Source organism: Clupea harengus, chromosome 12 (assembly GCF_900700415.2).
Source record: "Clupea harengus chromosome 12, Ch_v2.0.2, whole genome shotgun sequence".
Lineage (NCBI taxonomy): Eukaryota > Metazoa > Chordata > Actinopteri > Clupeiformes > Clupeidae > Clupea > Clupea harengus.
The window spans coordinates 21,160,919-21,214,240 of record NC_045163.1 but is presented as its reverse complement, the minus strand read 5'-3'; the positions used below and the strand labels follow the sequence as shown (position 1 = coordinate 21,214,240).

Below are 53,322 nucleotides of genomic sequence, written 5' to 3'. Positions count from 1 at the left end.
ACCACTTGATTCATTTGGTTGCTTTCTTGTCAAAAGTTACAAAGGAAGAAGGCTTGCTGGGAAATGCTAATTTGTTTGTCTAATGACCTTGCTCCCTGTCATTAATGATAACTTGCTGTACATCGCAACGTCAATTTTTTCTCAAAAGTTCAACCTTTTAGAAAGAGGCAATGTTCTTCAGCAAATGGAGTAAAAAAAAAAAAAGCATAAATAATGTTTAGCAAGCCCAAACTAAAAAGCGGGGCTTAAGAGCAAGGACATTAGAGAACGGGGTGTAGTCTACCGCTAAACTGAAGTTGATAGAGTTTTATTTAAAAAGCAGCATGGGACAAGAAAGACTCATTGGATTGGCTTCTCTCAATAGAGACCAGCAGAGCCAGGAATCTGGGCTTCAGCAGTGTCGTTAATGATTTTGCTAAGCGCAAGGCTCATTAGATTAACTTTTAATGGGTGAGTACAGGTTTCTCTTTGTTATGGAGTGGGATCTGGGATTTAAATCTATAGCAATGTAATTGTCATCCCCTCATATGTAACATTTGGCCGCTGTGCCATTGATGATGAATGGTAAATTCTCTAAATGCAAGTGATGGTGTGATCAGGTGCCGTCATCCAGTCCTTCATATTCTCCAGGCCTTTAGTGAGCTGCTGTGCTTTTCTTGATGATTATTTGTTCATAACATCCAGTCCTTCATATTCTCCAGGCCTATAGTGAGTTGCTGTGTCTTTCTTGATGATTATTTGTTCATAACATCCAGTCCTTCATATTCTCCAGGCCTATAGTGAGCTGCTGTGCCTTTCTTGATGATTATTTGTTCATAACATCCAGTCCTTCATATTCTCCAGGCCTATAGTGAGCTGCTGTGCCTTTCTTGATGATTATTTGTTCATAACATCCAGTCCTTCATATTCTCCAGGCCTTTAGTGAGCTGCTGTGCCTTTCTTGATGATTATTTGTTCATAACATCCAGTCCTTCATATTCTCCAGGCCTTTAGTGAGCTGCTGTGCCTTTCTTGATGATTATTTGTTCATAACATCCAGTCCTTCATATTCTCCAGGCCTTTAGTGAGTTGCTGTGCTTTTCTTGATGATTATTTGTTCATAACATCCAGTCCTTCATATTCTCCAGGCCTATAGTGAGTTGCTGTGCTTTTCTTGATGATTATTTGTTCATAACATCCAGTCCTTCATATTCTCCAGGCCTATAGTGAGTTGCTGTGCTTTTCTGGATGATTATTTGTTCTGTGCTTATCGACATACTGTTTAAGCTACCTTTGTGTTGCTTTGTTAGTGTAGGGTGGCTAAAGCCATTGCGGATGTTTGATAGTTGGAGAAATTAGGCTGTGGTGGTTTGAGTCCAGGGCAGGCTGTTAGATTGGCGTTGACAAAATTGGTGCTTCGGCCTGTCTTTGAACAGCACCACCAACAGCAGCCGCTGCTGCTTTGCAGGATTGGAGTCGCATGGTGAGTCTCTCCATGGTGACATAGCAAGTATGTGGAGTGGTTGTGTGTCTTTGTGTGTGTGTGGGTAAAAAAATTATATTTGCACCGGGGCCAATGCCAGTTATGTTACGCCACAGTCTCCATCTCAAGGCTGCTGCAGAAAAGGCAGAGATGCAGGCACAGGCTTGGGAGAAACAGGTGACACACAGAGTCTGTACATTAATAATATATAATTACATTATATAATATGAAACTTTTATTATATAATTATATGACTGTTAATGGTTGTAGGTCATCTGTTTTCCCACCTCAATATTGTTTTAGATAAACCACTGTTCACATCTTATAGGCCTGCTCATTACAATGGATCATCATTGCATGAAATAGCTTGCACTGACCAAATTAAATGAAGTATCTTCTGTAAAAGCCTCAATCCGCAGTCTTACAGTATCAAGTGGGAAGTCAACCGCACCTTGTCTCCCATCAGAGCTGGAGTCTGGAGATGAACTGCAACTTCATCAACTTTGCGAGTTAGCGCGGGCCTGGGAGGAGAGCTGGACAGGCGGACTGTCGCAAGCACTTCTCCAGCCACTACATCATGGAGCAGCCGCAGGTTATTTCCCGTGGATGGAGCTGACAGCACGGTTCATGTGTTAGAGCCCTCAGGAGCCCCATTCATTAAACATCACTTATGCGCCAGCGGCCAGGAGAGGAGGAGCAGACGAGAAGAGGGGAGTGAGAGAGGGGGGGGGGGGGGGGAGAGAAAGAGAGAGAGAATATACAAGGCACCTGCCATTCTTCTTAACCCCCACTGAAATCTCTTCAGCCCAAATTGCCTTGAGAATTGCCTTGGTGTTCTCTGTGGTCATTTTGATCTGATCTCATCTGGCCAATAAAATAAATCTATTACTCTGCCACTAGTCATTGTAGCCTGGAAATCTGTTTGTGCCACTTTTAGGTACAAAGGCAAATAATAGTTTCAAAAAATAAAACACGGATGGCAGTAGTGATTAAAACGTGTTTGTGATTAATTAATATTTGAAATGTAAAAAAAATAAAATAAATATTGATTGTATGTAGTTCCGGGATTCCATCTAAGTGGTGGAAAGGCAGTCCTTCTCTCTCAAACTTTGATATTAATGACTAATTCTACGGAGACAGAACCCGCAAATACATCCGTTGACGTAATACTCTTGTGGATACCATCTCAAAGCTAGCCACCCAGAGGCGTGGACCTATTTTTGGAATATATCTGCTTCTTAGAGCATATTCAGATTTGTCTGATCAAAGTAGATATTCTCCACAAACAAAAAAACAACATAAGAAAACAACCACAAATAAACACTAAAGGCGGCCAATTTCAAGTTCATTCTTTAATTAGAAAATCTACTTATATACAGTATATATGTACTGTAGCAAATAAAGTTGATTCCGTAGGGTGCATGACAAGCACCAGTCCATCATAGCCTTCCACACTATAAATAAAGTTTCATTTGAAATGTCTTTTGTTTTAATATCATTCACTGTCGAGTCCCCTGACATGGGAGTACTTCTTCCAGCAGAATCCATCTGTCAATACTGTGGCGTGGCTGCACTGAGTGCAACGTCTTCTTTCCGCTCACACAGAGGGAAGGAAAAAAAGAAAAAAGAAAAAAAAGGAAACAAAAATCTAAAAAAAAAAAAAAACTCTAAAGTCAGTAAACATAACATGGCAGTAGGAGACCTGAGTCGGAACACGGTTTGGATCTGAACACACACCCTGAATCCATTTAGACAGCAGCTTTTGGAGTTGGTTACATTGTTTGTTGGTCCCTGTTGTGTGGAAACAGAGACGAAAGTGAAAGCAGAAAAAAAAAAAAAAAACATCCCGAGGCAGAGAACCAGCAGAGCATAAACGCACGTTATCGCTTTGAAACATTGAGACACACAATGCAGTAAAAATGTCATACATTCCCTAATTGCAGCCCAATAGGACAGTCGGAACAAACATTTTATCATCTGTTTAACAGACATCTGTTGGTTCGATATATTACAGTCCATAGATACAATGCACAGAGGAAAAAAAAAAACATTAATAGATCACAGTAAAAAGTACACTTAATAATTTCATTTTTGTTTGATCATTTTTTTTAAAAAAGAAAGAAAAACAAAACGAATAATTGGTTCTCTCTTCTTTGCCTTTCTTGTCCCACCTCCACGTATGTTTAAAAAGTGAGGTTTCGCGGTTGATCTCTACCTCTGTTGTGAAATTCACCACTAAAACCCTCACGCTCCACAGAACCCAAGTGTCGCTCTATCGAACGGTATCAGGCACTGAAGTTACTATGGCCAGAGCAGGTTTTAGTCTTATCGTGTTACCCTGAATGCAGTTGCTATTTACATGTCGTTGTTTTCTTAATGCAAGGATGTTCCCTTTACATGGACACCACCAATTTGATACAGTTTAACATTTGTGATACATATACGGGTTGAAGCAGGGGGAGTCAGTACAATTTTCTCACTCATCGCAGCTTGATTTTGTATGTTTGTTTTTTTTTTCTTTTTCTTGTTTTACTATGTTACCTTCTCGCACATTTGATACACATTTTTCATACAGTTCATTAGCAGGCAGTGGATGTAATTAGGATTTGCAGATGGACTTGGTATTGACGACCCCCTCCACCTCTCAACACCAAACAGCCAAACATTAGTGCGACTAATGAAATATTTTAGTTTGTTTGTTTTTGCTTGTTCCTCACTGGCTGAGGATTCTGTTGTTTCGTTCGCTTCACGTCAGTCAGTTCGTCCGCCAAAGACAGGCGTCAACAGGGAGAGTTCGGTTTTTCTGATATGGCTGACGGGCGGCCCTATGCCAGAGACCACAAGAGGCCCACACATTTTCTCCATCATCATCATCATCATCACCATCACAACCTCCAACTCAAGTTCCTCTCTTCCTCCTCCTTCCTCTTTTCTCAACCCTTTCTCCTTTTTCCCCCGTTTGTTTTTCTCAACTTTCCTACCTCTCGCTGGCTCTTCTTCCTTCCTTCAAACCTCTCTCTAGTTTCCCCAGTGCATCCTTTTCCCCTTCCCTCTTTATTCCCCGCTTTCCTCCCATCCCAATCCCCCTCTTCCTTGCTCTGATCTTTCAGCCTCGTGTTGGTTTTGGTTACCAGCCTCCTCTCCTCTGGTCTCCTGTTTAATCTTCTGCTCCTCGTGGGTCGGTGCCTTGCAGCTGTGCGGAGCTAACTCAGACGCTGATGCGGAGGACGCTGGGGTTTTCCTGTCGGCTACTGGCCCGACTTCTTGTCCTTCTGGAAACTGAAGCTTGTGCGGCGGCTCAGCTTGCGCTGCTTCTGGGCGAAGTAGTCGGCACGTGACGAGCTGGATCGCGACTCCAGGATGTAGTTGACCTAAGGATGGAGGGGGGGGGGGGGGGGGGGGGGGGGGGTTAGAGGCAAAAAACTCTTCCCCTTTTTGATCATCTCAAAAAAGTGAGGTCAAATGCGAAATGTGAACCCTTTGTTCCCTCGAGTGAGAACCCTCACCGTATCGCACGAAAACAGAATTAATGTAGCCAATCCACTTCACAAAGAGAGTGAGCTAGCACACAAGCAAAAATAAAAAAATAAAACAAGTTTCTGAAGGTGATCTGATGCTAAATTCTATCCTGTGTGTGGGGAATAGATGCATACTTGAGGAGCGCGGTGGGTTGGGGCGAGGGTGAAGGTGGAGGCGGTGAACCTGCTCTTACCTTGAGCACGATCTCGTTGACTGTAGCAGCATCGGACTCGAAGTAGAGCGCCTTGTAGTCATGATTGCTGAGATATGTGAGTTTGAATATTGCATGACCTACAAGGACAGCAGAGAGAGAGAGAGAGAGAGAGAGAGAGAGAGAGAGAGAGAGGTGACTCCCAGAAACAAGAATAACTATCGAGGTACTGTGGCACAAGTAAAAGAAAAAAGCATTACCATGACAGCAAGCACATAGAGCAGTGATACTTTACATTTTAGCACATCGTGCTGAATTAATTACCACGCGAGAACTACCCACATTTAAGTGTGCCCCAATAAAATGTAAGGCCTATAAATATTATTTTACTAGTGAACAAACATCTGTTGGTCCGCCTTCATATTTCATTAGAAGCCTTGCATCCGGACCTGCCCATTCATTAGCGCTAATGCAGAGCACAGGGGTTTAAATCAGCCAGCATGCTCAATAAGCAAGCGAAGGTTAGCCTATGCTAATCTCGTCCCCCATCCATTAGGCCAACTCCCAGGTCCGCCCAGGGACCAGGCAGCGGGGGTGTCGATCAATTTAAGCCATTTGAAATGGCCAAGGAGTCATTTGTCTCGGAGGTCACAAGAGTGCAAAAGGAGCGAGCAGGCCCAGGAGAATCCGGCTTCCGTGCCAAATGACAAATTCCCATGGCTTGTGAGACTGGAAGAGAAGATTGGTCATGGCCAAGGCTTCCTTCATCACAACGCAGCCCTTCACCGATAAGGTTTGCTTTCATCGATCTCATCATGAATAACACAGATATGAGCAACAATTATACTAATGAACAATAACTATTTAGCATCTTTTCTGCAAAGAGCAAAAAAAAAAAAACGATTGATGGCATCAGTACTAATGAAAGAGCTGCAAGACAGTCACACCTTAATTGTGGTACACTCTGGGGGGGGGGTGTCTAAATCGAAAGACTACACTTAACACAGCAGGGAAACCTGAAACCTGATGAGGGTCACCTGCTAGTACGGTGGCAGCTGTATGTGTCTGACATGACAGAACAAATGTAGTACATTAAAGTGTCACTTTATCAATCACCACACACCAAGCCAATCAAACACGGCAAGAGCTGATGGACAAGCCTGCACTAGAACAATGGAAGGGTCAGACTCTAGTCTCCAGGCAACACCCACAGGCACAACATCTGATGGCAATTCTGAGAAAAATGTAATAAAATAATTCATTCTTTTAGGGATAATGCAATGCTCAACACATTTAACACTGTGATTTACATCATTTATTTTATTTTGGATAAGGAACTTAAACGCTCTGTTTGTGTACCGAGGGATACAGTGGGAGGATAAGGTAATGCATGAGTGTGTGTGTCTGTGTGTGTGTGTGTGTGTGTGTGTGTGTGTGTGTGTGTGTGTGTGTGTGTGTGTGTGTGTGTGTGTGTGTGTGTGTGTGTGTGTGTGTGTGTGTGTGTGTGTGTGTGTGTGTGTGTGTGTGTGTGTGTGTGTGTGTGTGTATGTATGTATGTATGTATGTATGTATGAGCTGGGTGTGTATGTTGAGGGTGTATGTGTATGAAAGAAGGCAGGAAAGGTTTTTCCTTGACCTTGCGGCTTGGGGTAATTAATGATGAATGCCTTAGTTACTACCTCACGGCAGACATTAGGGCAAAGGCTTCCTGTTCATGGCTTTGCTCATGCTGTGAACTCTGCCTGGTTGTGAAGATCCAGGCTTTTAAAAAAAGATTCAGGAAGTGAGGAACAACACGGTCTAATCAATAATGTTAAGAAACAATGCCTTACTGCTGATTTCAGAAAAGGGTGCGGTGTAACCAAGGAAACAAACAAACAAAAAGACGCAGCTCAGAAATCCTCACAGTGATTTGTGGAGGTGTACCTTAGTGGCAATGGGGAAATGGAGCCGGGCTAAATTCATTGTGCTGCATGTATATTTCAGCTCTGGTGTGTCTTTACATCGTGATACTGGGTCTAACGGAGGCCTGGCCTGAATGTGTGGGTGGAGTATATATGACCAACTTGAGAGCAGCAAAAAAACGTAATGAAGAATCACATTAATGGGATTACACCCACATGCCAATCACTCTCTGCCGCAAAACTCGCACTCAACTACGTTTAGTTTATCTGATTGTTTCTCGGGTGTTTTATAGTAATGACCTGCCTGACTCACACACACACCTCCATACCCCCACACATGTACACACACATATACTGCCTGTGATCCATCTCTACCCCTCGTCTTCTTAAAGTTATACCAGGCAACCGTTCCATGGGATGAGAGATTAACAATTTAACAGCTGGAGAGCAGATGAGGGCTAGAGACTTCATTTCAGGCCTGCACTCCTAAGAGGACACACACACACACACACACACACACACACACACACACACACACACACACACACACACACACACACACACACACATACCTATACAGCCTGTGATCTGTTTCTTCTTAAACCCATGCCAGGCAGGTCAACCACACACACATCCTTTTCTGTCTGTCAACCACACACACACACATACACACTCTCCTAGCAGTGGTCTACTCACTGGGGCTTTTCTCCTCCACCAGGTCGCAGGCACACAGCAGGTCGGAGTCGATGGAGATGGGCTTCTGTCGGATCCAGAACTTGGTGCTGGTCTTCTGATTGGTGACCGGGTCGATCTCCACCTTCTCTCCCGAGACGCCTAGCGAAAGACAACAGAATGGAGGGATGGTGAGAGAGATAAAGCCAACCGGCACACAGGCATGAAAGAAAGACCAAACAAAAAGAGAGAAAAAAAAGAAAAGAAAACAGAGAGAGAATGAGTGGGAGAGAATGCAGCTGTGTTGTGTTTTTTCGCGCACCGTCTTATCGGGGGTATTCAAATTGATTTCCAGACTCTATTCTCCTGGCCTGCAATTGTGTGCTAGGATGCAGACGCCTGGCCAAGGCTTGCCTCTCTCTCCTCCGTGAGCGACAACACAATAGGCGCTGAATCCACAATGAGCCGGAACAAAGACGTGCGGATATTGCCAGCTCATACAAGGCGAGCCCACTGATGACAGACACGGTGTACCAAAGGCACACAACGCCTCCCCACCCCTTTGTGAACAGCCTCCACTCAATTATTAAACCAGGCGGGCCACTGGATCAGCGCAGAATAGGACAACGCACACAAACGCAGAACGCGGGCACAGATGACTGAGAAACCTTTGATAGCCTATTCCAACAATGCCACACACCACACCCCCTTCATTACATACACACACCCACACAAACAGACAGACGCACACACAGACACACAGACACACACACACACACACACACACACACACACACACACACAGACTCTTCTGCTCCAAATTCACATAAGAAAAAACACTCTACCCAAAAACACTGGACCACAGGGGGGCCCCCAACGGTGATGGGACTGACAGCTGTCAATCAGGCAGCCCGATGTGAAATATTGCAGGCAAAGATCAGTGTGCCCCCAAATACTCCCAAGCTGTCAATCACTGTCGGCACGGCAACGGAATAATCAACTGATGCACGCAGTAAACGACCATTTTGAGTTTGTGTCTGAAACCATCAGTCAAAAGTGAGCGAGCATTGAGCCATTTTTTTAAATGGGGGGGGGGTGGGGTATTGTGTAACACAGAACAATGTGCATTAGGAAAACAGAAAACACTATGAGGGAAAGTCCTCCATCTGCTAAGGATATTGAATGCATGGAGAGATGGAATAAAACCATTTTTTTTTTAAAAAGGAACTCATTCTGCAGCCTCTCCTTTTCCGTCTTTGACCATATGGAATTGGTTGCCATAGCAAACAGCACAGGAAACAACAGTGCGCTTCGTTCAAACGTGATGAGAAGCAGCAGGGTGATCATAGGAAACTGTTCTAAAAACAGGCTCCTTGGAAAGGGGGCTCGCTCACACACACACACACACAAGCAGACACACACACAAAGACACACAGTCACAGACACTCACTCTCACTCACAAAGACACACACACTCCTAACACACACTCTGGGTTTACTGGTGATGAATGCAACTTATGTATGACGATTCTACAAACATACACATCCAGCTCCGTCAATAAAAAGTGCCCATAAAGTCTCAGTGCCTTTCACACCTGAAGCTTGAAGCTGAGCCACTGCTGCTCTCCTGCTGGGTGCTGAAGCCAGACAACAGCTCAGTTCATGTATGCCTTCCTCTTCCTCAGATCTTCACCTCATCTTCACCTCTCCTCTTGTTCTCCTCTTTGTTCCCCTCCATTCCCTCTCTCTTTCCCCTGCTCTCCTCCTGTCCTCTCTCTCACTCTCTTTCCCCTCCACTCCTCCTGTCCTCTCTCCTCTCTCCTCTCTCTCTCTCTCTCTCTCTCTGCCGTCTCCTCACGTCTCTCTCCAGCAGCGTCCCCTCTGTGCTGAGCTGCCCGCTGGCGAGTGAGCTGTTCCCGCCGCTAACGAGAGGCGACACCTTCCCGATAACCCCTCCGGCCGCCGCCCCCCCCCCCCCCCCTTTGCCTTTCGTTTCCCTTTTTTCTCTCTCCCATTTCTCTGTCATGCCGTTAATGAGCTTTATTGACCCAGGCCGGCACGGAGCTGACGGCTCCACCATCTTTTTTCATTTACATCAATTACGGGTTAGACAAGGGCATAGGCCCTGGCAGACTACTGGCTCGAGCTCCGGGGGTGGGGTGGGGGGGTGCACCGGTGGGGTAGCCACTCCCTGATATGATTATGCCCTCAGGAATGGCATCTCCCCAGCAGAGGCCTCCACACAGTTGGGTTGGGAGGGCCTCTATAGAAAGTGACCATAGATATTAGGTGTACATCAAGAACTAACCGCGACTCACTAAGGAGGTACAATGGATTCAACTGCACAATAGACAGCCAATTGCTTGACTTACAGAGAAGGAGTGTTAGAACCTTTTTTGAGATAATTCCTTTGAATTGCCCATCTAGAGCACGACTCTGTGTGTGTTTGTGAGTGTGAGAGTGTGTGTGTGTGCGTGTGTGTGTGTGTGTATGTGTGTATGTGTGTGTGCGAGTGTGTGTTTACCCAGCTGTACGTCTGTTGTGAAGCGCAGCTTATGGATCATGCTGATCTTGAAGGACTTGTAGTGGTGGCTGCTCAGCATGTCCTGCACTGTGGTGATGTCTATGGGAGGATCCTCCTCGGAACTCTCCTCGCCTCTTGAGCCTGACGATGGGCAGAGGAGAAGGAGAGAGAGAGAGAGGGAGAAAGACAAAGCAAAAACATAAGACAGTGGAAGAGTAAAAAACAGGAAAGTATGTCAAACAAGAAATACCAGACACAAGAAAAACGTCCCCTTCCCTGTCTATAAGAAGTCAACACACATTTGTAGCATCACTAGTAGGCTTACTCTGTCTTCCTCTAAAACCACTAAATTAGTACACAAGTTGGGAGTTTATGACTGCAAAAGCATGTTAACACACTTCACTCTGAGACTATGGCATTAAATGAGCTGACTGAATGACTGAGTGGAAGTGTGACTGAGTGGAAGTGTGCTCACTGTTTTCTCGGACGAGGCAGAACTCCAGCGTGTTCTGGTTCTCCAGCGTGCTCTCGAGGTCCACGGCCACGTTGGGCTCCGTCTGCTTCTCCAGCCGGTACTGGGGACCTAGAGGAAACACAGCATGGTGAGGAAACACGCTCCACATCACGGCATGAGCCGCATGTCCATCGACAAAAACAACGGGTACAAAACAGTACAAAAGTGGTTGAATTGAGACAAGGGTGGTTAACCATTGTCATGTCTGTTGATGTGGGTATACAGTATATCCAATCCAAATTTGTATCATACTCTGGATTCAGAAATTGCTAAGTAGTGACTGTCTCACACTGAAGGTTCTTTCCTGGTTGGTTAATTTGTGCAGTGGTCTCTCACGCTTGACGGCTACACAATGGTCAAACAGAACTTTCCTTCTTTTAGCCTTTGGAATAAGGCAACGGTCTTTATAATTACGACTTGACAAGCTCAGGTCATGTTGTCCATAAGATCTGGTTTAGCTCTATACTGAACACATGTGAAAACAGCAGGGGATAGCAGAGATGGAGCGAGAGAGAGGGAGAGAGAGAGAGAGAAAGAGAGAGAGAGAGAGAGGGAGAGGGAGAGAGAGATGGAGCGAGAGAGAGACGGATCGAGAGAGAGGGGGAGAGAGGGAGAGAGATGGAGCGGGAGAGAGGGAGGGAGGGAGAGAGAGAGAGAGAGAGAGAGAGAGAGAGAGAGAGAGAGAGAGAGAGGGAGAGAGGGAGAGAGAAATGGAGCAAGAGAAAGGGAGAGAGCCAGCCTACACAGTCTCAACCACATGTGACTCCTCTGACTTACAAGAGCACACTCATCATCAAGGACAAGGGCACAGAGGTTGTGGCATCTCTCCCCTCTTCCATTCTTCTATCTATCCCTCTATCTATCTATCCATACCTCCCTCCCTCCCTCCCTCCCTCCCTCCTCCTCCTCCTCCTCTTGCTCTCTCCATCCCTCTCTCTCTCCCTCCCTCCCTCCCTCCAACAGCGTTCGAGTGCCTGGCCCCTCGAACAAAAGCCGGCATTCAGCCTCTTGGCCCCCGACGCTCTATTCATCTCTGGCCCCAGGCATGTCAGGGGCGCCACGCTCCACCCAATTTAGCCCACCCAAACCTGGAGCCCCAATTAGATTCCCAACCCTCCTCTCCTTTCTTCCCCTCGCCAGCGCCGCCAGGCTGCGCCGGTGCCAGGGCCGGGACCTGTTTTTAGGTGACCTCTTTGGCTCGCAAATAGCCAGATGCAATTATCCGTCTCCACTGAAGAAGACGGCAATGAAATCAAGAAAGAAAAAAAGGGTAGAAAGAAAGAAAGAGAGAGAATGTGGAGGAAAACAAAGAGTGATTCTAGAGAGAAAAAGATAAAAAAAAAAATTTGCTGTCTCTCGCGCTCTGTTCTACTCAGTGTTTTGTCAGACGGCATGACCTCACTGTCTGATGTGGACAGGGCAAGTAGGACCACCCAATTGTGAACCAGCTAAATATTTGTGCGTGCGTGCGTGCGTGCGTGCGTGCGTGCGTACGAGAGAGAGAGAGAGAGAGAGAGAGAGAGACCAAGCCTGGAGAAAACAAAGGCACTTTAAAACACACATCCTCCGCGGCGATGCTGCTGCATCTTAATTAACAAACCCGATTAAGAAGCTCGTGGCGGCTCCTTCCGTCTTAATGAAATATCTCGCGGGGGTTGGCCGTGACGCGGGGGCCGCGCGGCTGATTGAGTTAGCCCAGTGCTAGTGACGCTGACGCCGAGGCGCTAAGCTAAGGCTAGGGGCGCCCGGCTCTGCTCTCTCTCTCTCTCTCTCTCTCTCTGCGCCCGCACTACGTTCCGTCCACAGGGCTCTAATCCAATCAGACCTGTCCGTGGGAATCAATACCTGGGGCGTCTGAGGGATGCCACAGGACGCGGCCCTCCCAGAGGGCTCACCCCCCGGGCAGGCTCATGCGTCTCCATCACCGGGACTTACACCCTGACCACTAACGAGTCCCCTTCCACAGAGTCCACCCGCACTGATAATGGGGCTCTCCACGGGCCGCTCCTCCCCGTCTATGGCTCTTATTTCCCTTATTAAAGAGGAGGAGGAGGAGAGCGGACACTCAGAAGCTGCTATTATCAACCTCCACTGTCAGCTAAAGTGGTCTTAATGTCAGGGATGTTAGGTGGGGACAGAGTCCCCGAGGCGCAAGGGGATGAAGAGATGGAGTTTGGAGTGTGTGTTGGTGGTTTCGATACGCCGTCAGGTTTGTGCAGGTTTGTCGGTAGCATTCCAGTCCACCTGTGAGGAAGAGGAGTGTGGTAGAGATTTGAAGGTCACTGGAATTGTTTTTTTGTAGTTACCATATGAAAGCGCCATGGAAGGGAGGAGGAGGAGGAGGAGGAGGAGGAGGAGGAGACAAAGAAAAAAAATCTCTGGCATTCTTAAGTAGGGCAAAGACTGTGGGCAATATTTACCCTTTTCCCAAATACCGTGGTTTCCAAAATGTCAACGGAGCCTCCGCACACCGGCAACCTCCACTGAGAAAGAAAACAATCTGCCCGCATTGGCCCCGTGGCGTCGCCGTGCTCAACAGTTCATCTTTGGCCAACTCCCGGACAGAGCGGCGGAGGCCGTGCCTCCCCCCAACGAAGGCAATGAGGAGGGGCAAATCCAATTTCACCAAGATGGTACATGTCCGGGGTGGTGGCTTAGGTGTGTAGGTGTGTGTGTGTGTGTGTGTGTGTGTTTTCTGTGTGATTTTCCTACAAGACCCTGACTCCCTGATCCACAGGCATGACACTGCAGAGCAGAAGTGTGTGACTAATTCAAAAACACATGAAATGACCTTTCAGATTCCCGACTGGTACAGTTCTTGCTAGTGAGAAAGAGTGAGAGAGAGAGAGAGAGAGAGAAAGGGGAAAAAAGAAAGAGAGAGGGAGAGAGAGAGCAGGGGGGGAGAAAGAGAGAGAGAGAGAGAGAGCAGGGGGGAGAAAGAGAGAGAGAGAGAGAGAGAGAGAGAGAGAGAGAGAGAGAGAGAGAGCGAAAGGGGGGGGGGGGGGGGAAAGAGAGAGGGAGCAAACAACACAACCTCTAGCCTCCAGATTTCTGCCTGATTCTGCAAAGCTGGAGGATTTACCCAAACATATGCAGTTTAAGGCTGAAGCCAAAACAAACACGGGTCCAGGAGAGCTCTGGGCTTCAAGGACAAGCACAGGGCTGATAAATAACCCAGTCTCCATCTCGTACACCTCTGGAGGATGACAGAGAGAGGAGGCAGCGGAGGATGAGGAGGAGCACACAAACACGATGGAGAATGCTCCATGCATCTTTGCACTGTGCTTTGACATGTCAAATCATTCATGAATATATGCTGACTGTCAATCACTCACACACACACACACACAGGCACCCATTTTTGTGTGTGCTCCACTGTGAATTCAAAACAATACAAGTCACTTATATATATATATATATATATATATATATATATATATATACACAGTACCAGTCAAAAGTTTGGACACACCTTTAATTTTTAAGTTTTTTCTTTACTTTTATCATTTTCTACATGGTAAATTAATACTGAAGACATTTAAACTACGAAAGAACACATATGGAATGACGTACTAAACAAAAAAAAGTGTTATATCTACCATGTAGAAAATAATAAAAGTAAATAAAAAACTTGAAAAAAAATGAGAAGGCGTGTCCAAACTTTTGACTGGTACTGTATGTGTGTGTGTGTGTGTGTGTGTGTGTGTGTGTGTGTGTGTGTGTGTGTGTGTGTGTGTGTGTGTGTGTGATATATATATATATATATATATATACACACATACATACACAAGTCACTTATACAAATATATGTGTGTGTGTGTGTGTAAATATGTATATATATATGTGTGTGTGTATGTGTGTGTGTGTATGTGTGTGTATATATGTATATATATATATAGAGAGAGAGAGAGAGACACAAAGACACATGCCCCGCTGTGCCAAAAGAAAAAAATAAATTGAATAAGGTGCTCTGAAAGCGCTCCTATCCAGTGTGTACACATCCACAGTCCTGGGCCGCTCTCCATAAACCATAAACACACACGCCCTTGCCTCTCCCTCCCGGACGACGGAGCTCATTTGCAGTTCAAACACACACTGTGTGCCCCAAGCTCAGCCATCACCTCCTCCCAAATGTCAGCGCCGTTTACCCTGATAACACACACACACACACACACACACACACACACACACACACACACACACACACACACACACACACACACACACACACACACACACACACACACACACACACACACACACACACACACACACACACACACACACTCGTTCTTGCACAGTCCGCTCAATCTCCTCTTATCTGGCCCCGCAGACACCGGCAGCTTTAGAAGCCAGTGCCTATTCGTCGCCTGCCTCCAATGTCAGAGTCAGAATCAGAATAAAGGTCTGGCCAATCTCCAGCCAGGTGCCTTTTGCTGGGGCTTCGCCATTTAAAAGCAGCCACGTTTTCCCCTTCACTCAGGTAGGAATCGATTCATTGTGCTGCCACAGCTGAATTTAATGGTTTAGAGGAGAGGAGAGCAGAGGAGAGGAAAGGAAAGGAAAGGAAAGGAAAGGAGCTAAGATGAGAGGAGAAAAGTGGAGAGCAGAGTAAAGGAGCGGAGAGGAGAGAAGTGGAGAGAAGTGGAGAGAAGTGGAGCGGAGAGGAGAGGAGAGGAAAGGAGCGGAGAGGAGAGGGTGCACAAAGTGGGGGCACACAAAGGGAGTTCACACACAGATCCGAGGGCATGTAGTTTACTGGAAAACACTCCTTGCTTTAATTAAGCATTACATCGTGAAAACCAAGAAAAAAAAATCAGAAAACAGAGGTTGGCGAGGATGTCCTTCTGCTCCATGTCCTCCTGTGCATCTCCATCAGTTAAAGCAGGACCACCCAAGACTTCACCCCAGAGCCATGGCACCGTTCACCCCTTAGCCATGGCACCATTCACCCCTTAACCATGGCACCATTTCTCCCTTAGCCATGGCACCATTCACCCCTTAGCCATGGCACCGTTCACCCCTTAGCCATGGCACCGTTCACCCCTTAGCCATGGCACCGTTCACCCCTTAGCCATGGCACCGTTCACCCCTTAGCCATGGCACCGTTCACCCCCTTAGCCATGGCACCGTTCACCCCTTAGCCATGGCACCATTCACCCCCCCCCCCCCCGCACAGGGCACCATTCTGGCTCATTTGCCAGATGGATAAGGAGACAGTAGTTTAAGGGAGGTGAGACCTGCCTATCTCTTTCTCTTCCTCTCTTTCTCTTTCTCTCTCTCTCTCTCTCTCTTGTTCTCTCTCTCTCTCTAACTGCAGCTCCCTCACCTGCCCGGACAAAAGAATAACTAATGCAGAGGGGTCCATGTGGCCCGCTGGACATGAGATAAGAGAGCAAAGCAGAGGAGGGAGAGAGGGAGAGGAGAGGAGAGGAGAAGCAGGCGAGAGGACCAAATAGATAAACAGTGAATGAGAATGGAAGAAAATGGAGACAGCAGGGAGGGGGGGAGGGAGGAGGGTCGGGGAGAGAGAGAGAGAGAGGGAGGGAGGGAGGTGGGCAGGGGGAGAGAGAACTAGATAAACAGTGAATGAGAATGGAAGACAATAGTGGAGGGAGAGGGAGGGAGAGGGAGAGCAAGATGGGCAGAGGGAGAGACAGGAAAGGAGAGAATTATCCAGAAGGACTGACAGAGAAAGAAGGTAGAGAGAAACAGAGAGCAAGGGAGGGATGGAGGAAAAAAGAAAGAAAGAGAGAGAGAGGGAGAGCGAGAGAGGGGCAGAAATCGAGTGTGCAGGCGAGTAGAGGAGAGAGCCCGAGTGGCAAAGGGAGACAAAGACAGAGAGACTGAAGAAAGAAAAAAGGAGAAAAGAAAAAAGGAGACTTGCTTCTCCAGCGAGTAAATAAATAATCAATACTAATCTAAATGCAAATAGGAGTGACTCTGATGGCCAGCCTTTTTATCAACTGCCCAATTTCACCCCCCCACCCCACCCCACCCCCCAACCTCACCCTTCTCAAACGCCAGTCCTCCACCTAATCACCATCACTCAGCCCCAGCCCCTCCACAGGGCCCAGACTAAATGGGAAGGGATCACCTGAGACTTCCACCATTACCATTACCACCACCTTCACCGCCGGGGCCCCAACCTCAGGTCACGCTCTACTGCCCACCACAGCTCTTATCTCCCTCTCTCTACTTCTCTCCCTCTCTCTTTCTGCCTCTCTCTTGTCTTTTGCTCAGACCCCCTCCATCTTCACAGAGTCCTGTCTTAGAGCGCCCCCCCCCCCCTCCCCCTCCTCCAGGGCCTTTTCTTCATTCTGAATGTCTGACGGAGAATGAACTCTCACTGGCACATCCTTGCTAAAATTACAGAGCAGGGGATGGAACTATTCTGTCTCCGTTCTGTGTGTGTGTGTGTGTGTGTGTGTGTGATATCTTTTAATTTTTTTTATATAGTCAGTGTCAGCCATCACGGCATTCCGCATCAAAACGCCTGAGCGGATGCAAATAAATAAAAGGAATAAACACATAAAGAGTTGAGATTCAGCGACTGTTTGGAGAGGTGTGAGGTAGGTGTAGGTGTGTGTGTGTGTGTGTGTGTGTGTGTGTGTGTGTGTGAGCGTGTGAGAGAGTACTCTGTGTTAGTGAGAGGTTCTTTCCGAGTCGGCATCTTTTTTTTGTATGTGTGTGTTTGTGTGAACTGCTTCAGCTGGGAGAATAAAGTTGTTGTTCCTCCCCTCCTCTTCTCTTCTTTTGTTCCAAAAGGAAAGAAAAAAAGCGCTCACACACACACACAATCACACACACACCTCACAGAAGAACAGGAGAAACCGTGCAACGAGCAGAAGGCAGCGTGTTCTTTCAGACAGAGCTGTCAAGACCACTGTTTTAAGGCTCGGCACGACAACAGTCCCAACCCACCCTGTAACAACGCAAGACAACATCTCCGAGACAGCTACAGCTACAGCTGCTTCTGAAGGCCTCACAAAACTAGTCTATGGCTGTGTGTCACAGTAGTGGTTCAGAAAACATCATTATTCAGAAACATTAACTCCGAAACAAAAGTAAAAAACCTGATGATAAAATGACAATCATCATCCCTACAGTTCAGCCCCCTAAACCCCCATGAACAACGGGAACGACAAAAAAAAAAAAAAAAAAGGTTCAATCTGGTCCTCGTTGTTTTTCTTGGCCACAGCTCAACGGTGAAGCTCACTGCTATTAAAATGATTATCCGTCATTACCGCCAAATGCTGCTGAATTATACTGTCAGTGACGTAACTACCACAGGCTGCCGCTGAGAAAATAATCCCCCTTCCACTGAAAGGAGCCAAGGCCAGGCATTCTGGGTAAGCACTCAGAGTTCTCCCCGAGGTCCCCAGTTAAACACAAGATCTTTGATATAAGGAAGGAAGAACAAAATCACTCCTCGCCACTGAAGTGATGGGATGCTGTGTGAAAATATCAGCCTGTCTACACAGTACAAAGATCTGTGGCGCTCCCGACACAGTGGGCTAACTCAATTTCACTGAATGGAATATGGATGTAGCACAAACGTAGCAACAACGCTATGCAGCTTGTGCTGACTTTTTTTTTGGAAAAACAGAGCCTGTGATCTGAAGAGAACGTTTTAAAAACGAGGGCTGAGCCAGAGGTGCCATGGAAAGGACACGCTGTAATGAGTTAAGAGCTGAACCTCCAACCGCACATCAAGCTTTTGGGTTTTGGGGATATTGTGCAGTCTCCTCTATGGATATGAAGCCCCCCTCTGTGTTCCTGACGGACCTGACAGAAACGTGTAGACGGGGACCCCTCCTAAAAACATGCATGCATTTGTCTTCGGTGGCCACATGGCCCAGATGGCGCTTTTCTCAGTGGCAAGTGTTTCAGCCCCGGTGCCCCAACATCTTATTCCACATGCGTTCACTTCTTTCATTACAGAAAATACAAAAAAAAAAAAAAAGAGTCTCACGCATTGTGCCCGGAGATTTGACAGTCTGTGGGTTTGAAAGGCATTCACCGCTGCGCCATCAAGCCACCCAAGTTCGAGCAGTGACAGGAGGCTCAGCGCGAGGGGACTGGAGGGGGGGGGGGGGGGGGGGGGGTCCGCAGATGAGGCCCACAGTTGCCATTGTGCCCTTAACTGGCAGCACCCCTCAGAGATGCCCGTCAGAGTTGGGAGTGGGGGGACAAGAGAGAGAGAGAGAGAGAGAGAGAGAGAGGGAGATGTATTCATCCCCACCTGTCCTCCAACATTCCATCTCATCCCTCCATCCATCTCTCTCTCGCTTGCTCTCTCTCTTTCTTTTTTTTTTTACACCCAATATTTAATATTTAGCAGAAGCTTCTGCACGTATTTGAAACTCTTTCGGCTGACAGAAATGGGGAAGCGGTGATTGACAGGCTGAGGATTTGACAGATGTATGGGTGGTGACTGACGTCTGGATATGCACTGATGGGGAGGTGAGGCTGGATGGCGATAGGGGAAGATATGGGGGGGGCTGACAGATTGCGGCTCTCTGGTTTGGCACACTAACAGACCTACAGTGGAGCACAGTTCGTGATCACTGAAGTCACCAGGAATTATATAGGTTGACAATGTTTTGCACAGGACTACAAATGCTGAACTAAAAAGCTCACACATAAAAGACGAACCAAATGATCGTATCGCCTCTATGCGTCACATACATATAACACATTAGTCAATGTAACATTACCAACTGAAATATTAAAGATTTTAAAGATCTTAAAGAATAAAAAAAAATCAGTGAAAAAAATAAGAAAATACCATTGTACAGCATAGCATCCCACTCTTTACTCTAAGGAAGTTCATGAGATGTGAGAGTTTGTTTCAGAGGCCCTATACCAGACCTTGGCAAAGTGAGGCCCAAGGGCAATTTGCGGCCCGTTGGCAGTTCCTGTGCGGCCCGCGGAGGTCAATTGTAAATTAGGAATCAAACGTAAATACCTGTATTTATTATACGGCTCTTCAGAATGTTCCAAAAAGTTCCGTTGATTTGAATGGGCCATCCCAACGTTTGCAGTTTCTTTATATTCACTGCTGCGAAAAATGTATGACTGCTGTCATTGGCAACGGGTTTTGTGTGTTCTAATTCACATCTTTCATATCATTCCGCAAGGCAAGTAGTCCGGTCATTTAACGTAACTGAAAGTCATTGAAACTTGAAGTCAGAAGGTGGGTTGCTTCGCATTTGCGTGAAGAACTAAACGGCAACAAAATCATTAAAAAGAGGTATTTTGGAGAAATGTCTTCTATTGTTTTGGCAACTAACCGTATGTTTGCGGGATATTTTTTTTATTTCCGTAGGCCTACATTCGTGCGTGTGGGCGTGCCTGCGACCATTTGCGCTGATAAAAAATGATATTACTATTAATTTGTATACTTATACTATTGCATTACAAGCTTGCTCTCGTGTGTGTGTGTGTGTGCCATGTGTATTGATCGTCTGGGAACACCTTTAATACTGCAAAAACATGCTCATTTTCAAAATCGTTTTGGTGAATGTTGATTAGGCCTACATGTTGATTAAATAATGTTGGCGTTTTTACTATGCCTGCACCACATTTTTTTGATAGCCTAAATGCAACATCTACTCTTACCAGTAGCAGTTAATCAAAACCATACAATTTAATGTTTTTTTATAAAGAAATGCAACTTATATTGAGCAGAATTGAGTTCAGCCTATTGGTCCGGCCCTCCACAACACTCCCACTATCTCATGTGGCCCCTTGGGGAAATGAATTGCCCACCCCTGCCCTATACAGACACAAAGCAGATAAAGAGAGCAGGACCCAGGACTAGCCCTTGAGGTAAGTGAAGAAGTGAACGGCAGCTTACCACATAACTCCACGATCACCCTGAGCCAAGCCACGTTCCCCCCCTCACTACCAAGCCTCATTCACTTCATTCAGCTACGCTCTTTCTTTATGCTAAATGTGGCGTTACTGTAATCCGGTGTAGTTCAGCTGATATAGCTGGACACTAGGGAGTCCGCCTAAGTCAAGTTTACTACCATTCAGGGCACACATGGCAAGTAGTATATGTATAAGCTGTATAGGTGTCGACATGACAATGAAAGTAAATGAAGTATTAATCGTAAATCATACATAAATAGATTAAACGATCATCATATGAAACACAGTCACACAGTTATAGTTTCTACTTAAATCAGCCTCTTCCACCCCACCAGACCCTTTATCGCTGGACCTTCCTCTACTTCATCAGTGTGCGACAGGCTGCGATCTGTTACCTCTGACTCTTTATATTAAATCCTCAGCCCTTATCTGATCCCCTGATATCCGCCCCTGACAAATTAGACATCACACGCCAGCGTTATCACAGATCACACACACACACACACACACACACGCGCGTTATCACAGATCACACAAGGCAGATGGCTCCTCTCACACCTTGGGCCCGGTGAGGCTGTGTGTGTGTGTGTGTGTGTGTGTGTGTCTGTGTCCGTCTGCAACCACACAAGTGAGCATTCAGTCTGCAACGCCCCCATTGCAGTTTTTGCAGACAACATGTCAGGTTATGTGTGAATTATGACTCATTTTGGACCACACAAAAAAAAAGAAGAAATTCAAAATCAGACACTGAAAATAAGCTTGGGCTCCATCATGATCTTATCATTATGATCTATGCGGTGTATAAGCTCAGCTTCTACGGACAGCAGTGCCAACTTGTGAATGATTCTCCATTTTGAAGAGAGAAACAACAAGGCACAATAAAGAAACTACAAAGCCAGCAAAAGAAAAACTTAAACTGACAACTACAGCCTCGATGTGTACTAGCGGAAGACTGACAAGCCAAGGTTGTGTGATTAGAGATAGAGACGTCTTACCCACAAACACTGGTCAGGAAGGCGGCAAACACAGTAAACCAGACCGCATAAGTGAGGCATTAATGGGAAAGAAATGCAGTAATGATACAAAACAAGGCACAAAAATCTATGTGAAAGGCATGTTTAAAATATAACCCTGCTCTCCACATTCAACAGCGCTGAACCACAGATCCTATTAGTTCACCCTTAAATGAAGCCGCACTTTTGAGAAAAATGTAGACAGAGAACTTTTATTTTGACATAAACTCTAGCGGCAGCCATACTGGAAACTTGACCAACTTCACATAGCTGCAGACGGATTACACTCAGGTCAACTGTTAATTTCAGATTGTGCAATTGTTAAATAAATGATATGGTCATTCCATTGTTTTTTTTGCTGGTTGAAAGCCATGCCCACCACCCATTTCCACTATATATATGGAGCTGCCTGGACAGTCTGCTAGGTACGCTACTTACTTCATTTCACTGGAACCATAAACAAACAAAAAATGTAGATGTCGGCCAGCAGATTTCTTAGGTTAAGTAGATAACGAGATCATGTCCATAGAGCAGGGAGCAGGAGTCTTACCGGAGCCTTTCTGTGAGCCTTTCCTCTTCTTCAGGGCCCTCTGCAGGATCTCCTTCATGGTCACCTTCAGGCTGTCCACCGGGATCAGGGAGAAACCATGCGCCGCATTTCTGTACACACACACACACACACACACACACACACACACACACACACACACACACACACACACACACACACACAGGAAGAGACAAGATAGAGATTGGAACAAAAATAAAACCCACTCCTGCGGTGAAGCACAACACAAGGGCCATTCAGACAGGCAACAACCCATCAGCAGGGCGCTCTAAGGTCATCCAAGGTCACCACAACATGATTAGTCATTCGGAACCCTCCGTGGTAGATTCAAGGGTCTGTGTGAGTGTGTGAGTGTGCACAGATAACAGAAGTTGTTATTTTTATATTTTTTTTTTGTTCCTGAACACGGTTTTCCAGCCCATATTTTAAATCAGACCAGTGGTATCTGACTGTAGATGATGCCTTCAACTCTCAGGCCTCTCTGAAAAATGCAAAACAACAGCTTTCAGTGGACAAGGGCTACAGCCACCTTTGGCAGCTGGCTGCATAAACATGTCGTAGGCCAGGGCTACACCGCCTGCAGACGCTAGAGTGGACAGAAGGAACCCAACCTCGTCCCCATCCTCTTCCTCTTTTTCTTCTCTCTCTCTGCAGATGTGCTCCTAAGACTGGAGGGCGAGGGGTGCGCAGGGAAGGGGGGTGGTGGGGGGTTAGATGTGTGCATATGTGTGTGTGTGGTGTGTGTGTGTGTGTGTGTGTATGTGTGTGTGTGTGTTGTGTGTGTGCGTGTGTGTGTATGCCAGTGCTTTCTTGCTCCGACCCTGCAGCGATTCTTCCAATCAACAAACAAAAAACAACCCAAGGCCACGCACACACACACGTTGGCACACACACACACACACACACACACACACACACACACAGGGAGGGGAAAAAAAACAAGCCCGGCATTCCGGTGCATGGAGCCATTGTGTCAGTCCTGACCTCTGACCCCAGGCACCGCAACGACCGCTGCTGACAGTCTCAGCAGGCCCGGCCTTCATATTGGATCTAGTTGGTGGGGCTGTGGAGGGCTGCGGGCTCAGGAGGGGGCCCTTCTTTCTTTTTCTTTTTCTCTCTCGCTCTCTCCCTCCCTCTCTCTTCCTCCCTCTCGCTGATGTCCAGGGTTGAAGCCTGGCTCCAGGCTTGTCTCTGCCACATCAGTCGGCAGCTGCTCCTGAAGGTGGCAGCTGACCCATGGAGTGCAGCACGCCTCAGGAATCTGAACCTGAACCTCCAGCACTCAGGCCAGTAGAGCAACAAAAAAAAAAAAAAAAAAAAACAACAACAAACAAAACAAAAAAAAACAAGATGCATTACCGCGAGAAAATGGTAATGTGATTGTGCTGCAGTAACAGTTGCCAGTTGACGACCTTACAAATAAAAAGGTTTGAATCTCCCATCACCTGTTGGATGAGAGATAAATATAATCTAAAAAAGGCGTTGGGCAGCGATCCTCTAACAGCAACGACCCGCTGACATTCTGGCACACATAAGCAGACAACACGCACTCTCTTATTAAAACATTCATCAGTCAACGTCCAAAACGCATTGATGCTCTCTATTCATTGTGTTCAATACACCTTATCAAGATCTAGGAAGAACTCAGCCACCTCGTTCCTCCGTCTGCTGTCTTTGCCTTCTCCACAGCAAGAGATGGCAATCGAGAGTCTTTTCATTAGTGGTGCCTCAGTGATGTAATGAACGACCGAGTGCTATTCGATCAAGTGACAGCCATGTTAGCCTACATTAAAAGATCATAAAGTGTTGAACCCTATGGAGTCTGTGGCCTGTCAGGCACCTTTGAGGTAGTTTGACATGGATTGACATTTTTATATATGCTATTATTTAGGACAAACTCAGCAACAATAATCTGAGAGCAGTAAGAATGACATTTTGAATGATGAAGTGTGAAGTGTTACCTACATAGAGGTAATGAATTAGCATTTATATATATTGTATAGTTTGGTTACTAAACTTCTATAAGTTTGGAGTAACACTTTTATCTTCTCAAAATCAGTGGCCTATATCATGCATATGGATGACATTGGTGTTAGGCAGAGGTAAGCCACTCTTCACCGTCACAGGTAACGGCCCCTGATAGGTATATCTAATTATAATGTATAGAAGATGCATTCACATGCATTGCTGGAATAATACTATATGGAGCCAATATAAAATAGTCAATAAAAGTTGTCAGTCCATAGCATGGGATTTATCATAATGATACTATGGACAGAAAAGTTTTAAAAAGACGTTATAATGAGTTGCTTTGGTCTGATATTGCTGGCTGCTGGTGATGTATGCTAGAGTAGCATCTCATACAGTGTTAGGATACGCTGTGCCAACAGAGCAGAACTGAAAGCAAACTACTCTGAATGTGCAGGCTGTGCATCACTTTAGAGCGATACAAAAGTGGACTAACCTTATCTAAGGCTATTTGAGCTGCAGAGCTGATAATCTATCAAACCATGTAATACATCATAAAAAAAAAAACATTCACTACAAAAGCTAGGCATCAGAGCATGTTTAAAACACTCTTTGCAAAAATAATCCTCAATGGGATTGCGTGTATGTTTAACTGACTGCTACATACCGCTAACATTAATGATACAGTTTTTACTATACATCCTACCGATAGCCTGCGGATATTTACTGCACTGACCGAAATTTTGATGAAGCCTAAAATGATTCTGAATGTTTCTGTAAATAGGCGAAGCACACATTTTTATGGTCATTTTATAGCCATAAAAAGGGGATATAATGTATAATGTAAAGACAATTAAGAGAGAGATGCATGTAAAAATGAGTGGCTGTGTCCAATACAGCTGGCTGCAATATCATATGCTAAGCTAAAGCTATTCTGTAGCCTATATGAAGTTGACCTTGCTAAAATAATCTAAATATATATGCACAGTGACACTTTGGAGAGAATTAAAAAAAAAAAACGTTAACATGTGTGTACCAATGAGTTGCAGACCTGAGATAAGCTATCTACCTAGCCTATCTACCTGGCCTAACGTATCTATGGGCTAATCAACAGCATACCACCAGCCACAATCAAAGCTGGTCACCACAACACTTTTAAATCAACAAATCACACTTACTTCTCATAAACTGAATCCTCAATTGGATTGAATTAAAGTTCAAAAAGGAAATGTTCTTCTTGCTACTGCTTACAGTGCATAGCTTAAGCGCTCACACTAGCACACACAGCAAACTAAGACAAATACTCATGACTGGCCATGTAACAATACCTGTTGCATCTACTACTACTACTACTACCACTACCACTCCAATTAATAATAATAATACTTAAGAAGAACAATTTGTGATTGCATAAAAATAGAAGCACGAGAGAGAGCACACAGCTGGGTCTATGTAAGGACTGCGACTATCCGCTCTTCAAAATACAAAAGAATACACAATCTGACTGCAGTCAACAGCCATTCTGCAGAGAAAACTACTGAAAACAATGTTTTTCCGTGAATATAGCAATCCTAAAAATGACTTCATTTGAATATCTAATTTAAGGTTTGACTGAAATACTAAATAGAATAGATCTGGGTCATTAAGGTCATTAGGACATACTTGTTTTTAGAAACTTCTAATCTCAAATCTCATTAAAGCAAACAAAATGATTCAGTTCGGAGACACCTGCTTAGACAGTAGTTCCTAACTTCATTAGGAGATGTACAGTACCAGTCAAAAGTTTGGACACGCCTTCTCATTTTTTGAGAAGTTTTTTCTTTACTTTTATTATTTTCTACATGGTAGATAACACTTTTTTTGTTTAGTACGTCATTCCATATGTGTTCTTTCGTAGTTTAAATGTCTTCAGTATTAATTTACCATGTAGAAAATGATAAAAGTAAAGAAAAAAACTTCTCCAAAAAATTAAAGGTGTGTCCAAACTTTTGACTGGTACTGTAGTTCTCAGTTAGAAGCAGTGGGACATCTTTGAGAGATATATGCTTATGCTGCATCTTTCCCCCTCTAATGGTACGGTCCGCCACAGACACTGCTGTATGGCTCTTTGTTGTCGCTCACCGTGTTTCTAGGTCAGTGCCGACCACCAGGAGTGTCCAAGCTACCGCTCCCCCCCCCCCACCACCACCACCACCACCAAACCCTCTCAGCAGGTGCGTCACTCAAATTCTTCCCCCCGCCGTGAGCCAGGAACTATCTGGAACAGGGAGGCTCTTCAAACCCAATTAGTGATTACAAATTAAACAAGGGCCCTAAACGCTCTCGCAGACAAATTAACCAAACAGCTGATTAGTGCCCTTCCCAAGGCACAGCGTGGCATGAATCTAATTGAAAAAAACAACACTAAAAAAAAAATAGTAGGTGGAATATAGTAAGTAATAATAAGTAAATGCTGAGAACAGCAAAGGGATTTTTCTGTTTTGTTTTTAATGGATGAGGTTGATTTATAACAGTCTTGGTTCTGGGGAGAAGGGTGGGGGCACCCTTGACAAACACAGGGTTCAGGCAGGCTTACAGACCATCAATTACCTGAGAGGAAAGGAGAGAAACAGAGAGGTACCAAACAAAGAAAAACATGGGACTTGCTGAATGTGGGGGCGAAAGTGGGGGTGAAAAATGTCTCCTAGCCCTTGCTTGGCCCGAACACAAACCATCTCGCCTCACTGTGGTCGACCGCAGATGCCAGACACTTATGGGAACGACCCGAGATGGTTTTTCCACCTCCGCTGCTAGGATGAGAGCTTATGATTAAGGGACGGGGTGGAGGGCGTCCGAACCCCACCCGCCTCTGCACAAAGCGCTCACTGTGCGGCGTGCCCGTAGCGGCGGGGGCCTAGCCGCTCAAACGTCAACGCGTTGCTCGGGCACGACAGCGACGCCAGCTCGTTCACACAGCGGCCAACCGCCCTTCACTGTCAGTGCTGTTCCTGGTCGGACGGCAGAAACACAAACCAGCTTACTACTGAAGCAGAACAGAAACCACCACCACCACCACCACCACCACACCCCCCCCCCCCCCCCCCCCCCCTCCAACCGCCCCACTCGCTTCCCGTTTCTGCCCATGGAGGAAAGGCGTAAAAGAACGGCTGAACTTTAGACCACGATGCAAAAAAAGGAAGGAAAAAAAAGGGGAGACATCGTTTGACGGACCACATCTGGCCATGGATCATACTGATTAAAGCAATGACGGCAAAAGCACTGGGGGGTGATTGCCCTCCTTCAGCTAATACCACAGCAGGTCTCAAATTACCCCCCCCCACCCCCTCAAAAACATTCACAACCACTCAGATATGGTCCTTGTTTCCCCATGCCCCCCCCCCCCCAATGAAAAATGGATTGCAGCCCTAAGCCATTGGAAAAGCCTACAGGAAACGGAGCTGTTGATCTAATTCTACTGCAATCATCTCATCATTATCAGAATATGTAAAAGGGGAAGAAAAAAAAAAGAATCAAATTCAAACAAAACGCGATTTCTTGGAAACATAAGTAAAACCACATGACAACATGCGTTCCCCGAACACTTGCATTGCAACAACGTAGCTGCATGCTACCGGACACTTGGGGGGAAATCAATCCAGATATAGAGGGGAGGAGGTGGAAGAGGTCTATGTTTGGTTTCACAGTGCAACAATCTCCTCATCCCTGGCTTGAGAGAAAAAAAATCCCTTGAGTAATTTCTTAATTGACGGCGGCTCTCTGAAGCTATTGTGACTGGAGAGAGAAATGACTGAGGACTAATGAAACGGAACGGGGAGGTTTGAGGTCGGCCTGTGCGCTTCTGAGTGTGTGTGAGTGTGTGTGTGTGTGCGCTTCTGAGTGTGTGTGAGTGTGTGTGTGTGTGTGTGTGTGCGTGCATGCATGCGTGTGTCTCTGAGTGTCTGTGACTCTTTGTGCACACACAGAGTGTGTGTGTGTGTGTGTGTGTGTGCGCGCATTCCTGAAACAGTACATTATGTGCTCTGTCTGTGTGTTTGTGTGACAGTACAGTGCAGTTGTACAATACATTAAGATTGTACAGTACCTATTGAGAGAGTGTGTGTGTATGTGTGTGTGTGTGTGTGTGTGTGTGTGTGTGTGAAAACTCACATTCTCACAAACAGCGACTGCTTAGCAGCCATGCCGGGGGAGGAGTACTTCTCGACGAGGGCCAGTGTGCTGAAGCCGAACTTGTGGATGGGCTCATTGGAGTCCAGCGGGGGGAAGTCCGTATCCACCTCCCCGTCGTCCTCGGCGATGTGCAGGCAGTAGGCATTCACGTTCTCACTGCTCATGTGACAGAGGTGAGACAGAGAAACATAACCAAATAATAAATATAGATCCACATCTCTCCGCAAAGACTGAAATCACATACATCAAAGGTCAAGGCAAATGAACTTGGTTCCACAATACTAAACACAGAAAAGGGCCTGTGTGCTATAATGGACCAGCAGGATTACAGATGAAGCTAAATTCTCAGTGTCTTTGTATAATTTAGACTAGGTAATTCTGGAAGTTTAACTAGCATATACTGGCATATACAGACAGAGGAGATCGGGCAAGGAAGCGCCAAGAGACTTTCAGAAAATAAGCCAACAGGGTTTCACATACCACAAACCACTAGCGAAGGTAAACAAGTTTTACACTTATTTCGATGGAACTTAGATTAACAGCAAGGCTGGCTTGAAATCAATTATGGAGGATTTCCATTCTTCACCAGAGTGTACAAGTTGTTGTAATGTGCAATATATAATTGTTATACATAATGACTCCCTTGACCAAGGTTTTTCATTCATCGTTCATCTCCAAATGACTGTCCCCATTGGACAGACAGCACAGACGCCACCGTCCATACCCCCCCCCCACCTCTACGCTACCACTCCCTCTCTCTGTGCCCCCAAAATGCCTGGCCCGTCTCCAAGTTTCCAAGTCAACCCCGACAAAAGGGGCCATGACTGCCTCGGGCCCCCACAACAAACAACGCAAACATCCAGCAGCACAAACACGGACACGATTTATGCTGTCGGGCAATTAAAGATGGGGGGCAATTAGAGCAGGGGTAATTAAAATGGAAAACAGAGGGGGCACTGTAACGATGCGCCGGCTGCTGTCTGGGTATGCAGGGATGATCCCCCCCCCCCCCCACCCCATCAAAACCTGCTTTATTTGTTTGTGCGAAGTGATTGTTGACAATGCAGACTGCTAGAGGTGAGAGGTCATGTGTGTGCATGAAAGCTGCGGTCAATTTAAAGATTCGATCATTGTTGTTGTGTTTTGGTGTAGGCACATTTTATGCATGGATATACCACAGGTTCATTTCTCTCTGCAAAACTTCAAAGCGGTTTGCTGAATTGCTGAACCCCACAAAGGGGACTGTCCTATCAACAACATACTTTTGAAAGTGAAACTAACACATTTTGAGTAAATTTGAATGGGAAAATGTTGTTAATTAGCCAAGGCATTTAGCCAAGGACATGAAAATATTATCATGGGCCCACTTATGTCACTACCTATTAATTATTATTACTCTACCATATAGATCAAATCAAATGCCAGAGCACCCCTAAGGTCAAGTCAATTTTTTTTTACACTGGCCTAAGATTCTTTCGTAATTCATGCAGACCAAAAGGTCAGTCACTTTGAAGTGGCTGATATTACAAGTAAAGGCAGATCAGATACAGGCCTAACTTGTTTTGTATGATAGGTTCAGCTCAGTTCTTTAAAAAAAAAAAAAAAAAACATCATGTCATCATTCATTTGTAAATTGTTAATGTTCATTCTTGATCATTATTTGATGCAAGACTGTACTCAGTTTCCTACACTGGAGACTAGAGGCTGTGTGAGTGGTGGTGGTGGTTTGTATTTGTGTGAGTGTGTTTTTTTGGCAGGGGGGTGTTACAGCCTAATGTGAACGTTTGAGTGTTGTTTTGGGTCTGTATGGGTATGTGTGTGTATGTGTGACTGTGTCTGTGAGTATGTGTGTCTGTGTCTGTGTCTGTGTCTGTGTGTATGTAAAAAGTGTACTGTGTGTGTGTGTGTGTGTGTGTGTGTGTGTGAGCGTGCAGTGACGGGGGTAGGGGGGGGGGGGGGGGGGGGGGGGGGGGGGGCGTTGAGCCCAGAGAAGAAATATCTTAATTTTGCCTGACACGCTCTCGCAGGCACGGCCTGAGTGGTAAGGACTGATTGTCAGAGCGAGTGTCAGGGCCAGTGCTGAGAGACACTGGGGACAGCCTGAGGGCCTAACAGCCATCTGAGAGAGACATCTCCCTCTCTCTCTTTCTCTCTCTTTCTCTCACTCTGTCACCTTCTCCATTCCCCCACACCCACCCTCTCCTCTCCTCTCCCCACCCCATCCTCCTGCACACTAACCCACTCTCTTGCTCTCTTTCTTCCCCTCATATAACTACACCGCTACCTCCCTTGCTTCTTCTCTTTCTTGCTATCTTTCTGTCTCTGCTGCAACCGCTTAACTTTAGACACCAAGGCGGTTATGATGCCAGGGCTTCACACTCAAAAAGGACAATACTCTAACCAGCCGGCCCAATGACTAATTATCAAATAAACTAAACACTAAAATCTCTTAAGTATGGTGTGTAACAATACAGTCAACTCACGATTCAGGCCAATAGATGATTCAGGGCTATGGGTTCGACACACTCACAATATACTCAAGGTAAGACTGTAACGAATATTTCACAGAGCTTCTTAGATAGACTCCAGTGCGAAATGCAAAAATAAAATCTCAATTTTTTTTTTAAACCCTTTTAATTTGGCTCATGGCATCAATGTTCAATGAAAAGTGTGCTGTAACTACACCCAACAAGTGCGTTTCAGTTCTAATTCTGTGAGACCGCATGGGCTCCTGTGCCTCCCCCTTCACCTCCCCTTGCCACAGCAACCATGAGCACACCGTGGAGCAGCATCCACACCCCCTGGCCTGCCTTTACTGGTCGACACAAGACGCACGGACGTTTGGATCGCGGTTTTGGTCTCGGTTTCAGAATCGTTACACCCCTACCCCTAACCAACGATACCAGAGTTGACTACACTATCAAGCACAGCAGCATTATATAACAAAACACCCTGACTCAAATAACAGTGGGAAGCAACCGCTCATCTCATTCCCATTCCCCTGCACCCCTGCGGGCTCTCGTGGGGGCCTGGCGGCGGGCTGGCTGGCTGGAGGTGCAGGCTGGCGCGGAGCTTCACTTCCCAGCCCCAGTCCCAGCCCTCTATCTGGGGGCTCTCTATGGCGAAGCCCTCCTGGGAGACAGAAGGGAAGGGTGGGGGGTGGGGGTGCGGGTCCTCTCATTGCTATGCTGTTCATGTCTCACCTCAGCCGCTGACTGTCAGGGCTGCTCTTTGTTGTGCTCTCGTTGGGCCCTGCTCTCGTTTTGTTGTTGTTGTTGTGGTTGCTACTGCTGCCTCTTTTTTTTAACCCCTAACCCCCCCCCCGAACCCCCCCTCCCATTCTCCCTCTCCCTCTCACTGACTCTATCCTTCTCTCTTATCCTTGCTCTGTCTTTCCATATAACTCTATAGTTTGCTCTTGGAGCCTCTTGTTGTCTCAGCTCTTCTCTCGCTGGTTTTTATTACTGTATTCACTCTCAATCTGGCAAAATTATAAATCTTCATATTGTGCCACCAAGCAGGGAGCGCATTCTTGCGCTGAGCGGTGGCCAAACCGAGGTTACTATTCAACGCAGCGATGAGAGAGTGGGAGAGAGAGAGAGAGAGAAAGAGTGGGAGAGAGAGAGAAAGAGTGGGAGAGAGAGAGAGAGAGAGAAAGAGTGGGAGAGAGAGAGAGAAAGAGGGAGAGAGGGAGAAAGAGAGAGAGGGAGAGACAGAAAGAGAGAGAGAGAGAGAAAGAGGGAGAGAGGGAGAGAGAGAGAGAAAGAGAGAGAGAGTGGGAGGGAGAGAGAGGGAGAGACAGAAAGAGAGAGAGAGAGAGAGAGAGAGCGAGAGGGAGAGAGAGAGAGGCAGGGAAGCATAGCAGCTTGTGAAGTGAAAGGTCATGGCTAACACGGGCAGAGAGGACCTGAGGACAGAGAAAACAACCCATACAGCAGGTGACTCTGGAGTTAAAAGAGTGACAAGAGTCAGCTGACGGTTACGAAGTCCATCGCTTAAGAAGGTTCAGAGAACAACACAGCTAATGCTACACTGCATTGAATGGCTGGTGGTTGAGGTGTGTGCACTTTGGTCCAGGTTGACAACATGTTTGAATATTGTAACACACTTTTACATGTATTCCACTTACAGCACAGGTACATGCATACTTTTGAGCATGCCATTCACTGTTGGGTGGCTTACTCAAGTAAAATACCTTAAGTAACGGGACAAACATGGATCAAACGGAGCTGGGTAGTTTTAATAGCGCTGGTTTAGATGAACAGGGTGTGAACTCACTTCAGCTTGGGTTCCCGCCCCTCGCTGGTGTACTGCCAGCAGATCAGACCAATGAGGTCGTGAACCCGTGCGTTCGCCATGGTGACCACCGTCATGGGGTGCAGCTTCTCCTGAGCCGACTGCATCGAGAGGTAGACGTCTATTTTTTTGGTTGCTGTGGTACCTACATGGCCCTGAAAAAAAAAAGAACAGCATCTTGAGTATGTTAAAGATCACATCCACATGTAATGAAATAATAATAATAATCTGGATCATTTGACTTGAAACATTGAGGTCTAGATGTACGGTCAGCCGCCATGATGGTGTCTACTAAGACAGAAGATTAAATGCCTTGATATCCATCACTTGTGAGCGAGAGTGCCAACGTGCAAGTGTGAACAAACAAGCATGCAAAGGGGTGAAACAGGTGCACGAGGAGGAGAGCGCAACACAAAAAAGATGTGACAACCTCCACCCAATCCGCAGAAATGTCAGGAGAAGAAACAAAAGGCTGCTTTTCTCTCCAGAAAGGTGCGAGAGCCCCGGGCTGAAGCTAACACAAGGAGGCGGAGTGGAAACTCGCTCGACACCTCTGCGCACTCTCCACACCTCGGAGGAGGAGGAGGAAGAGAAGAGAAGAAGGAGAAGGAGGAGAAGAAACAAGGGATGAGAGTCTTTCGTCTCTGCATCCATTCAGCGGTCACGGTAGACCAAGTCACAAAGCTTTGTTCTGTCTGCCTGCCTATTTGTTTTTGCAGAAATTATTTATTACTTAATTTTTTTTCCATTTGGGTGGGTGCGGGTGGGGTGGGGGTGGGGGGCCTTCATCAGCTCGAGTGACATAATGGGGTTTACTGCACGCTCCGTGCCTCACGGTGACAGCAGCGATCCCTTAAACGGGCACGTTTATTGTTTTTTAATCGAGCCGGAGAGCTGCCGTTGCCAGGCCTCCTTTCTCAGCTGACCCGCGGATAATGATGCATCCGCGGCCTCGTCGGCAGCGCAAAACGCCAAATTATAAAGTCATTTGGAGCGCAAAACGCCCGCTCCTGCTCCGCCATCAAAGGGGGGTCTCCAGCTGTTGCCACAGGGTCCGGCAGACGCCGGTCGGCGCGCATCACGGCGCTGTGTAAAGCTCGTGGATAATGTATTTACGCCTTCATCATGGTTTAGCCCCGTTCACCTATGCAAGGCAATAAATACTCATAAACACAAAATACCCTGATGGGGCGATTCAGTGTCTGAGCGAGACATACCAGCGGCATATGTAATTAGTTTGTTATGCATGTTGCAGTTAGGGCCAAATGTGGTCATGTCACATTTAAGCATTGGTCAATGCAGCTACTTATGCCAAGATAAACGGGAAGGTGGGGGCGGGGGGGAGCAGCGCTTCGGAGGACTGAGTTATTGGACTGGACGGAAAGGGGGTCCTCCCAATCCATGATATCCGTCAGGGAGGTGATTTCCTCGGAAACCCTGCACGGCCAGGTGGGAATATTTTCAGGGTGATGGAGAAGGGGAAAGACGCCAGGGCCGCCGCATGAATCCGCGAGGAGAGGAGAGATTACTGCCTGACACACCGATGGTCAGACGATCCGTTTCTATAAAAATGGCTCAGATTAAGATGTCTATGGAGAGAGACACACACGGGGAATGGAATGGAAATAGCCAAACATCTGATTCTCTCACTTACTGGCTACATTCTGACACAAGCAAGTGATTAATGCGTGAATAACACCCTGATACGTAATAGTCAAAAAATGTATTTGTGTTTGAAATGGGGAGTGGGGGCTGCAGCTCTGGAGGGAAGCAATTTTAAGAAGGAAAAAACGCCCCAAACAGATGACAACACTGCAGCAGTGATGCTGATGATCCACCATTTCATCAAGCTCAGTCTGCACAGGGCTGCCCTCTGAACCCCTTTAATGCCAGTGCCATAATATACTATACAAATAAAGGTGCCTTGCCGTGCATTGCCTTATATGTTCATTGAGTTAACACTACATTTACAGAGTCAGTGTTTGGGATTGAAAATTGTATTTTGTAATAATAAAAAAATGCAAATGATCACAGCAGAGCAGAAATAACCAATACGTGCACGAAATTAAGCTAGTTCCTCTCATATCCTCATCGACTTTAGAACTTCCCCCTTTAAACAACCAGAGGCGCATTCATCAAACAGATGGTGATTGTACTTTGCTCAGAAGTACAGCATTTTTTAATAACATTCACTAAGTGTAAAGCACTTGTAAACAGAATGCCGTTTAGAGGACACTCACTCATCCATGCACAGGTCATTTATGAAGAAACTAAATCTGCTCTAAACTCAAGTGACGGTCACCTGAAAATGTCTGTTGCTCACTTTGGCTGTAGAGTGCGGATTGTCCCTCTCTTTCATAACTGACCCGCGCCTGAACTCCAGCGTATTTAGCACTGCCATGGGGAGTGACAGCTGAACAGCCCGAGAGCCTTTCCCTTGTGATATCAAGAGGCTCAGTTGTGAACTAATGTTCCATGGTCTTTATTTAGCACCAGTGACCAACATCACTAATTAGTCTGTTCCTCCACGTCTTGAACATCCAAATGCTATTTTTACTCTGAATATGTTGGGACTTCTATAGATACAAATGTGTTATAAATTATAAATTAAAAAAAATAATTTAGTGTTTTTTTTTCGTTTTCAACATAACCGTAAACAGGCATGAAGGACACGGTTTATAATGGGTAAACCAATGTAATGTTACAATATAGTTTCAATCCAAATATGTTTTTATAAACAGTCTAAATGCTTTCTACATATAGACTTGTGTGTCTGTCAATTAGATGTCTTGCCTTTTGCCTTGGTTCCTAGGCATTTACTTATTTTTTTTGCGTGTGAAGTTAAAACCTTTGTAGTTCTGTGTTAACCACCATTTTGTTTCAACACTTAAGTTGCATCTGGAAGTTTTAGAACACAAGGCTTTCTTCATGTTCTACCCTTAAACAGACATAGGCATGAACGAATTAAGTTGTCCAGTAGGTTACAATCGGGTCTGACAACACTACCTCAACCCCTCTTTGTGCATCACTCCGACTGAAGAGCAGCCAGGACACACTTAGGATTAAAAATAAAACAAAAGATTGCCCGTTGATTATTATCTTGTCATCTTGACTGGCCTTGGGCGTTTCAATCACGTCCCGAACCCCCTTTTAAGGAAGTTGGATTGTCGCCAATAAAATCTCATCTCTCTCCGCACTCCGAGCAGCCGACTCTCGGAACTCTGCCCCCGCACTTGCACTTTAATTGTATCCCTCTGTTGTAATAAAGGCCTGTGATGTAATAAAGGGCTAATGTCTCCATGGGAAGAAAATGGAGTGTGGAGAGGCTGGTGGCATGTGAACGCCTCGCCGCACTGACAACCTGCCATTACCTCAGCGGGGGGGGGGGGGGGGGGGGGGGGGGGGGCAAACCAGAGGCCCCCCTTTCACACGAGAGCCCGGAGCCCCTTATAGCCACGGCTGCTCTCTGGCCCTGCTGGAGTTCAATTTGTTATAAGCGGCAAACCTGAGGAGCGAGCGAGCTACATTCTCTCTTCCTTTCCTTTCCTTTCCTTTAATTTCTTTTCTTTTTTTTTTCTCTTCCCTTCCCTCTCCTCTCCTCACTTAACGCAAGGGGCACTCAGGTAAATTAGAAGTTCTATTTTAAAAGTCAAGCGCAGATGTGGAAAAGTGAGAACATGCTAATTAGCCTGGGAGTAAGAATGGCATTGAGAGCAAATGTGATTATTACACTTCCGCTGGGCTTTTGTGATGCATTCATCAGTGCATGAAAACAGATCCCGACATATACAATTATTTAAGCACAAGGTCAAAGCACCGGAATATTTAAACATAAAAAAGTTAAAAACATGTAAAACTAAGGTTGTAAAATGCAGTACTCTCACTGTGGCTCTTCCACACAAAAACACAAACAACAAACAAAAGCAAAAGCACAAACACCTCCTGGACACAAACCCAGCGAGCGAAGAACAAATGAATGCAAAACCTCCCCATCCTTTCCGTGCTCCACCTGTCGGCACATAAATCTCCGAAACGCCCCCCTAATTCGATCCGCATCCCGCCGCTGACACTCCGCGCTGCAAATTTCATTACGGCGACTGTACTTTTTAACTGCTGTCAGAGTCAAACGGGGTTCATGTAAACATCGGCCCAGGGCCCGGCGAGCGCTCGCCTCCCATTACGCCAGTCTTAAATCACGGCCCTGCCATGAATCTTAATCTGCCACTGATGCTGTTAGAGGTCCGGACGCACATATCACACACACAGAGCACGACAAACACAAATACACACCTCACTCATCCTCCAAGTCCTCTCACTCGCGCACACACACACACACACACACACACACACACACACACACGGCAATTAACCCAACCCCAGCAATTTACAAACCACTTTAGTGCTCGCCTTTTTTTCTTTATCTCCAAGGAGCTCAGAGATAAAATATAAAAATGACAGATGACACATTATCCGGCATGGGGTAAACACCCTCAACCCTCAAAAAACATCCCTCAGGAGGCATAACGTCAGGTGGCACAAAAGCTCTGCCAACTCAGCTGCATTTTCCAGGAATGTGAAAAGCATCGAGCATCACGAATAGCAATAAAAATAAAATCAATTCCGCATAGGTTGACACGTTACCTTGCCATCGAATTTGGAGTACTCGTTGAAGGGGTTGTTGAGCTGCTGAGGACACTGCTCCAGCCGCAGGGACAGGGTGGACTTGGTGCCCATGCTCCGAGGCCGCTCTTTGAAGTCCTTCTTCTCAAACAGCGAGCCCAAATCTTCCGCTGTGGGAACAAGGAGAAGTATACAGATGCAGTGTGACTGAAAGAACAGTCAGAGATGGATCCATATTTTCCAAGCAACTTCCACAGAGCTCTAAAGACACTATCGTAACGATGTTAATTATCGGACGGCGTGTGTTATCGGCAAACGTTCACGTTGTCATGTTAACCCATTATAAAACTGAGCATATCGATGGTTGATCCATTATTAAACTTAGCATTTTGATTGTTTATCAGAATGGCCGATGTTTGACACTGTCCGATAACTGACATAGCTACGCTAGAGATTGCTGTTATTAGACCAAGAGGATGTAAAGGGGGGATACCTGACTGGGAAGAGGACCTCTCCTTCCACTGGATGTTTTTGCACTTGATCTGGTTTTGTCGCTCCTTCCTCAGTCGTTCCAGTCTTTGAGCTAAAGTATGAAGAAAGCAATATTACTGGACAGTAGAGAATCACAGTGACCACAGACAGTCCCATGAACATGTCTAGACCACTGGACAACACTGAAGCTGTAAGGTCCATTACCTACCAGGTATCAGAGTGAAACTGTGTTAAAGAATACAAGATCCTTGTTATAAACATATGAATACAAAACACAAATACTTTCCTTTAATAACATTGAGCGTAATAAAATAATTGCCAAACAAACCCAAAGAAAAATTACAATTGTTTCAGTGTCCACTGTTTCTAAGCAGTTATGCGGGGATACAGATCAGACATTCCCATTACTTACACCTTTAAAACAGGTTTGAGGATTGGCCATGTGTTTTCAGCCAAACCTTTCCTCGAAATTTAACCTGGATTTCAATTTCTGGGGCTGGTATTGACCATCCTTCAGAGCGTCGTGCCGTTTGCCATCTCTTTAAGAGCGGTGTCAGCACCTGTCTGGCACGCCACCCAATCGTTTGGATGGATATGTGGTGAGGGCTATCAGCGACATCACGCGTCACAAATCGCTTCGCCGATAGTTTATGGCACTATCCGTCAAATGACCATCACGCCCGGCTGAGTGATAGTGTCACAGTAGGTACTATGTCAGCACATCCACCTCCGTGAGAAGACACTGGCCAATCCCGCCCAGCAGATTCAGACCACTCCTTTAGACGCTAAAGTGCAATCATCTCTGACTGTCCTTCAATACAATGGTGTTAGTTTAATTCATTATGTGGTTGGCAAATTGTAACGGTTGAGCCCACTTTCAAACAGTGACATGTACACCAAAGGCTTTTGTAGGCAGCAAAAAACTTTAATTTCTAGTACACGTCACTACACAAAGGAAAAGAAAGTGAAATTTGAATTGTTTCTAAGACAAAGACACATTTTGATTGAATTTTAAAGTACACTTGATTGTTTAATTTTGCCTTTACTTGAAGACATTTAAATGTTATTTTTGATGTAATGTTTCTCATTTCCTAGTGTGTTATATTGTAAGTGCAAGTGTTCTGATTGTCTACCACTGCAACTGTATTAAAACGTACACATACTTCTATATTAATCAAACTATTAAGTCTTCAAAGATATAAAAGTTGACAAAAATGGATTTCAAACAAAGCGCTTGTCCTTCTCAACACACTTCAAACGTATCCTGTTTGGACTTCATAAAATAATAACCCCTGACTATCATTCTCCTTATTAAAAGGCGTGTGAAATCTAACCTTGTGTTTATTTCTTTTACCAACCAATAACAGCCTCCACATAGCCATCAGTCTGGGAAAGAGAGGCACCCTATATAGTGGGAGTGGTAGTAGTGTTGGTGGTGGAAGTAGTGGTGGGGATAGAGGGGTGGGGGTAGAGATATGGTTCATCTGCTTGCTTTGCTTACCGGCAGCCACTGCTTTCTCCTGCCCTTCTTGATGTCCTGGTAAGATATTCCCTTTAGATGCTTCTCAGATGAGGCACTCAAGAGCTGTAAACTGCCCCAGCGACCCAAAAGCCAGGGGAGCCAAAAGGAGATCTTTCCAGCAGATACCTTTGGACTTCCTTTTGATTATTGCACAAAACCCCGCCAGGGCACACACACACTGAACCTTAAACTCTATAAAGCACCTGAGCTGTCCCTTAACCCAACCTTAACCCCATAAATCAACTGCTACACACTGCTCCATTTTGGTCCGCGAGGCCAGTCATTTGGATAATAGTTTGGTGGTAGTCAGATGTTCTCCTAATGTGACTGGCATCTCGAGGGCAAGGTAAAGGTTCACCCATATGGGAAAAAAAAGCTCCTTTATGAGGGCATACCCACATCCCAGCACTAATCACAATACCCACTAAATACGGGCACAGAATCTGACTGCAGCATAATGCCCCAAACATTCTAACAAGGACTATGTGTTCCTGACTAAATTTGCCATGAGTGCAATACACAGGCTGGATACTGTGATCGCTATGACGATATTGTGATATGACATTGCGATTTCTTTGTGCAATTTTAGTGTCTCTCGCACTGATTGTGCTTGATGTTTCAACCTATGGAAATGAATACATACCCTAGATAGTGTACTACTGTGTATACCAGATTAAAAATATTTTAGTCATATTCATATGAAGTCATTAGTCATATTCATATGAACCATATGTGTTGACTAGCCTACATTTTTCATCCTGGAGTAATGATTACCAACTACTTTCCACTGACATATAGTCCTAGACATGTCCAGTGCGGTCACAGTCTAAAGACATATGTTTTAGGCTAGGTCATAGTAATAGTTCATATTGATGCTTATATTGAGGAAACGGAAAACAATGGGATAGGCCAACATTAAAAATAAGAAACTATATTCAGTTCCTGTTTGTTGTACTGTTGGCCAACCATTGTCTTTAATTTCCGGGTCAAGGTGTAGGCCTACATCAGTTAATCCAATTACTGCAGTGTCATTGATCTTATCAGTCAATTCTGTGCCCAGCATGATCTTATCTTATCTATCTTTCCACAACAACCAAAAATACTTCAACATGACACAATCCCAAGGAATCATTTTCACTAATTGACAAAGAATCAATGTGAAGCAGCCTAATCTCTGATTATGATCACAACAAACCGCAACTTTCAACACACAAATCCTCAACACACAAAGTCCACTCAGGAAGGGTACCCAACTACAACCTTCAACATCAAGAGGAATTAAACTACAATACCTACAGTTAAATCCATTCTGCAACTTTCAATCTTATCAAGTGAGCCGTCTCCACTGCATAGGCTGCCAATGAACAACTCCCTCTGATAATTCCCATGCGAGATGTGAACCAACAACTTGGGGGAGGTTGCAGGTTCAGCTCTCCTCATACAGACAACACTCATCTGTTAAAGGTTCGGCAGTAAATTTGGTGTCCTCAACAGCAAAAAGACAGGCGATCCTTTTCAGTGGCCATTTTCACGACATACCTATGTCTACAAGTTTGTTTACTTGGCAGGCGACCTGTGGCATCTCTTACAGGAAAGTGGTACCTAGCACCAGCCAGCTCTCTGCAAATGCTACGTTACATCAATACAAAAGAAATGCCAGAAGAAATACAATGTTTTCCCTGTTGTCCTCCATGCTGCATATCATATTGGGTATAGAGAAAGCTCTCAATCAGAGGATTTACTTTAATAGCTTTATATTTCTGCTGTGCCATTTCTCGGGCTAGAGAGACTTTTGTGGAATTGTGTGCTCCTGCACCATGTTCCAGATGTCGCCACAGGTGCCACTTAAGACATCCTACAGATTTGATCTCCCTTAAAAACCACTGATGAGGATTCCTGGTCCCATTCCGCCCCCATTAACAGCACACAAGCATCTGCACACATGGCCCCCTGGAGTGTCTTACCTGTGTTGGAGCGTCGGCGGATGCCAAAATCCCAGCTGGAGGTGATGTCCATGGACTGGGAGAGATCACAGGACTGGCCCTCACTCCCACTCCCACTGTCCCCGAACTGGCCCGAGCCAAAGGCCAAGCCTCCGCCCCCAGACAAGCTGGTGGACTGGCACTTCTCCAGGTCCACGTCGTGGTCTATCAGCACCATTTCGCACATGCCCGTGTCATCGCTGGTCACGTGGGATTGCCGGATGTGGGCCAGGATGATGGTGGGGTTGTCCAGGAACGCCATTGTCACGCGTCTTCTTATCTCTCTCGCCCTCCACTCACTCTCTCCCCGCCGTCCTTCTCTCACTCTCCGTCCTCCTCGTCCTCTCTCGAACTCTCACTCTCTCTCTAGCGCTCTCTTTCTATGTCTCCCTCTCTGGATACACTGGGGGCTATGTCCGCTTGGAGGAAGCTGGAGTCGCTTCACTGACGAGGTCCTCCTCTTCTCTTTCCACCCGACGTTCGTGTTATTTTCTCCTCTCCATGGTGGACCACTCAGGCTGGCCTGTAGAGACAGCAGACAGAGCAAACATCTCACTCTCAGCTGGCATCCCAAACGCTACCCCAAGCCCTCCTCATCTTCCAATCTGCATTGCTTCCGGTAAACAAACATTAACACCTGCACAGGTACTCCCCGATCAATCCCAAATCACAGGGCAATTAGTGAGAGCATGGTTATGAGCGGTGGAATGAATACCATTTAAGCCTACATGTTAGCTGTGTGTTTATCCTCACACCATAGCCTAACATCAGGTACCGTTTCTCTTATTTCTCAAAAGGGTCTTGAAAACCAAAGCACACTCCCCCAATATCTTCTCCACGCAGCTACAGAAGTTCATAAATATTAAAGTATGTATTTAGTGAGATATGGGACAGTGGGGAAGAAAGTGGATGAAACTAAACGGCCCATGTCAGCTTTCAAAAGGACATCCCCACATGCCAATTTTAAAGGTCCAAAATACATTTTGCACATTTTCTCTCCACACTACACACTACTCTACATTATCTGGCATTTAAAAGGTAGATCTTCCCAAGTAGTTTAACACTTACCAAGATGCCAAGTAGTCCCAAGAAAAATTACAACCAATAAGTCACTCAGTCAAAGCTGACAGAATAAAAAATCCAAATAGCAATTTTTAAACATACAAGTACAAATTATTATTCACCGGCCATTTCTGATTTTCACTGTCCATAACCAATACTGGTGGCTTGCTACATTAACACCCAAATGCGACTTCCCAGGCACATAAGGATACTACGTTAACAGCGGGAAGTGAATAAATGACCTTGGTTCTGTTTATGCCCCACTTAAGAAAATATAACCCACAAGCACACAGTAAACACGTTACTGTATCTGGATACGCATAGGCCTACCTTACGCTAAGAACCAGTTATCCTGGCTGTGTATTGGTAGGGGCATCACACTGTTGACAAGTTCAACACCCCAGAGGTATGCATACAGAACGAATGCAACATGACGTATCTGGCAGTAAGCTACTGCAACACAGTTAGTTGACTGACAACCATATCGTTTGATAGTTTAGAAAAAGTACATCAATAATGGTTGGCTGTTTTACAAGCTAACTTGCTAGCTAGCCTGCCAGCTAGTTTGGGTGGGTACTCAGTCTGCATTTGAGCTGGCCTACATCACAGCTTCTCGGCAAGGATACTCACGTATCATCTTGACAGCAATTTAATCATTTTAGAAGACGTACATGCAGTATGCAATCGAGAGCCAATAGATAGACTGTCATAGACACATTAGCACTTCAGTCAGCTAGTGTCGCACTAACCGGCACACTGTCGATTAATTTGATATCAAATGTTAGCAGGCTTATGGGTTCTCGCATGAAAAGAGTGCTCAGTAAATGCTGTGGCACACTGACAAGTCAGCAATCAACTACTTCTGTAAACAAGGCTAATAAGGCGTAAGTTATTGCCTGTGTTACTTGGCATTCTCGCTTGTTGATGTTATATTTAGCGGCTAGGCTAATGTTAGGCCTTACCACATTTGAGTAGCTAAGAGTATTGTATTTAGTTAGCTAGCTAGCTAGAGCATTTTTACCTACCTTTATACATGCCTAATCCACGGAAGGGAAGGGTTGAGAATACGCAGAATCATCTGTGCATACGTCCAAGTACATGGTCTCATTTCACCAACGGTAGTACAACTGCTCAGCATTCAGAAAATAATAACAGACTCATGTATTTCCTCTGTTGTTTCCATATGTATTCGACTATGCTATTTCCGTCTACTTACCCTCATACAGGAAGTATACAGACCACAAAGGAGGTGGATCATGAAAACAACGCAAGTGAATGTGATAGACAAGCAAATAAGCCAATCAGCATTCTCTTTTAAGTGACGGACATTTTGGAGAACCAATGGTCATAATCTGCTCTTTTTTTCACTTGAAAAGCGGGTTATTGAGTTCATTTTTCTCTTTTTTCAAGGATTCAACTGAACTGGCGGAGTTGAATTAAACAAAACTACCGCCCAGTGTTTCTGTTATGTCTTCAATGCAATATCTTTTTCTATTACAAACACATGGTAACATGATGTTAAGGGTGTGTGTGGCTGTGTTCCATAGCGTCCTCTCTTAAGCCTTGATACGATTTAAGTTCGGGGATTGTGTCTGATCTCTGATCTCTGATCTGTCTGAGAACTCTGATCTACTCTGAGAATAGTCTAGACATATATATTGACAGGTGTGTTTCCGCATATACGTTTTATTTAAATGGAAGAAAATATATGTTATCTTCTCATAGACATTATGGAGATAAAAAACATAATAGTCAATCTGGGTCATCTTCTCCATTCCAAAGAGTTCGAGGAATGAGATTTAGGCCTATCTCATGTAAACGTGGAATAAGCTATTCAGAAAACGTTTTGTAATTTCTCTCAAAATTCTCCTGAAATTCATTATATATTCTGATTAAAAAATTCTAGTCTCTCTGCTTAATGGGGTAATACCTGTGGTGGTTCTCCAACAACAGGGGTGGTTCTCCAACAACCAATCAGAACAAGACGGCTTTTGATCAAGGATGGGTTGGGCTACCAACCAACCAACTGTGCCCAGAATGATCAGACAATAAAACCGTTTACCATACAGGCTAATGTTATACACTCACTATAAGTTCATCTTTTTTGCTTGATAAATCAAATTTATATTAAATTAGTTTATAATTTCAGAGTTTCCGAAATCAGTAGTTATATCACAAGCCAAAGTATCTGTTAACTCTTAATACCACTACTATATTTCAGTCTCAGCACTGGTAATATTAATCTTGCTATTAACAGAATCCATTGAACTTAAAAGAAGGAAATCCATTGAAACTGGTGCCAGTCTGTTAGTTCACCAAAGCCACAGATGGACCCTACCAGCAGTTGTGGACCTATTTGTTTTTGTTGTGCCCAGCCAAAAAATCTGAAAAGATCTGTAGTGTAAGATAACAGAAAAACTCAAGAAAATGGGGAAATAATAAATACATAAATGCAAACAAAACAAATGTGCTGTGAATTAGAATAAGCAAAGTTAAATTAACCTTGTGATGTCACGCTGACCACTGAGATTTGTTTTGTCTACCAGAGGTTCTTATGAAACTGAAGCTAGATAATTTGGTGGTTAAGTCTGGTGCAAAGGAAAAGAAAAACCATAAAGACACCCTTGACAAACAAGCCATTCACTCTGATGATAAAGAGACTAAATAGTAAAAGAGATTCACATTAATTTGATGGAATAGAGAATATAGAAATATTAATTATAAGTCTGTTGAAAAAAATGATTACATTAATGTTAAAATATGCAACTCAAGTCTACAGCTACTTATGTATGTTTTTATTTATGTCAATTTAAGCTACTTTAATTAATTTGTTTTTAAGGGACGTGGATGCTTTGCAGGTTTCTGCACAGTCTCAGTGTCCAGTCGGTCAGGCACAATGATCTTCTGGTCAGTCATATATCCTATAGCGAAATCATACATGTTCTTGAGGGGCGACAGTGGTACAGGAGAGTCGTTTAGTAATCACAAGGTTGCTAGTTCGATTCCCTGTCGAAGTGTCCTTGAGCAAGGCACTGAACCCCTAATTGCTCCTGATGTGCAGTGTGCCATCAGTGTAAAATGTGTATACATTGTAAGTCGCACATATGTAAGTCGCTTTGGATAAAAGCGTCTGCTAAATGTAAATGTGGGAAGGAGGAACGTCATGTCTGTCCCTGGCCTATGCCAAAATTGCTGATTTTACTTTATAGAAAGTTATGCAATGCATATACAGTCCTGGTCAGAATTATTGGCACCCCTGACTTTTAAATGCAGAGTTTAAAATACCTTCAGAAATAAATGCAAATGAACCAAATTTGAATAATCAGAATATTTAATAAAATGTCCAAAGCTATTGAACAACAAAGAAATTGTTTTCATGTAGTGAAATGAAAATACAGAAATAAAATGTAAGTGGGAAACAATTATTAGCACCTTTTTGATGAATTTAACTTAGTTCCTCAAACAAAATAAAAAACAAACTAGACATACTGCATATAGCGGTGAGTAATATGACGGCCGCATAAAATGAGAGAATGAGCAAGAATTAAATGAAATAACAAGACATTTTCCTTTCCAATGGATTTATTTGAATAATTACGTTTCTGGCAACAATAGACTGAAAAGTTTGTTGTACATTTTATTCTGAGTGAAATTTGAAGGAACTAAAGTTTGTGGATGTGGCCGCTATACACTGATAATGTGTGAGGCAGTACATGTGAGTTATGTTCTGTGGTTTTCTGGCCTGTCCTGAGGATTAGTATGACTTTATACCAGATATGTTCTTGTGCTAAATTTAGTTTTGAAGTTTAGTTTTGACAATTCTGCATGTATATTTAAATATAGGATTATTAGTTAAAGGCAAGAATATGTTTGAAAACAATACTAAATGTAAAGTAACTGCTACATAGAGGCATACAAGTTTTGACATTTATAACATCATCGGGGTCCAAGCAGAATGTGCGAACGGCCCCAAGTAGCAAAAAGTTGAATGATTAGGGACAAAAAAACCTTCTATTCCAATCACCATGTGGGGCTATAACCATCGCCAAGGTTCATGTGGATTGGTGAAGTCAAAGTTTATGATATCACTGACTAAAACTTTGTGAAAAAAGATGAAGATGAAGAAGAAAACTTTGACAAATACTATATGACCTCCTGCCTGCCCTTTAAGACTCACCTGTGCTTAATTTGCAGCGTTCACGTGATTCAATGTAACCAATGAGTGATGTTATCGCTGCATATAAAGGGTCTGATTGTTTCCAGTTTCTTTTGCACAATGGCGAAGACAAGAGAGCTCTCTGACAGCCAGGGGCGTATCTACAGGAAATAGCGCCTATGGCAAGCACTGAAATTTCACCTCTGTCCAAACATTTGACACCCATCTTTTAGATAACTTTACCATAATATCTGCTCAAAAATACAAGACCCAAATACTGCCATCAAGTGCTAATGGGCGCTGGCGAGAGTTCAAACTCCCCATGGAAGAGCATCATTGGCAGGGGCGTTACTAGAAGTTGAAAACATTCAGGGCTTAGCCCAGACCTGTAATGGGGTATCCCTGTGAAAAAAAGAAACTTAATTCTGGCAGCTAAATGCACCATTTTCACATAGCTGAGACTGAAACCGTACGCCTAAAGACAGCCCATGGCATGCAGGGCCCGTCATCTGACTCACAAGGAATATTACCCCATCCATTATACCACACTGCTTGTCTACATGAAAACTATTTTTTTGCCAGGTTACAAGGACATGAGACATGAACAGTGAAGTTGAAAGAGAGGCACAAAAAGGCAAGACTAATGTTTGCAAAAACTTTCATTAATAAGCCACAGTCTGTCTGGCATAATGTTCTATGGACAGATGACACCAAAGAAGAGCTCTTTGGGAATGCAGTTTTTTTTCTTTTGTGTATAGGCAATGAAATAGGAAAAGAACACAGAACCTATTGTAGAACATGGTGGAGGTTCTACCATGCTATGGGCCTGCTTTGCTGCCTCAGGTACTGGAGGCATTGAATGTATCAAAGGAATGATGAAATCAGAAGATCGCCAAGGCATTTTAGAGTGAAATGTGTTCCACATTGTCAGAAAACTAGGTTTGAGGCAAAGGTTTTGGGGCTTTCAGCAGGACAACGACCAAAAGGACACATCCAGCAGCACAAAAGAATGGCTAAAAAGGAAAAGATGGACTGTTTTAAAGTGGCCAACAATGAATTCTGAAATTCCATTGAAAACATTTGGAGAGAGCTGAAATCTGCCATTGCAAAAAGAGCTTGAATGCATAGCAATGGAAGAGTGGCAAAAACTACCAGCAGACGGGTGCAAGAAGCTTCTAGATGGCTACAAGAGATGTTTAGAGGCTGTCAGTATTGCCAAAGGTTCTGCAACCAAATATTGTTCAACGGTGCCAATTAGTGTGTCTGGGGTACATTTTGTGTTTGTATTATTTCACTAATATGCATTTTTATTCTTTTGTTCAGTAACCCCAGGCATTTTATTTAAATATTCTGGTTATACAAAATTGGTTGATTTGCATATAGTTCTGAAGATATTCTGAATTATGTTCTTGATATTCCGTGGTGCCAACCAGTTTGACCAGGAATGTTTTGTTGTGCAAGCATGACAAATGAAGGCGTATCACTCCGGTTCTTGTAAACAAACTCCAATTCAATTCAGTTTGATCAGTTCTGAGACAAGTGACAGCAAACCTACTGCTCAGATGATGATGAAATCTCTCTGAATCTCTGAGTCTCTGAATGACAAACTGATTTCTATTTGTGTGGCTTAACTCCTTCAGTCCAAAAACACACATTTTCTGCACCTGTGGCATTGTTTATTTATGTTTCCGTTTGGTGTGCGTTCCATGTGTTTGTTTTAATTGGGACAGTTACAAATAATAACTCAGCAAATACAAATACACAAGTATTCCTTTTCTACATTACAATACATTCAGTTTTTTGTTTACCTGCGCAATGACACATGCTGACTGGTAGATGCTTCACTCTAAAGCATTGTAGGCCTACGCTGTGTATCTGACAAAGTACACTACATTTGAAGTGTTTCAAGTGCTGAAGATTTAGAAAATGCAGGCATGATTTCACCAAAGGTTTACAAGCTATGTAATACCTGACAAAGATGCAGTCTTTTGTCTCAGATATTTTTATGGAAAAAAAAACTGTTCATGACAAGTCTCCATAGCCTAGACAATGTAAAAACAAGACCACCAGAGACAAAGAAGCAATAATGCATAGAATAAATAAACAAAACTAATGTAATTAAATACAAATTAAATTCAATTGATTCAATAGCCATTTAGGAACCCTACTGGTTTGCAAATGACGTTATTGTTTTGGTTCATTTTTGACATGAATAATCTGAGCAATCTTTGTCATCATGATGGTCATGCAAATGAACCATAAGAAAGTTTTCTGAGGGTGACTACTTGACTTCCATACTGGAGTGTATTTTCTGCATGGGAAAACATATGGGGAGCTCATGCAAAAATCTAAATCCTGCCTGGCACCATCACCATCACCATACACCATCATCATCCTTGTACCATAACGGTGATGATCATCATTGCATTCACCAGACGGCTTCTTATCTCCCCCTCTTCAAAATGGGTTACGTGCGAGGTAGCAACAAGGACACACACCCCTCGATGGGGCGGAGTTTCTGCTGGATACCGATTTTCTGTTTCATGCAGTTGCTGCGCTCAGTCGGACTCGGCTCTGCCACGCGAATGGCGCAACTACGGTAACCGCATAGCGTCAGTCTACAACCGCACGATTTCAGACACAGTGTCGTGTGGAGATTTTGAGCCTTTCTGTCATTAATCTTTGTAAGCTTTCAATAATTGTTTTCAGGCCTATTCAGTCTTTCATTCCTAATAGGCTACTGCATCTTATGTTCATGTCCAGACGCGCGCGTGCTGAAATGTCAGAAATAAGTAGTCAACCACAACTTTGTCAATTGCATTGTAACTGAGGGTAAGATATAATAGTTTGATGTATTTTGCTAATTTCCTTGACAGACATTAAAGTCTTGACGACGACTTTATGAAGACTGTGGGAATGTGGACAAGTTTGTAAGAAGACTGCCACGGAATCGGTAATTGCGACTGGCGAAGACATTTTCAGGAGGCTGGAACGAACGGGGCATCAACTGGCAACATCCGAGGCAAGACTAAACCAAAACTAGAGGAATACCACTCTGAAGTTAGAACGCATCAGTGGGCAAGTGCTCCAAGTGGTTCCACGAAACTGCTGGCCATTTCCAGTCTGGCAACTATTTGGAATTTAGCAAAGTGGAATGGAAATTAACTTGCAATACAGAATTGCGATTGGATCCGTTTTTGTTTTTTGAAACGGGATTTTCTTTGCAAAAACAATATTCCCGGGCTATCGTTTCATCCATTCGACGTCTGTAATTTTTTGTTTTTGTGACTGAAAACAACAGTAAGACTCGGTTTCTTTGCGTTGCTGTAAAGAAGCGTGTTCATTGTTTTGTGCCAGACTATGGATGATCAAACCCGAATCATGCAGTCGCTCGGCGGTGTCACTCTGGCTGGTCATTCGGTGCAAGGAGGTATGGCTTTGCCGCCTTCGCATGGACTCGAGGGGGCGGACGGAGATGGACGAAAACAAGACATCGGGGACATTCTGCAGCAAATCATGACCATTACTGATCAAAGCTTGGACGAAGCACAGGCAAAGTTAGTTTCACCAGTTAATTTTCATTGGCCGTAGATCCAATGAAAGTATCTGCATGTCTTGCATGTTTGAAATAAAATATCACCGCCTGTTTAATTGGTAATGAACCTTCCTATTAGTGAAATTAACTTGAGGTGCATTCTACATAGCTTTAGAACAATTCTGTTATTTGAATTGTCGCTGTTTTAGCATAGTATCAGTGCCATAAAAATATCCAAACAAGAGTCCTAGAAGTTTTGTTACAGCCTGCTATCAATGTAAGTTTATGCATGCTGCAAGCTTGGTCAGACGATCAAGAGATGCGGTGATAATTCTGGTGATGATGATAATGGTTATCATGTGGACGATTGTTAGTCTATAATAATATATATCATTTTTTTTACAAATATCCTAGTTATTGTTGTATGGGTGTGTGATGGGAATCTAGTGATGTGACAGTTGGGACTGGAATATAATCTTGTGTTTTGAACCCTCATAACTAGGTACTTCAGTAACTCTTTCTTTTTGTTTTCTTTATCATCTTTTTAATGTAAAAAGGAAACATTCCCTCAACTGTCACCGAATGAAACCGGCGCTCTTCAGCGTTCTCTGTGAGATCAAAGAGAAAACAGGTAAGTTGCAGTCCTATTTCCGCTGGGTTTTCTATGTTAAAGGTAGCGTGGAGACGGCTAGGGAGCTCTCGTTCAGACCGAGTCGTACGGCAAAACACGAGCGCGTGCTCACCGCCATCTTTGCTGTAATAGTGGCATTTTCAGTCAGGTTCCCTCTTTTGTATCCAAACATTACTGTCCATAATAAATGCGTTCCATGTTAAATCACCTACAAGAGACCGTTTGCAGAGCGCGACTGTTTATCACTGGCAGGGTTACGACTTCTTCATGTGGATACACATCAGGGAGAGGCGTATTGCTGTTGCATAGGCTACACGAGCAACGAGGGTAGAGCAGTCACAGGGAGATGCCACTCTGCAGTAAAGCCTCCCAACATAGGAAGAGAGCAAACATGACAACTTGCACAGTGGTTGCGTAAATGTAGATGGATTACAATATGTCATTCCTGTGCGGAGCCAAGATCCTGTCGCTCTGTGCAAGATTTGTTTAACATATGCACCCAACTTAATAATGCTAGCCTATCACAGACCTTTGATATCTGTTGATACAGCTTTCAATTTGACTGAAAATCACTGATTTTCTATTTGAAATTATCAACTTCTCCATATTCCCATATTACAGCTTAAACCTTCCCATTTCCAGGTAGAAAGTTGTAAAGACTGGGTCCCTCCTCATATGATAGCACATTACAGTATTGATACTTCTTTTGTAATGCTGAAATAACATGTTTGTTACATAGTGTTGTGTTGTGTTGTGGCATTGTGTATTAGTATGTATTTTAGTTTTATTGCCTGTAGTATTTATGACGGAGGAAGGTTCCTGTCAAAAGATCCAGTTATATTTGGTTTATGGAGACGAAATGTCCACTGAGGTTGTTTTGGATATAATGAATGCAAACATATATATATATATATATATATATATATATATCATAAAATCATGCAATCTCAAACCTAAATCTTTTTCAGATGTAATTGGCTAATATTGCAATAAAATCTAAGCATGATTATTTTGTAAACTGGGGAGACATTTTAAGATTCCCCTGAATCTGTGTGTGCTTGTAACTGACATATTTGTTCAGTCATAAAAAAAAATAACCAATAAGGTTTCTAATGAAAGGGTATTTGATATATTTATTAGAAAATGTCACCACAAGGTCTCTTATAAATACACAGTAGGTTCAAAGCCTTTATAAGGTCTGTCCCCGCAGAGGGGTGTAGTTTAATGTAAGCAGATTCTGTTCAACATAGGCCACCTGTCAGAAGAGCCATTGGGATTTAAGATTTCACCAACACTGGCTACATCTAGCACACCAAGATAAATAGCCAGAATTGGCTACAAGCGCTTGTGTGAACGCTGGCCTGGAAGCATGTTTAAGGCTACATATTAGGCTACATCATTGCTAAGGGTGCATGCAAGAGAGAGGCAGAGCGTTGCTTTATATTAAGAGGACTGGATAAATCTAAAAACAGATGATTTAAGCAATTGTACTCTGGCTTTAATGTGAAATGTGGTGTGGTGTAACTTTAAAAACATTATATTGTGTTTATGCTTGCAGACATAAATAAGGGGTGCATCAGGGTTTTTTTATGTAATCATTTCATAAGTTGGCAGCTAAGGCAAGTGGCAAGTAGAAGGAAGTACTGGACGGCAACATTTCAGTACTGATGTGAAGTCTGTAGTATTTTCAGCTGTTGAAGATGTAGTCTCATTAGGGGGAAATACCTTTAATTGGCCCTACATATTTCACATAGAAAATATATGAATCAGAAACGTTATGGTCTTCAGCGATTAGACATTACCACTGTCATTGCCACTGAGCTGAAGAGGTGTACGGTACTGTTTGACTGTACTCAAATGCCCAGTGTAAAAGCTCTCTTCAGGGTGGTCCATGAGTCCATTAGTGAAGTAAAACACCAAGACGGTCATGATGAAATCTCATGTCGCATGTGCACTCTTGGTGGTTATACTTGTGTGGTAGCTGTTCTCACACAACCTCGTAAATTGCACGACAGGGCTCGTTATGCAACAGTGTATGGCTGTGGATGTCATTGATAACAATCATCCATTTGTCATCCCTGTTGACAAATTGTCCCTCTTAAATGATGCTGTCAGTCAGACAGACTCCATGGACTGCTCCAGTCAGAGTCTGTTGGGCTCCAACTCAGTATTAATCACGTTCTCTTCAATCAAAGGTCCCACGTCAACGTTCCTCAAATGATCGCTGACTCAGACCTGTTCTGTAACTGCTCTTCTCCTGAAGCCATGGGCCCTATTTCCCTCAACTCAAAGCAGCATTACAAAACCATCATTTGGAATGCACTCTGTACCCTTTACAGATGATTTTAGCGGTGCAAAAGCCTCTGGGAAATTTGGCAACTTGGTCGGGGCTCATGCATCTCCCGCCTCTTGGTGCCTCCTCCGCCCCCTAAACTTTGACCTCTGTTGCTCGGAGCAGCTGAACCGAACTTGGTACTTGGAGTGTTTTCCCCCTTGATTTGGTTTCTTTTCACACAGAAAAATCATCGCAAACCAAAATGCAACATTACAAACCACGTGAGAGACTAGTGCGTTTCTCTGAGAAACATTGCTATGCAATTTAACATGAAGCATCGGCAGAGTTGGCATTTGTTCATAAACATGGTAATTATCTGGACAACATACCAGGCAACACTATACCAGCAGA

The 53,322-nt window shown here is 44.4% G+C and overlaps 2 protein-coding genes across 8 annotated transcripts in view; one reads left to right on the top strand and one right to left on the bottom strand.

Moving 5' to 3' along the window:
• Positions 1 to 2,799: 2,799 nt before the first annotated feature.
• mapkap1 (MAPK associated protein 1) lies at positions 2,800 to 43,558 on the bottom strand. Of its 4 annotated transcripts, none has more exons than XM_031577251.2 (13): positions 43,340 to 43,558; positions 41,235 to 41,775; positions 37,750 to 37,839; positions 37,278 to 37,426; positions 32,619 to 32,791; positions 28,320 to 28,499; positions 22,188 to 22,297; positions 21,620 to 21,628; positions 10,707 to 10,814; positions 10,232 to 10,372; positions 7,733 to 7,870; positions 5,175 to 5,272; positions 2,800 to 4,833 (listed from the first exon to the last, which is right to left on the bottom strand). In XM_031577251.2, the coding sequence occupies exons 2-13, from the start codon at positions 41,512 to 41,514 to the stop codon at positions 4,711 to 4,713; spliced, it is 1,599 nt and encodes a 532-aa protein (XP_031433111.1). In that variant the 5' UTR covers positions 41,515 to 41,775; positions 43,340 to 43,558; the 3' UTR covers positions 2,800 to 4,710. The 4 variants fall into 4 exon arrangements, with proteins under 4 accessions (XP_031433111.1, XP_031433112.1, XP_012685664.2 ...); XM_031577252.2 differs by having other exon boundaries at positions 28,320 to 28,496; XM_012830210.3 differs by lacking the exon at positions 21,620 to 21,628.
• Positions 43,559 to 48,988: 5,430 nt separating this feature from the next.
• The window catches only part of pbx3a (pre-B-cell leukemia homeobox 3a), a 48,826-nt gene continuing 44,492 nt past the window's right edge, over positions 48,989 to 53,322 (top strand). The window contains exons 1-3 of one of the 4 annotated variants that reach the window (XM_031577596.1): positions 48,989 to 49,069; positions 49,347 to 50,027; positions 50,563 to 50,636. In XM_031577596.1, coding sequence (XP_031433456.1) covers positions 49,831 to 50,027; positions 50,563 to 50,636 — 271 coding nt within the window. In that variant the 5' untranslated portion in view covers positions 48,989 to 49,069; positions 49,347 to 49,830. Of the gene's footprint in view, positions 50,028 to 50,562; positions 50,637 to 53,322 lie in introns of all 4 variants that reach the window. The other 3 variants (XM_031577594.2, XM_031577598.2, XM_031577595.2) reach the window with 3 other exon arrangements.

Coding starts and splice junctions, on each gene's coding strand:
- mapkap1 (XM_031577251.2), bottom strand. CDS start 41,514: ATGGCGTTCCTGGACAACCCCACCATCATCCTGGCCCACATCCGGCAA. Junction 28,500..32,618: donor GGGCGGGAACCCAAGCTGAA/GTGAGTTCACAC, acceptor CTGTCACATGAG/CAGTGAGAACGTGAATGCCT. Junction 10,373..10,706: donor CTGCCTCGTCCGAGAAAACA/GTGAGCACACTT, acceptor GCCCATCGTCAG/GCTCAAGAGGCGAGGAGAGT.